Source organism: Cyprinodon variegatus, unplaced genomic scaffold (assembly GCF_000732505.1).
Source record: "Cyprinodon variegatus isolate N-32 unplaced genomic scaffold, C_variegatus-1.0 Scaffold447, whole genome shotgun sequence".
Classification (NCBI taxonomy): domain Eukaryota; kingdom Metazoa; phylum Chordata; class Actinopteri; order Cyprinodontiformes; family Cyprinodontidae; genus Cyprinodon; species Cyprinodon variegatus.
In genome coordinates this window covers 732,057-800,239 of record NW_015150900.1, presented here as the reverse complement: position 1 = coordinate 800,239, position 68,183 = coordinate 732,057, and the positions used below count along the sequence as shown (strand labels likewise).

General features: G+C 37.5%; 7 protein-coding genes across 17 annotated transcripts in view; 2 read left to right on the top strand and 5 right to left on the bottom strand.

Moving 5' to 3' along the window:
• The window catches only part of srcap (Snf2-related CREBBP activator protein), a 49,825-nt gene extending 43,603 nt beyond the window's left edge, over nt 1-6,222 (bottom strand). For 2 of the 3 annotated variants that reach the window (XM_015389095.1, XM_015389097.1), the window contains exons 1-2: nt 5,983-6,222; nt 1,226-1,302 (exon numbers count right to left, since the gene is read on the bottom strand). The gene's annotated coding sequence lies outside the window, so the exon portion shown is untranslated. The remainder of the gene's footprint in view (nt 1-1,225; nt 1,303-5,982) is intronic. The other variant, XM_015389096.1, reaches the window with a different exon arrangement.
• A 6,423-nt stretch (nt 6,223-12,645) lies between these two features.
• Nucleotides 12,646-36,838, bottom strand: LOC107093815 (autism susceptibility gene 2 protein-like). 6 transcript variants are annotated; one of them, XM_015389102.1, is made up of 18 exons: nt 35,144-36,838; nt 30,535-30,708; nt 30,209-30,235; nt 30,084-30,113; nt 29,351-29,399; nt 28,088-28,418; nt 27,777-28,000; nt 26,290-26,525; nt 26,142-26,186; nt 24,496-24,591; nt 24,112-24,195; nt 23,913-23,951; nt 21,391-21,462; nt 21,168-21,300; nt 20,699-20,779; nt 20,533-20,616; nt 14,842-15,073; nt 12,646-14,280 (listed from the first exon to the last, which is right to left on the bottom strand). In XM_015389102.1, the coding sequence occupies exons 1-18, from the start codon at nt 35,447-35,449 to the stop codon at nt 12,795-12,797; spliced, it is 3,729 nt and encodes a 1,242-aa protein (XP_015244588.1). In that variant the 5' UTR covers nt 35,450-36,838; the 3' UTR covers nt 12,646-12,794. The 6 variants fall into 6 exon arrangements, with proteins under 6 accessions (XP_015244588.1, XP_015244587.1, XP_015244590.1 ...); XM_015389101.1 differs by having other exon boundaries at nt 27,777-28,003; nt 35,144-36,837; XM_015389104.1 differs by having other exon boundaries at nt 14,869-15,073; nt 27,777-28,003; nt 35,144-36,837.
• Nucleotides 36,839-40,974: 4,136 nt separating this feature from the next.
• mrm1 (mitochondrial rRNA methyltransferase 1) lies at nt 40,975-42,405 on the bottom strand. Its single transcript, XM_015389092.1, has one exon. The coding sequence runs from the start codon at nt 42,212-42,214 to the stop codon at nt 41,078-41,080; it is 1,137 nt and encodes a 378-aa protein (XP_015244578.1). The 5' UTR covers nt 42,215-42,405; the 3' UTR covers nt 40,975-41,077.
• A 629-nt stretch (nt 42,406-43,034) lies between these two features.
• Nucleotides 43,035-48,025, top strand: chmp2a (charged multivesicular body protein 2A). Its single transcript, XM_015389069.1, has 6 exons — nt 43,035-43,182; nt 44,344-44,511; nt 45,017-45,196; nt 45,286-45,416; nt 46,557-46,618; nt 46,713-48,025. Exons 2-6 carry the CDS (start codon nt 44,344-44,346, stop codon nt 46,832-46,834), a joined length of 663 nt encoding a protein of 220 aa, XP_015244555.1. The 5' UTR covers nt 43,035-43,182; the 3' UTR covers nt 46,835-48,025.
• A 642-nt stretch (nt 48,026-48,667) lies between these two features.
• Nucleotides 48,668-54,186, bottom strand: msl1 (male-specific lethal 1 homolog (Drosophila)). 3 transcript variants are annotated; one of them, XM_015389115.1, is made up of 9 exons: nt 54,087-54,186; nt 52,932-53,586; nt 52,662-52,852; nt 52,266-52,585; nt 52,057-52,121; nt 51,888-51,955; nt 51,305-51,429; nt 51,148-51,220; nt 48,668-49,996 (listed from the first exon to the last, which is right to left on the bottom strand). In XM_015389115.1, the coding sequence occupies exons 2-9, from the start codon at nt 53,523-53,525 to the stop codon at nt 49,906-49,908; spliced, it is 1,527 nt and encodes a 508-aa protein (XP_015244601.1). In that variant the 5' UTR covers nt 53,526-53,586; nt 54,087-54,186; the 3' UTR covers nt 48,668-49,905. The 3 variants fall into 3 exon arrangements, with proteins under 3 accessions (XP_015244601.1, XP_015244602.1, XP_015244600.1); XM_015389116.1 differs by having other exon boundaries at nt 48,669-49,996; nt 52,057-52,118; XM_015389114.1 differs by having other exon boundaries at nt 48,673-49,996; nt 52,057-52,118; nt 52,224-52,585.
• A 2,252-nt stretch (nt 54,187-56,438) lies between these two features.
• On the top strand, nt 56,439-63,725 carry snf8 (SNF8, ESCRT-II complex subunit). Its single transcript, XM_015389089.1, has 8 exons — nt 56,439-56,643; nt 57,800-57,850; nt 58,170-58,308; nt 58,407-58,511; nt 59,003-59,075; nt 59,179-59,320; nt 62,461-62,535; nt 63,136-63,725. The coding sequence occupies exons 1-8, from the start codon at nt 56,590-56,592 to the stop codon at nt 63,271-63,273; spliced, it is 777 nt and encodes a 258-aa protein (XP_015244575.1). The 5' UTR covers nt 56,439-56,589; the 3' UTR covers nt 63,274-63,725.
• Nucleotides 63,726-66,453: 2,728 nt separating this feature from the next.
• The window catches only part of calcoco2 (calcium binding and coiled-coil domain 2), a 15,538-nt gene continuing 13,808 nt past the window's right edge, over nt 66,454-68,183 (bottom strand). The window contains exon 15 of one of the 2 annotated variants that reach the window (XM_015389123.1): nt 66,454-67,019. In XM_015389123.1, coding sequence (XP_015244609.1) covers nt 66,855-67,019 — 165 coding nt within the window. In that variant the 3' untranslated portion in view covers nt 66,454-66,854. The remainder of the gene's footprint in view (nt 67,020-68,183) is intronic. The other variant, XM_015389124.1, reaches the window with a different exon arrangement.

Below are 68,183 nucleotides of genomic sequence, written 5' to 3'. Positions count from 1 at the left end.
AAATCTGACCTTTTCAAATGCGACCTGTGTCCGAACGGCCAGGAAGCATTCATCCGACCTGAACGCCATTAGTAACCGACATAGGTCACTATTATGCTTCTTGATATACAGAAGCGGGAAGAGAAAACAAACATTCTTGAAAAGATTGAGGTTTTAAGGTCTGGAAAGATCAGAAGATGCGCTCCAGCACTACATCCATGTTTACTTCCGTAAACACAAATCACGCTGGCATGTGACATCATTGCATTGTGCATGCGGGACACTTAAGCTGTATGAATGCAGTTTACACAGGAGTTCACATAGAAGTCGCATGTATTTGGAAATGTGAACGGCAATGCAAAAAAAATCGGATTTCACAAAAAAAATAGGAATTGAGCATCAAGGCCTGCAGTGTGAACGTAGCCTTAGATGCATCTCTTTACTAACGCACTCAATCCCCTCGTTTAGCTCAGCAGAGCATTGGTAACAAGCCACTCATTTGATTCAGCAGTGTTGAGGACTGAAGTTGAACACTCCTGAGATGGAGGCATCAATGGCAACAGGTGTCCATCCACCAACTAAATACATTACTGGGATGCAGCACTGTATTTAAAAGTCAAAAAATTTTGCACTCAATATTAAACAGTATGGTGCGGCTGCTTGGTAAAAGAATCACGCAGCCCTGCTTTCAATTAAAACTTTCTCCCTAACCTGCTCCTCCTTTCCATGGTCTTCATGATGCTGTTTTTCCTCTAATGTTCTTTTCCAAACTTCTGAGGCAAAAAACAGATTGGCTGCAAATATACCAAGTTAGACTTGATCAAAGATGAACTGTTTACTATTAAGGGGATTTCTAACAGCAAAACATTTAGTGTCATTTAGTAGAACCAAAGTAAATGTGGTATTTTCTATTCATTTTATGTTGATCTATCCCATAAAATACAAAAAGGGAAATTGAACTGGGTGCTTTCTATGCATGTTTAACTGCAGTCCCACCCTGTTTCTTTCTAATCCTAGCTGCTGAAGTTTGCTTTTGTTAACAAAATTCACATCCTATTTTTTCAGCAGCTATCATCGTTGAGCAGTTTGGACACAAACATAACCTTAAAATCACAACTGTGTAGCTATCTTTAGACAAGTCAACATCAGTGTCTGATTCAGGGCACATTTTAAGACTTATTAGTACAAAATGAGGTCAAAAACCTACTGGTCTGATCGGTCGTACGAATACAAAGCGACGCCGTACCTGTCTGTGGTGTGAGACACAGGTCTTCTGTGCTTTCTACTTCCAGGATGCTGAAATTAGGATCCCTTCCACATATTCTGGGGAAGTGAAAAACAGAGAATAAATCATCAGCTGCATTTCACAATGAAAAGTTCTTCTAAAACAATCTATTTCTCTTGAACCTTCAACTATGTGAAAAGGTTCCTATTAAACAGAAACGGAGAGGCTTTTTACATTTTTTGAAATCAAACTTTGTTGATCTTATATTGGAGAAATTTACCTCTGCTTTTAAGCCATCCCCTTGGGCTGCCATTGTGGGGCTCCCGAGGAGCACTATGACTATGGCAGAATGTGGGAGTGGGGCTCAAACTCAGGCCCTCAGGATTCCAAGCTCTACGCCCTAACCACTAGGCCACCACCCCCCTTGCTTTACATTTTTTTCATACTGGAGCACAGGGGAATATTATTCCATTTCTGCTGACCTAAGCAGTCTCTCAGATTATTATGGAAATCTTTTTTACTATTAATCTTATGTAAATTGAAAATTTTAAAAGAAACTCAATTTTAGATCAATTTCATTTTAAGTTCTGATCCTTAAAAGCATTGTTAATTATATTTCTGCTATAACCTATACTAAAGTTTAGCTTTTTAAACTGCAGAAATTGAATGACTTCATAATAAGATTTAGTGGGATGAACCTGTGCATTCACATAGTGGTAATTAGTGAGACTATAGAAAATGAAATTATAAAGATCATTTCTTGTGAACATTTTTCCTTTCAAATTTATTTTTAAGTCTTTTAGAAAAAATACACAGATAAGAGCAAAAAGGAAATTTGAATACTTATAATAAATACTTTAATACTATGAAAAAAGTTACAAATTTGAAACAGATTGTTACCGACTACAGTCAGCTAATTATTAAATAACACCTGCACATCTGTATGGTTTAGTACAGTGTTTTTTTAACCCTAGTCCTGCATGTCAGGTGATGTCTGGCCTGAAATCACCTGATCAATTGATAGCAGATTAACAGGTTTTTTTTTTAACTCCAATTATCTGAATAAGGTGTGGTGAAGCAGAGGACCATCTAAAACAGGCATCCCCAACCTCGGTCCTCGAGGCCCGCTGTCCTGTAGGTTTTAGAGGTTTCCCTGCTTTAGCACAGCTGATTATAAGGATTGCAGTAGATCTAAAGCCTGTTAATCAGTTTTTAATTAAAATCAGCTGTGCTGAAGCAAGGAAACCTCTAAAACCTGCAGGACAGCAGGCCTGGAGGTTGGGGATGCCTGATCTAAAACATGCAGGGCCTTGAGGACCAGGGTTGAAAAGCACTGGTTTAGCAGATTGCTGAATCATAATAAAGACTGCTGATTGGTCAATGTCCTGAAGACAGTCAATGACGCCCTCCATGAGGAGAAGCCACAGAAGGTCATTTCTAACACTGCTGATGGGCCACTGAGTGCTGTATGCAAGCATATTCATGGAAAGTTTAGTGGAAGGAAAAGCCATTCAAGAACAGAACTGCAGATGGAAATTTCATATTTCTGGTGTCAAGCCACTTTTTAAACAAATTTATCGCTAGAGACTGAATAATTTGGATGGATGCTCAGAGGTCTAAAGTCGTCTTTTCATTAATAAAGGTCAATTTATGCTTCCGACGCATAGCCTCTGCAACCGTCAAATCTGTCTCTGTGCGCGACCACGCCCCCCGCTAAGAGGTTCTGCAACTGTTGTCACGCACCTCAAAAAAAATCCTGACTATGTGTCGGACGGTCGCAAACCCGCGCAGACCTCAAGCGGAAGTGCGCAGCCCAAAAGAAGCTGTGATTGGTCCTTGGTATGCCTTTCCGGCTGTCTGTGTGGTCGCCCTTCTCGATTCGGTGCCGTGGCGCGCCATTTAGAAAAACCGAGGAACAACTACAATGGACAACCTACGCGTCCTCCTTTTTCTTTTTGCCAACGCAATTAACAGAACAACTGTAGTTCCATCTCCGACAGTTCATATCTCAGACTCGCCTTAGACTTTATAATGAATGGATGAAACTTTATCAGATTCTATTTCAATATGTTCTTGTGTCATGTAGAATATTGTGCAACATTTGAATTTAGTTTATAAAGCTGGAGAAGAAATTGCCCCAAACTCAGAAAATAGTTGAGATACATTTTACACATATCTGCAACATCCCTTATCAAAACTAAAGGAATTTTAGCTAAGCTGCTGGAGGGAGTATGAGTGCACATGATCTAACCATCCCATCTAACCATCCCAGCACTTTTCAGAAGGATGTCACAACAATTTTTGCAGGTTTCCTTATGCTAATGTCCAACCATTTGTACAGTGAGCATTGTACATTAAAAAAATAGTAATTTCCCTCTGGGATTATTAAAGTATTTCTGATTCTGGTTCAAGGCTAGACAATTTCACTCTTCAAATAATCTCATAGGTTGGCATCATGAGTCTCTGCAGGTCAGTGAAGTTCCTCAACACCAAACTGCCTGTTCTATGTCTTTAGGGACACTGCTATTTAAACAATGTAAAAAGAAAAGAAATACATTTTTTCCTCAAAGTTGAGAGCATGAAATTGTCCGTAAACCATTGCTATCCTGAGGCATTAGGTCTAAAATAGAACTAAGGGATAGAACCCAACTTAGGGAAAACACTGTCCCCCGCTGCAAACTTTAAACTTGACACAATTCAAGCACCCTCCAGTAACCTAGCAACTACCAAACCCAGACTCCCCCATTGAACTGCCAGACAGAGAGGTACGATTCATCACTTCAGTGTTCAGTGGTGGCATGCTTTACAATGCTGGATCTGACACTCCTTGACTTTTTTTTTTTTTTTTTAAAGAAAGCTGGGCTTCAATCTGGAACAGAAGGCCATTCCCTCAAGCTCTATAGCCGCTAAACTAAACTGAGAACAAACAAAGTTTCAAGGTCTTAATAGACCTGGAGGAAGCTGGTAACCCCTGTGACCTTTGCCCCTCATCTGGCTACAATATAATATTATATGCCCTAAAACTTTGCAGCTAGGTTTTTGCCATTCCCGATCACTTCCATTTTCATTCTGTTACCACTAACCTCTGATTGTGGAATATCTGCTAACATTGAAATAGCCTACTGGACCTACTGCACAGGAAGAATATTTTAATGGTAGGATAAAAGTGACTTATTTTTGCATACCTTTCCCTAGCTGGGTTTTAATACCAATGTGGTCATAACACCATTGGGAAATATGGTATATTTAAAAAAGAAATGGAACTTTTTTAGGGGACAAAAATATACAAAAGTGACAGCTTAGAGGTTCATCTACTCATTACATTAAATAGGCACGTATGTTGTTGTCTTGGTTACATTAAACATATAAATACTTGTATGCAAACATTTATTATATAAAATTAGGGAGAAGTGATATGAAGAAAGGAAATAAATTATTTAAGGGATTTTTCTTGGCACATATCTGGCTAGACTTTCTAGAGGCATTCAAAGCTTTTTAGGCCAGTGAATATATAAAAACAGAACTAATATCTGTATTTATTAATTATGTATCTGTAGGAGTGACATGTCACGCCAGTGGGGAAGCAGAAGCACTGCTAGGCTGGACACCTCCTTGCTAGTGCTCGGTGTATGTGGCTGTGTTTCAGTGGGTAATGTTGCAGCAGTAATAAAAACCGGAGCAGCAGCTCCAAGTTGAACGTGCTGCAGTCGCCCACAGGAAGCTGCTGGGAATTCTGCAGCACGCGCTCTCCCTAACCGGGTAAAAAAAAAGAAGAAAGAAAGAAAGCCGGTGATGCCGCGCGCCTAATTGGGCCTCGAGCCATTCAATCTTTGATTTCGGTAACATTTCCGCACTGGAGCTGGGTCCAGTCGCCGCATGTAAACGCAACCCCCGTGGTCAAAAACCAAGCCCGTTTATCCAGCAGCTATATCTATGAGCACCGGTTCCGTCGATCATGTGATCAGAGATTCGGACTTTTGCTTCCCGTCCGAGAATGATCTCAGCAGTCTTCCTTCAGTTTAAAAAAAATAAACACTAAACGCGGTACGTTCCTGGTTAGCCGAGCAACGCTAGCATCTACAATAAACACTGGGTTGTGTTGCGCGAAAAAAGAGAAAGCAAGCTAACTAGCAAAGCTTGAAGAGTTAGGAGGGTGCGATAATTTAATGCGCAGGCGCCCATTCCCTCTCGCTGTTTGTTATGTAATGTTCAGGTTCAGACTGGGCCGATTGAAACAAACATCTGATAAATTATAACGATAAAAAAAACACACAAAAAGTCTTATTAAACCCGCTTGTTCACGTAAGGCAAAGGAGGAGGGAGTAGGGTCGCAGGTGACGTCACTGCGTGGGGTCAAATCTGTTTCGAAAATTTACAGCATTTCCTAACTTATTTATAACCATTAAGAAATGTTTCAGCCAACCGTGACTAGCAAAAAAATATATATTAAACGTAAATTTTAAAGTTTTATATAAATGTTGCATTGAATATGCGGGGGGGATTCAAAGGGGGTTAGTAACACTTCCTTACAAAATCTTGACTTGCATCAAAGTGCTGTTTGAAGCGTTATGTTACCTTCATTGGTGCTAAGAGTTTAACATAAGGCATTTTACATTGTGATGCAAATCGACCTTTAATGCAAGTTATTTAAAGTATACAAATAAATCAAATGTAGCCTCGTAGATTCATGTCGTTAGTTTCAGCACCCCCTCGTGCCCCCCCTTTACTTCCTCCTTGCCCCCTCCCTCTCATGGCCGCCATCTTAAGTTCCCACCTACCTGAAATTTCCGACTGATTTTCTTTTACTAAATTCTCGCTGAAGGAGTCGTCATCCGCGCAAAATCGCACTCAATCCGTGATGCCGGTAGTCCAAACTGGCTCTCGGTACCCAACGAGGTACACCTAGGACTGTGGGAAGAAGTTAAAATCCGGAGCGGGAGAGACTGGGTTTCGGCGCAGAATGTAGCGGTCGCGGGGAGGAGACTTTACGCAGCGAAATGGTGGAGGAGCGCTGCTGCTGACAAAGTACACAACACTCCGTAATCTCGCGAGATAGCGTCAAGCGCGCCACTTGAAATTTGGAAACGGCAGTCTTTAAAACTATGTAAATTATTTTTGCCTTTGTGTTACACTTATTTTAGACCAAAAAAGATTTTACGTCTCTGCCGGACGATGATTTGCAATTCTATTTATTCGGGCATATTTCATTTGTTTTTGTACACGTCGCTAAAAGAATTTAGAGATGAGGAGTAACAAACTTATTTATTATTTATTCTCTTGAAGTGCTAAAGTTTTACAATAAGAGTGCGTTTTTATTGGATATATCAACTGTTGAACATAATTTAGCAGTTTATATTGGTGTATAAACTGTTAAATAAGGTTTTAAACGTGTCAGATCTTATATTATATATATATATATATATATATATATATATATATATATATATATATATATATATACTATTCAATTATAGAATGATTGGAAAATCTGTAGTTAAATCAGCGTTAAATTACCATATGCATATACATCTCAATGAAATTCAGAAGTTTTGTTGTAATGATTATGGCTTTTACAAAATAAAAACATTATCACTTACCTGTTGACCAGAATTGTATTCAAATATACTTTATTGATGCCAAAGGAACTTTAAATGGTTTGTATCTTAGATTTTTTTTTTCCACCCAATGGCTGTAGGTGTTTATATATGTGGGCAGCAAGGATCTAGTATTCTGTCTAGCTGCAAAAATAAAATATTGCATTTTGATATAGAGATATGTTGGCATAGCAACAGAAAAATGGAGGGACATGGCAATAGCTGTCTAGAAGTGATTGACACTGATTCTGATAAAGATGCTAATGTGCTGTAACCATATAAAAGAAACGTTAATTGGAAATAGATGCACAAACAAAAAGAATATAGGATCTAAGAAAAATTATAAAGTAAATAAATACAATAGCTAGTAATGCAGATGAACTAAAGAGTTCTTATAAATCAATCTGAGTTCCTCATACCTTCCATACAAGTGCTTTAATGTTTTAATTCACTTAAATGTAGCCAGAGGCAAGTGACCATTAATACTTTACAGTACAGGAAGGTTCTTTTCATATGTTTGTGCATTTTTATTACCCTGTTTAAAGTCCTAAATACAAAAAAAAAAAAAATGATTCTGTGTGTTTTTAAATTTTTTTTAAATTAACAATTAAACAGCAGTTTATCACAAAAGATCTTGTGACCATGTCCTGGATGTTTTTAAGGGTAGTAGATTGTGAGGCATTGGCTGTATCCACACTTTGTAAATGTCTCTGAAACCAAGTGTGATATTGCTTCACAAACTTTTAAAAAACTTCAGCTGTTTCATATTTAGAATTTTATTATTTTCATATTTTACTGAAAATTATCATTTCACAAAATGTTCCTTAAGTACACATTATTTGACACCCAGTGCAATTCATATATATATATAAATATCCATCTATATAAATATCCATGTAAACCCCCTGTTATATAACCTGTATACACTTTATATATCAGTGCACCTTTTTCTTCCTTTGGCACATTTTTTTTTTTTATTTGAGTATTTGAGCTGATGTAATGAGTAAATAAAAAAATTCCAATCAGATAAAGTCAATCAATCAATCAACAGTAAAGCACTTAAAACAACCATCTTATCTGCCAATGTGGAATAACTATGACTGGGAATTCTCTGCCAATGGTTTGGTGGATGTCAGATCACCAAACACTGCTGACAAATCAACAGTGTCCTTCATTACGGTGTAGGTCAGGGGTCATCAATGCGTTCCCAGCAGGCCTTAAGGGGCCCTTAAGGACAACATGAGGGGCCCTCAGAATCTTCTGAAAACAGAACAACTCACCAGTGGGCTAAGTTTGAAATATTTGTTTATTCTGTTGCTCTTCTTTTTAAATAATTTATACATAATTTCATTATATTAATGATAGGCAGCATTTATATAGATTTCACAATGACAATATTTTAAAGAAAGTAGAAATGAAAAGAAACTATAAAATATGTTCATTGTGAATGGAGTTTAGGTTAACGCCGACCCCTGCAGTTCATAGGTCAGCATTGGTAGCCCTTCCTCTGACTCAGTAGCCATAAAGTAACTTTGAGCCTCAAAAAAGTTGGTGATACCTGGTGTAGGGCATAATAAACTGTTTAGATAAAAACATCTTTATCTACTATGAAACTCAAATATTCAAGTAACTGAATTCTAGGTTTTCAGTTTTTCAATCAGTTTACTGAGATGCTGCTTTGGATAAGTTGAACTTTCATGAGCCAGACTCCCTGATAGACAGGAAGCAGCACATGAAGCTGAGAAAACAGGTCTCTGATTCCAGGCCTATCAACACCTGTTCTCCTAGAGGCTGTGCTCGTTCCCCTCTGCCCTACAGAGGTGGTTCTACACAGGGGTCAACGGGGGCTGGTGCCCCTGAAGAACTATTCCTAGCCCCTGTTATGACCTATGTACCAAAGACTTAAAACAATATACATTTATGATAAATAAATCATATGTACTGGAACAGAAACCACAGCATAGGTCCCTTGGAGCACTTTAACTGATAATCTCTATATTTTTATTTTATCAGTAATTTAAAAATTAAATTGTTTCACGTTTAACTCTACTCATATTGAGATAGAATCAGTTTTTATCTGTTAGATCTGAGGTTTGCAGAGGTGCAAGCAGCTCTTGACTCACCTACCAGGGGTAAAAATAGATTTAATTCTTCCTGGTACTATATAGAAAAAGCTTATTGGCCAATATCTTTTTTATTACATCCTGCATGCATTTTTTTATTCAAATATATATGTATATATATATATATATATATATATATATATATATATATATATAGTACTATATATAGTAAATTTGATCTAGAACTGCCATTGCAGGTGACCCCTCCCAGCCTGGACACAAACTGCTTCAGACTCTCCCCTCTGGTACAGCTAGCCTCATTAACAAAGCCCACTGGCAGTTTTCCTATTGGAGGAAAACATCAAAACATCTAAGCACATTTATATGTATATCATATATAATCCAACCTTCATTTTCAAAATGCATTTCTTAATTCTTAATTTTTTTATTATCTCCATATATTTTGATGTGTCACACTTCATCACCAAAACAACATCCTTTGATCTGTAAAAATGCCACTTGGCAATAAAGCATTTCTGAATTTAATAAAATCTATGATGGCATGAAAATGTCCACTACTAAGCAAAGTATTTGATGTACCACACCAAATGATTCCCACTTTTAAATGCTTTTAGGAGTGTTTCCAGCACACAAAAAGTTTTCTTTATACATATCAGGAATCTGGAGCAATATCTTGATTTTATATTCTCAAGATTCTTTAGCAGGTTAGAGTGATCTTTAAAGACATCACAATTAATGATTGGTTAACGGATTCATTGGTTTTATTTAGATTTGACATCTAAACCAGAAAGAAGTGGGATACTTTCACCATCCATGGCTCATGAAATGTTTGACCTTTGTAGGAACTTTGCTTAACACATTTAAAAAAAAACATTTAGTACATAAACCCGGATTAATTAAATCTTTATAGCTAGTTTAGATTTAAAATATTTATAGTATCAATCTCTAACTGAAGAGAAACATGTCAGGAAATCATAATATTGTTCTTGTAGTTTTATTCTGAGGTCAAAAAGGTATTAAATATTCACCAGTTAATTCCATGGAGTTAAGCTGGGTTTTCCTTTCATTAACAAGCTATGCAGTTTTTTTTAAAGCTAAAAAAAAATTTAAAAAATTAAAATAAACTTGTGTTTACAAGAACATATATACAAGGTGCACCATAAATAAATAAAAAATAGGTTTGTTGTACTGAGCAAGTGAGTTAACATTGTTTAAAAAAACACAACTAAATCTACTAAGTTGTGTCAGCCTATTAAACACATAAAATGAGTGATGTAACTGGGAAGCAATAGTTGTTTTGTACAGTAAAGGAATATGTTTATTTCCTGGTGGTTACTACCTCCTTCTCCTCACTAGTAATCTAGAAACATTTTCTATAATGCACCATCGGGGTGAGAAATAAATTAAGGAGAATCAGGTTTAAAGAAACATCTTACACTTTGTCTTTACATTTAGGGTTTGATTTCATTTAATCTTTGTTGAACTAATCAAACTAAACCTTTGCCAGACTTAAATTATTTTATAGGGTATTTAGGAGCATAAGACGACAATAAAATGGTTAAAACTGTTCTGGGTAGAAAGTAACGGGGAAATCCATAAGAAGGCAAATTCAATTGGATCCCAGCAGTTGAATCGCTGCTGGAGTCCTCACTTAACATGAGTAAAGAATTAACCCTAAAGATTTAAAACCTTTTATATGAGCTTCTAAAAGTCTCACATCATTTATAAAAAGCATCGCTAAAGTTGGGCTGTTAAGATATAATAATTAGAAGTCACAGGTTATATCAAATGTCAGTGACACTAGTGTATGATACATGAACTCAGCATTTTTTTTATATTATATTTATATACAATTCTTTCTCAGATAATCTGCCTTTCAGTTGAAGCTGGAAAAATAAAGTGTTTGTTTTTCCAAAAACATGTAAAGAAACTTGTAAGTTTTTAGTTATTCAAAATTATTTTTAAACCGAAACATTACTTGATCAAAAACAAAGTATTTTGAGCCACATTTGGCTGTATTTAGAAACTGTCCAGCTTTAAATAGACTTTAATCTTTTAAATTTACTTTAAAAAACAGACTGGCAATCATGAGGCTGGGCATTTATTGGCGCATCTTTAGTATTTTAACTAAAGCACAACATAGTTGACTGCAGTTGCCTAAATATGAAATAAAACCAATAAAAATGTTAACACAGAAATGTTCTCTACTGGAGATGCCTTCTGAGAGGATGATGTCCAATAGATTATGTGCAAAAGTTCAAAGCTAAGGAATCAAACCATCCAGCGTTGTATCCTGGTATAGGAAAGGAAAGTTTAAAAGGAAAATCGGTGGTAGAAGAATATTTTTAGCACCTGACAAGATTGAAAAGCTGAGGTTTAGGGAATTTATGGGTTATTTTACAGTAAAAGATTTCAGATAAAGAAAAAAAACAACCTGAGCTTCTGATCTCTTGCGTGGCACGCAGCACTGCTTCAACCTGCGCCTTCGTTTTTAGGTTGTTTCAACCATTCATCTACTGTATTCATTTCACTCAAAGCATGATAATAAAAGACCAACACAACAGAGTAGACAACAATTCATTTAATAATTATTCTTTGTGGTCTCTAGGGGAGGGTTTGAAAGGTATAAAACGGTCATATTAAAATAATCGACCCAGTCTTTTCCCCTCTCAGGATCTCCTCCGTCTCTAATTGCATTTTTGACACAAGTCCCTATATTTTTTTTTTCTTCTTCAGTTTTTCAGCAGATTTCCCACTAATCCAGGTATATAATTTATTTTTGTTGATGAATTAGATGACAGTTCAATGTACAAGGCTCCCGCGGTCCCAACAGATAGCACATAACCAGTGACTCACAGGCAAACTTCGCTCTCAGCTTTAAAGTCGCAGCTCAGTTCCTTGAAGAGGCCAGAGGTTGAAATGGATAAGGCTTAATGTTCACAAGCATTTAAAAAGCGTCCCATGAAGCAAGCCTTTTTTTTCCTGCCCAGGGGGGGAAAGAGTGCTGGTTGGTAACCAAACAAAGACAAATAACATAACAATGAATATATTTATTATTATAGAAGATAATTAATGTTAAGTATCATAATTACAAAGGCAATTTCTCTAATCTACTATATTCTGGACCTGCTCTTACAGATGAGAGGAAACTGGGAGAACAGTTACAGGAAGCTCTAAAATGCTGTGTTTACTCACACAGTGTAGCACAGTTCATTTCAACAAGAGAACCCAGCAGAACTAGGAAGGAATCTCATGATTAAAGATGAAGGTTAGGGTAAAGCAGAAAACTGAGGTAAGATGTTTTCTGATCAGAAATAAATGAGCTCACCAGTTCACAATGGATGCAGAAAAAAAAGGAGGAAAAAGCACCACTTTACCTTTTCTTGTTTAAAACACCCCATCTTAAAAAATACCCGGTATAAGTGGAAGAGGGCATGAAGGTATTTTATAAGTTAACCAAGTTAAGAACGAAGGTGAGCAAACCTTAAAATTATTCCCGATTCAGCTCCAAGATGCTTAACTAAGAGCATGATTTATAATTCACCTGATTAATGAAAGAAAGCTGTCCTCTGCCTCTTCCTACAGCTTTCAAATCTGAGCGCTGTGATAACCGACAGTCCATAGAAAATAAAAAGACATCAAGGATGCACAGAAACCATGTACCTTTAAATTGCACTGATAAAACCACTGAGCATATTCCAAGTCTTTCATATAGATCCAAACCATCGACTCCAGCCGGTCGACTTTTCTCCTTTTTTTTTTGTTTTTTACATTTTGTGACGACTGGAGCTGGTCTGGTTGTGTAACTGGGAAGGCAGGGCTTTAGTAGTCTGCAGGAGGAAAAGGGGGCAGTTTGAGAGCAGCACAGTGATCCTGACATTTCCCTTCATCTCCTCCAGCCGTGTTCCACTACTATCTGGACTCTCCGTCTTTGTGGGTGCTGTACAGCGCCAGCTCACCTGGACCGCCGAGTCTGGAAGTACGAGGCGGTGTGGCCGAGCGGCTGGCGATGGACGGAATGAGCGGAGGCGGTGCCCCGACCGACAGAGCCCCCATGAGGTCCTTTGCGAGCATGCCATTAGACATGGCGTGTGGGTTGATGGGCCCTAGACGGGAGTAGAGGCTGGGGTGGTGCTGGGGACCGGGGCCGGCTCCGTGGTGAGGGAGGAGGCCCTGATGGAGCTGGTCCAGATGAGCGGCAGCTGCGGCGGCGTGAGAAGGGCTGGAGAGGTGAGACCCAGGAGGGAGGTGTGGGTGCATCGCGAAGTAGCTAGCGCCAAAGCTTTCCCTCAGGGCTCTCTGCTCCTCGTCTAAAAGCTGAGAGCGCTCATAGGACGTCATCAGGCCGAACTCGGGGCGAATAGCGGATGAGGCGGAGGTAGAGGTCGGAGGGTGATGAGGGGCAGCGGCTGCGGCTAGAGTCGCCGCCCGCTCAGCCTCCATGAGTTGCCTTTGATGTAAAAGCCGAGCTAAATGCGGGTCGGTTCTCAGGGCCAGGTGGGGATCCGACCGAAGTGCCAAAGGCTCCCTCCGATGTCCCCCCCACGGGTCAAAGCCGTAGCCATGCGGACCCTGAGGCGGTCCCGGCGGGGGTCCGTGTGAAAATCTTTCTCCTGCTAAACCGACCGTCAATCCTGGCACCCCCTGCGCGCTTCCAAGGAGCGCTTCGATCCTGGAGCGCTCCAGCATCGGGAGATGGGGAGGAGGGTTAAGAGTGGGGGGTGGGAGAGAAACGCCAGGAGTGGGAGTAAGTGACAAAGAGCAAGACGAAGGGGTACCAGAGCTGGGGTGGTGTGGGTGGCTACTGGGGCGGTCAAAGGCGTGCCCGGGGGCTGGGGGAGGAAGGGTGATGGGGATGTGCTCCGGCTCCTCCTTCCTCTCCTCTTTTACTTTAACTGGCGGCAAAAGCAGGCCAGTTTTAGACACGGGCGTTGTGGTGCGGTCCGACTTCTTGGCGTGGGACAAAGAAGAAATGGAGGAAGAAGCTGCAGAGGAAGCAGGAAGGTTACCGTCTCTTTGGGAATGGTCGTTGTGGAGGTTTTGTGCCGTTTGGGCTTGGGAGCGAGAATAAATGTCCAAGGGTGATGAGATGGAGCGGTGCGAGGGAGGTGGAGTGGTGAGCACAGAGGATGAGGAAGAGCGCGGCCTGTCTCTGTCTGCTACTAAAGATGAAGAGCCAAGAGGAGCCCTGGAGGACGCGGTCGGCAGTGGCCTCTTGTCTCCGTCTCTGTCGCGGTCTCTGTTCAGGCTCCGTGTCAGGTCCTCCATGGCTCCAGCGCTCCCTCCCAGGGAGCTGCTGTGGCCGTTAATGTGGTTGACCGGTGTGCTACTGCGGGGCTTGAAAGTCAGAGGGGCTGGAGACATTCTCACAGGCTGTCGGCCGTACATCAAACTGTCTCTGCAAAGCAAAGGAAGCCAAGTTCAAACTTCAGAGAATCTAAAACCTTTTAAGACATTCAACTAACACATTTGTCATCATAGTGTAGATAATCCCCAAAACCCCCCAAAAACAGAACATAAGAGGACAATTGTAAAGCCTGTGGAACATGGCAGAAGTGTCAGTAATAAAACTGGAGAAGTTTGCAGCAATTTTACAGGCTTTGAAAATCAAAAAAACATTTATTTTTATTTCCAATCTGACTCAGCTGGAACTAGTTTGTAAAGAAAAGAAAAATGTCAGTTTCTACACCCAGAAACTTTGTAAGAATGTAGTTGCATCTGAAGATGGTTCTATAAAGCACTGCACAGCATAAATAAATGTGCATGCCGCATGTTTCTGGTTTTTATTTGTACTGGGGGGAAAAGACAATGTTTTTCTTCCAATTCACTACTAGGCACTATTTTCTGTCTTGCATAGAAGTCTATATCAAACACAGTTATGGGTACACTTCACTGAAAATGAATAAGTTAGCAGTCAATTCATACTTTTTTCTTAAGAATAATTTGTAAAAAAACCCACCCCTTCAAATTCAGAAGTCGGCAATACCTGTCCTTTTCATCCTTAATGTGGGGCATTTCTCTCCTATCTAGTTCCTTCCCTCGCTCTCTTTCATCCCTTTTATCCACTCCTTTGACCCAAGGACCTCCTGGGAAACCTGAAGGGCCGCTGCGTACAATGTTCCAGGCCTCATGATGGTTGGAAGTGGGCATTCCTCCTGGTGGGGCGTCTTTAGAGCTAAACACAGAGCCAGCTACAAGTGACAGAGATATTTCACAGTTAGAAAACAATCAGCAGCACACGTTCGTTCATTTTTCTAAAAACACAAAAAAGTTTTTTTTTTCCTACTTGCGAAACCAGAAAACACAATTTCCACTCATTTCTTGTTAGCGTCTAATATGATCCAAGTATGTAAGAGTTAAAATAATAAAATAGTAACCGCAAAAAACACAAATTTTGCTTAAGCAAAATATAGATGCAAACATTTCTACAGCAAGAAAAAAACCCTGCATATGAAAATTGGTTTGTTCTTGCAAATCAATAAAACTTCTTGCAACGTTGCAAAGACAGTTTAGCCCTGGGTACTTTTCTTTAGCTCACCCAGTTTGGTCTAGTTGATCAAACACAACTAAACGTTGGGAAACCATCCCAACACACCACATTCGCCTTCCTGTTTCGCCATAAAAAAGGTGCAAATGCACTTCGGTCCACCTGCATTTAGACACCATCCAGTAATTGCGGGCTACTGAAATTAATGCATACAACCTTTTGCTCGTATATCAATGACAAACCGCAGCACAGCCATTCATAGCATGTCGCTGTGACAGCTGAGCTGTAGCTGTGCTATGAGACAGGAGAGAAAAACATTAAGAGGGGAGAAAAGCAAGGGTCACAAACTTCAGGCAGGAGAGTTAAAGAGTCGGATGAGGCAAAAATACAACACATATGGGGCTTTAATAGTCGGGATTTTACAGAAAAGGATCGATTATTTCTGATGCACTTCTAATGCATAAAAATAAAAATATGGTGCTGCGATTTCAAATATAACAAGAAAAGCACCTGCCTCCGCTCTTATCCATAAGCTACAGGCTAAACTGAACTTATTTTCCAGCAGATAAAAATATTTCCATCGTCACTTATTTACCAAATCTACATTCGCTCTTTAAACGTTACAGATATTCTACCCATCAGAATAGGAACTGCTCAGATTAAATCTGTAATCATGTACTGTTATACAACTACAATCATTAGAATCTAATTTTAATTGCTTAAAATTCAAGTCTTATGCTTTAAAAATATATTTTGTTGACATATTTTCCTTTCAGTGGTATAATTTAACTTCTATTCCAAAATTAGTTGCTTTCTGTTAGCCATCCGTTTGCCAAACGGCGAATCAAACACTAATTGATTAAAGGTCTAAATCAGGGTGAACTTCTTTAGCCATATTTTCAGCTGAAGCTGTAGAGTGTACACGAGCTTGGTAGATGGCATTCATCATGGCAAACATATCAATGAGAAAATAACAACACCAGGACACATTATGCTAATTTGGCACCTAAGGCTAATAGCTACAAGTAGTGACAATTTTTTTATTTAGCTGATGTTTTTTTTTTTTTTTTTTAAATACATGATCATGTGACGCCGTAAATGACAAACTCTTGTAGGTTCAAAGTGAGTTTCACCACATGTGATACTCCATCAATCGGTCAATCTGGGTTTGATTGCTGTGGCTTAAAGGCCCAGTTGTTTGACAATTTTTACTTTTCATAGAAAGATTCAATTTAGGTTAAAAAAAAACTCAGTTTCACTTGTAAGACTAAATTTTCAACAAAATAAAATCAATTTTACAAACCATTAAATTGATATCGAATTCAGCGAAATTCACCAAATACGGATTCAGTCTAAGGTGATCAGATTAGGCCTATGATGCGATTGTTAACATGCACATTTCTTCCCAATTTCCTCACAGTTTAAGCTTGAGAGGTTAAGATAAATTCATTAGATTTGTGCATACCATATTTTCAGACATTTAGTAAACTCTTGATGAACACTAGCATCCAGCTTTTGATTACTCCAGCTGTAACAAAATGCCCCATTTGTACGCTTTTGCAGTACAAGTCAAATAAAGGGAATTATTAGAGTTGTTGAAGCTTTGGAGCTACAGCAGGAGGCTCAACAGACGTATTAAAACGACGGGATATGAAGGTTAACTTTAAAGCAGAAATGTTTTCAGCTCCTGTTTCTGAAATCTACAATTTCTAACACTATACTGCCACCATTTATCAAAAAAAATCAAAAGAAGCTCAGATTCTACACATCCAGAAGCTGCATTTTCAATGCATTTAGGCTGTAATTTAATCTAACAAAGAAAACAAATAAAGGAAGCTTAATAGGATGCTAAAAAATTAAGCTGAAATGTTTAGCGAAAGCATTAGTAGACATTGAAGAAAGCATAATGTCAGAACCTTTACCTTGAGCCGTTGAGCAGGGCTGCATGCTATAAGTTACAGCAGCATTTACAATATTCGTTAGATTAGAGACATACCAAGAGATTGATGGGATTGGGCCGATCTTTACCTCGACGCACCCATACTGATCATTTTCTTCGGACGGGAGGTTATTTGGGGAAAAAAAAAAAGCTTTCTTCAATATCTTTCAGGCGTTTCAAATAAGATGAGGCGCAAAAGGGGGGGTTGTCTTTCTGCAAGTTTCATCACCTCCTGTACTTTAGTAGACTGGCTTAAGCAGACGACAGAGAGCTCGACAGGCTACGATAGGGTTCCTGTTTTCTCATTTTGCTAGGTCATACTCTTTAATCGTTCGTGGGAAATGTTGCACCAAAAAATGTCGGCAGCCTTCTGGAAACCTCAATATAAATGTCTCGTATTATAAAAGCACCAACCTATTGATGTTTAAAGTGATCAATGCTAACCATGTTTATCATGTTGGACACAAAGACTAAAAACAACAAAAAAAAAAAGACTGAACTGCAGAACTGTGCAACAGGATCTGCTCACACAGCCATGCTGACTGATCCCAATGTTCTAATTAATAAATACTAGCCACAGAGGAGCTCTTAGGGCTGCTGTTTGTAATAAACAATCGTTTCAGCAGTCTAACAGTAAATCACTCAAATAATAGATGAGAAACCACTCAATTTATTTTGAAAGCAACTTATGGTAAAATAACTTGAGAAATGCTGCTCTTCTACATTCTGTGGTGTGAATATATAAGAAAACTTCAGTAAGTCATTATCTATTTGTCAAACATGCAAATTACAGTTCTTTTTCTTTCTGATATTCCCCCGATCCCAGAGGATTTTACTGCATTTGTACATTTTCAGTGATGCAGCCATTTTTCTAAGCCTGTCTAAAAGCAATGCTTAGTGCGAAGGTTGACTGGTTCTGAGGATTATTCCTCTTGCCTGTTTGCAACAGAAAATGATCCCTTCCAAGTACGGCTGCTGAGCTGGTAATCACCAGTGTACGCACCATCAAATTTTACTGCCAAAGTTTTGTTTTACCAAGATTAGCACCGACCATTCACTTAGAGAGTCAAGCTGTCCTCCGTGACATGAGTCTACTTCAACATGGTGGAAATAGACTTATGCCTTACAGCTCGATCAACCCGCTGGAATTCTAAAAATCCACTTTTATTTTGATCAGTGAACGCACCACGCCTAAATGCAATCAGGTCAAACTTAGATTTACTACTTTTCAGTATAAGCTAACTAAGCCGTCTTCCTGCTGTAACAGCTTCCTCACCAAAGAGTATCTTAAGTATATAAAAGGAAGTCAGAAGTAAAAAGAAAATCATATATTCTTATGAATTTATTTAGGTTTTAGTTTCCAAAGTCTGGTAGACATATTAGCTTTCACCTCAGGAACACAGAGAAACATTTTTAATGGTTTAAGGTGAATTTGAAGGTGAATTTGGAAAATACTAAAAATCAAAAACAGCAGCTTAAAAGGTAAAAAAAAAAAAAAAACAAGGTTAAAAATGAGCCACAAATCCCAGATTGGTGCATTACTACTGTACCGTTTTAAGATCACTGCAGGCTTGAAAAGTCTTACATTTTCCCATTGAATCAAATAAAAAGCAGATAGTATATCATTGTTATCTCCGCTTACAAACTTTAAAAAAAATTAAATAAATGTTATATGATACATGTATCTGTTTCCAATATGAAGCTGCATTAAAAGCTGAATTAAAAAAATAAAATGGAAAACTTTCAGAGTTTTTGCTTGATCAATTTTTCTTACATTTACCAATAACTTCCTGTACTGTAAAACACAGGCGCAGCTCCCTTGAAGTCACGTTCCCTACGACCCACCAGACTGAGCTAACTAGGTTAGCGTACCCTCAGATAAAGCACATTACTAACCTTTGACTGTAAAGCCTGTATTTTTTCCCCTTAAGGGTATCTAGGTTTTTTCATTTTCAATATCACTTAACTACCCAACATTTACCTGATTTGGTTTCATTTCTGCACGTTTTCACAAACCGAGAGGTAAACCAATGCTTGTTCTGATTTGGCAGCGTGAGAAATGGGTCGTCTCAGTACTTAGATATGTGATGTCTATCGCATATAAAAGAGTGTGGACAAGGTGTTTTAGATAAAAAAATAAATAAATAAAATCAGTTTAAAACCCTAAACCAATAGTTTCAAAAAAATGGAGGTCACAAAACCAATGACATGATTAAAAATGTTTAGCTTGAGGTTCTGATTGAATCATCAACTGGTTGGGGAAAAAAACGAAAAAAAAAAAAAACCTTGTTGTATGGGACCTAAATATCCCATGCAACAATATAAACAGCCTTTTATTCTTCAAAATTTCTAAATGTCATCTCAACACCAGAATAGGAAGGGGAAGTTGGTTTTTAATATTTCTGAAGAACTCCTGACTTTTCAAAAGTCCAAAAACTTCACATCTGATTGGATCATTCCAGACTTGTTTGAGTTTAGGCTAAACTTTCATCATGCAGCGCAGTTTAGAAGGGATCATTTCTAAGCCACAGACGGCCTCTGAGGAGCAGTGAAGTTGGAATTTGGACACAGGAAACCAATCCAGAAATTAGCCACGGGTCTTACACCATGCTATTAAATAGTTAGCTCAGGTACATTATCATGTTCTCCAATCATTTGAGATTTTAAACACTCATAAGGACATCATCATGTCTTCTCTTCACTGAAGAACTCATCATTCAATGGAGACACAGACCCTATTATCAGCTCAGTTAGATACCAACTTCTGATTGTGATTTCCCATTCCATTCAGGGGATAAACCAGGGCGTATTTCTACATTTTAAGTGCTTTTAACTGTATTACTATTAAACATCCACAATAGACTCCAATAATCTCAGTAGATCGGAAAACTCAAATGAGTTCTATGAAACTCCAAGTTCATCTGATGTAGATTCCAGATATTAAAAAAAATAAATGAAATTTCTCAACATCGGTCATTTATTTTTTTAACTTCCATAAAAAGCTTTTTATAAGCTTTCATAAAAAGCTTTTCATAATTTGTGAATCATTAACCAAATGACTCAAATAATTTCTTCGGTTTTATAAATCGTCTTCCAGGACACATATTGGTTTTGATTGCCCATCTACATGCAATCTACTTTAGATATGAAGATGGTAAAAAGAGATTTAGAAGAATTGTAACCCCTCTTTTGTGTTTAAAGAGTGTTGGAACTGTAAAACTGACCCAGTGCTGGGCTGCCAAGTCCTCCAAAGGCAGCAGAACCAAGGGCTCCCAGTGGAGCAAACGGAGGGGATCGACCATAAGGATCTAAAGCACAGGACAACCCTCAGAAAGGTGGGCACAGGGTTTCTACTAAACACCTTTAAAATTTCAAGTCGAAAAAAATTACCCAAGTGTGCACCCGGTGGAAGGAAAGGAGGATGTGATGCTGACGGGGCGAGGAAATGCGGGGCAGAAGGGTTGACTGGACCTAAGGAAAAGAAAAAAACTAAATCTGTCAAAGCATCCAATTTTAACTGAAATATTTTAACAAAAGCAGCTATACAATCTGTTACGGCTTTGTGTGAGATGTTAGCGCAGAAGCATAAGTTATTACTGCACACATAAAAACAGTTATTGAAGATGCAGTGCTGGGAAGTTTTACATTTCTGTCAGAGTCTTTCAAACAAGCTTAACTAATAAACAAAATCAATGTGAATTTAAGATGATCATTTACATGCATCAACTTAATGCATGTAAATTATCCCGAAATGCATTCACCAAATTCATATTTGCATTTACTCCCCATCTTTGATAGAAAAGTTGCTCAATTATGAATGGATGAAATCTGTTTAAAGGTTTTTTTTTTTGGGAATCACCTGTAGCAGGAAAGAGACTCGGAGGTCGGGTCAAATCATGAGTCGGAGGCATGGATCCGCCCAGGCCCACAGGTCCAGAATAACGCAGCAGGTCGCTCCGGAAGTCCAACTTGTGAGGATCGGCCTGCATCAGCTTTAAAAGAACCAGACAAATCGTCTTAAACAACTCTGGTTGTCATCACATCATCATCAGCTTAGTGGGAAATGGTTTGCAGACGTTTACCTTCACTTTTCTCTGATGGCTTAAAATCATCCAGGCCACATGTACGTGCATAGCACACCATTTTCCCGGTTTCTGCAATGGACAAAAACAGAGGACTTAGAAAAAAATGTGTATATTTATATATCAAAGTTTTTACGGCACTAGTGGCCCATTTTTTGGACAGTAGACTGACAGGAAAGGGGGAATGACAGGTGGAGAGACATGCGGGAAAGGACCACTGGGCTTTGCTATAGCAAGCAATGAATATTGTATTTTAAATTTTAGAGCCTTTACACCAAGGCAGGCATTCTTCCTGTAAAGGTTGGCTTGAACAGCTGGAGACAAGATTACTTGCTACCAGTTTGAGCTTAGAAATATTAATACATACCAAGGTGGAAAAACTACACATGTAACAGTTTCTGGGGCTAAAACACTAGGTGTAAAAGGACCAAAAGGATCAGCAGAAAAAGAAGAAATAACACAGATGATGCTCGTGATTTTTTTCTATTTAATTATTTTAATATAATAAATTGGCATTAGTTGGTTCCAGATTATAACAGACTTATAGCGTTTTTACAGCAGCTCCAATATCAAAAATATGACGCATTACGCTAATTTATGATCCTTTGAGTTACTGCCACGTTTGCAGAAGGAAATAATTCATGTTGGTCAATGCTTTAAAAAAAAATGCAGGAAATGGGGGCAGGAGGTCGGCAATGTTCTTACTGAGTGAAACACACAGAAGGATCCTGTGTGGGAAGTATAATAGGTTTAGAAAAGTTAGAAGAATAACACAAGACAGGAATACCATTTCTTTAGGAATACCATTTGTTTTTTGGGTGTTTGACAAAAAAGTAGGAAAGTATTTTTGATGGAGCTTCTTTAAGCAATCGGTTCTCTAAGTTTTCGTTTGAATAAAGTTTTGGTAATCAGCATGTAAAGCAGAGAAGCTTTCATTGCTGGAGGATTTTAAAATCCATTTGACCAAAACTGCAGAGAGGAGAGTTGAAAGAAGCAGCGTCTGTTTTGTTTTCTGACGTCTGCTGCATTCTTCACTCCTCATGGTGCGTTCCCTTTGTACCAGTAAGCCAGATGTTCCAAGTACCCAGTTGGTTAAAAAAAAAAAGAAAAACGCACATCAATGCCACAGTTTCGTTTAGATTTTGTATTCTTTGATGATTTAACGACTCTTCTGAGAGAATTAGATCCATTTTACATTTTTGTCCATTAAATTGCTTGTCTGACATCAGAGGTGCTCAGAGCAGTCCAGCTAAATGTGATTAAACTGCAAAAAAAAAAAAAACACTGGAAAAACGATCTAGAAATAAGTAGAAATGTCTTAAATTAAGTGTATTTACCCTTAATTCAACCAGGGAAATTAGATAGTTTGCCAATGGAATGAGTATTTTACTCTTAAAATAAGATAATTAGATAATATGCCCCTGAAAAAAGACAATCCAATTGTGTTTTCTTATTCTAAATGTAAATTGTCTCGTTCCATTGGCAAAATGTATTTTTTATCTCCTCAATCCAAGAACAAATTCACCTATTTTAAGAAGAAAAAAAAAGCTCATCTAGATTTAGATTTTTTCCAGTGCAAAAACAAGAAAACAAGCAAACCAGGTCTTGATCTAATGATCAAAGAAGAGTGCTAATGAAGATGAGAGCAGAACAGACACTAAAGGCTGCAGACACACGCCATGCTTCCATCAAAGCAGCCACGCAGAAGCATATTGGTTGGTTTGTAAGCAGGATTACTTGAAAAGTTATGAATGGATTTTCAATAAAACATTTTTTTCAAGATGTGTGCCTCATGCCAAGGAATAACCCATAAAAATTTGGTAAATGATCCAGATCATGTGAGAGTTTTAGCTATAGAAGTAAATCACAATAAGGGGGAATTTTGCTGCTTGGTCTGTGCTTTTCTATTTCACACTAAATCAGTCCCAGGAAATTAGTGAATATGACAGCAGTTCTAGATTTGGTAAAATAGCAGGTCACTTTTACCTTGTAAATAAATTCTGGCTTTATTTATACATGAAGATGAAACAATAAATACACAGTAAACTACTGGGTAAAGTTGTAAGTGTGAAAGAAACTTTAGTCAGAGCTGTTTGTATTCAAATCAAACAGTTCTATGAAGGATGAAATGATTATTCTGATACTTCTAATTCATTTTTCAATCTAATGATTTCAATCAAAAACTAATGATATGAAAGGAAATCCACAAAAGTTAAGCTAAGCCGGTTTATTTGGTTTAAATAATTGTTAAAGTAAGAGAACTCTGGATCAGATTTCAATTCAGTTTGAGAGAATATGACACAAAAAACAGCTATGGATCGGACCATTGATATGGTGAAAATATACATATATATATATATTTTTTTTCATAAAATAGAGTTTGCATAAACTGTTATGTTTTTTTTTAGCTGCTTTAAGAGCCAGCAGAGACACCAGCTGTTTGACAGTTTTTGAAATAAAAAAAGTCAGTCAACTATACTATTAATGGAGCAAAGAGAATAAAACAAACGTGTTTTGCTTACATTACTGGTTTTCAGTGATGTCACATATGGATCATTTAGCTATAAGAGAACAGAGGACCAAAATCACTTAATCAACTCATGCTGCAAAAAAAAAAAAAACAACAACATTTTCCCCTTTTGCATTTCAGGGTTTTAAACACAAACTCTACAGTAAAGTCAAGATACCAGTCAGGGAGTGCTGCTGGCTCCTTGTTCTTACCCTGTGGTCTTTGGTCTGCAGGTGGTGAGGCACAACTCCGAGTCGTGCGGTTATATCAGGAGCCGTTCCCTGAGGGACAAGAGGCTGTCAAACACAGCACAACTCATGAGCCACACCCTAATGATCTACGTGCTTTCTAAACGTATGCAAATCTGGAAATTATGACATGTTCCCTGCAGTTTTCCCCTGCGGTTCTAAGGCTGTCACGGGATCAGAGCTCGTTCTCAAATGACACCTTTTGCTCGAAGCCTTGATTCTTAACAAGCTTTGACATTTTATCGTCAGCGCCTTCAGGGTGAGAGATCGATAAATGACTCACTCCAGCAAACCCTTATTAAGACACGCTAATGTAAATACAGAAAAACAGGGAGCTTTCCTCATTACCTTTGGCTGAAACGCTCCTTGCAAAGAGCTGAAGGGTCCGGCAGGAGGAATAACAGGCGGAATATTTGACACCGGAGGTGGAGGGTACTGGAAGAACTGACATACAAAGATAACCCCAGTAAGTAATCATTAAAAGCCTAAACAAACTAATAAACTACCTCATTTATAGAACTAGTGCAACTCCTTCCAAAACTTTGAACTTATTACTAGTTACATAATTAGTTATGCTAGGTTCACAAAAAACACGATTTGAGCAGCAAAAGCAGCCGGTTTACGTGCAAAATCTATGGTTGAAATGCATCAAAAGGTCCTGCTGAATATTTGAAGCATTTGAGCGGCGCCTTCTAAGCAATTAAGCATCTGAATAAAGAATCCCTTTATTGTCCCACAATGGGGAAATCCTGGACGTGCTTCATAAGCAGCAGATGCTGGAGTTGAAAAATCTGAATTTTTGCTGCTTGAAGTGCCGCATCGACGAGGCAGAGAAATGTATTTGGGAGCTGGCAGGGAGACAGCTACAGGACTGCTCATGCAAAGCTGTCTGCACAAAGCCATCAAAATTAACAAGAATATATATGAACGCGGTAAAACTCTACTAGGTTTACATAAAAAGCAGGGACAATATGTTTTTTCTTGTACAAACAAAAGTGAGCACTTTGATCATTCCTGTGAAACAGTTTATTAATGCCTGAATGAACTTAAAATGTCGAAACCTGCCGGCAAAATATTTCGCTTTTATTATTCTACTGCTTGCAGTTAGTATTACATGCATTAAAAAACGCTAACATCTACTTCTAGCCGCCACAAACAGAAGAGGAAAATCCCCAAAAGGCTGGCTGCCTTGAGGGAGCAACTGCTGTAACGGCTCGCAAAATAATATTCTAAGGCGAGGATTGTAATCTGGATGATACGGAAGAGGATTAGGGCCACTGAAAAAAAAAGTTAACTGATTTTTACATTTTATTTCAGTTTAATATGGGAAAAAAGTCAGAATTCTGACTTTTTTTCTCAGAATTCTGACTTTTTTCCTCAGAATTCTGACTTTTTTCCTCAGAATTCTGACAGATAACAAACATGTTAGCATCAAGCCATAGCCGTGTCTGTTTTAGAGACTAGCTCTCTTGTTTTAATTACCATCTGCTCCTCCATTAATGAGGGGACCCCTCGGGCACGTAAAAAGTTGCCTAATTCTGTCAATTTTCACCAATGTGTCACTGGCCACCTCAAACAACTCACATCTTTGTCAGCGAAGCTGAGTGCTTCACATGTCTTCCTTGGTGGAGCCCATCTACATTAAGATCCAAAATTCTGAGATTAAAGTCAGAATTCTGACTTTTTTCCCTATGTTAAACTGAAATAAAATTTAAAAATCAGTTAACTTTTTTTTTTTTCTGTGGCCCTAATCCTCTTCCGTAGGATGATCTGACTGCACAGACAATGTTTTGAGGGGGACTTTCTCGCTTCAAAAAATATAATAACTACTTTTGATCCACTTATCATGGCAAAATATAGGCTAAATAAATCCACTCTGCTATTGAAGACAGGAGAAGTACAGGAATCAAATCCTGCAAACGCTGTACTTCTGACCTCTGCTGCTCAGATCGCGTCCGGTGTGAACGTAGCATAGTTAACAGTTAGAAACTTACAGGGTGTCGATAAAGTCCCTCCATTTTGCCGGGGAACTTATCAAACTGAAAAATAAAGAACAATGGAACGTTTCAAAACATCTCAGCCTGAGAAGAGTCAACGCGTCAAGCACAAAACAGATGTTCAGATTAACAGCGGCCGGCTCACCATAGGCTGTGCCGTGGCTGAGAGGTGTGGGAAGGGCGTGAAATGTTGGTGCGTGTGCGTATGTTGGTGCTGGTGGTTGTGCTGATGGAACTGGAAGGCCAGCGGCGGGACGTTCTGGGACGTCCTGCCTGATGAGCTGGACGCAGAGTTTGGTGCAGATGGACCGCCAGGGGTGTTGCGACCCGCCGCTGCAGAGTTGTTCTCTGCCCCCGGCACGCTGCGTCTGCCCTCGCGCTCTGTTAGCATGTAAGAAACATAGAAACAGAAGATTAAACTTTGTAAACAGGGGTGGAAATCAGAACAAGTGCAGATTGAATTGATAAAACTGTGGGAAAACTTCAGCAAGCGCAGGTTTGATATGCTGATGAAGATTCTCAGTCATCCAGGTCATAGTCATTAAGTAAAAGTTCCCAAAAATATCCACTGGACTTGGTTTCCAAGATCTGAAGACGTTTCGCCACCTCTCCAGGAAGCTTTCTTAATTCGGAAATTGAGAAAGCTTCCCGGAGAGGTGGCGAAACATCTTCAAATCTTGGAAACCAAGTCCAGTGGATATTTTTTAGAACTTTTACTTGAAGCGCAGGTTTGGTTTTCAGTTTACACAGCCGACCTGCTGGGGGCAACTGCTTTTAGATGTGAAGGAAACAGCGTTAAGAGCTGAAGAAGAGCTGAACACTAGTGTGGCGTCACAGTGCTGGTGTAAAGCACCAAATCTTCTTAACATTGGCCAAAAAAAAGTGAAAAGGTTATAAAGAGACCAAAATGTTCCATCATCAGGTACTCAGAAATATGATATTTCTTCATCTAAGATATCAAAGACAAGCAATGTTTGCTGCCAAGGGAAGGGAAGCTATTTTAAAGGAAACTATATCCTCTTTAACTGTGGGTACCAAGTTAGGGAGAAACATGAGTGGGGTTGGGGATTGGTTATGGTACATATGAACTAAATAAATGACCAATTGTGAGAGTAATTAAAACAATTATATCACTTACACAATAAAAATAAAAGGTTCAACTTCACGTATTTTCACTTTGAAGGTGGTAGTTGGGTAATTTAAAGAGGATTCTAGATCCTTTTAATTTCTTTTGGAAGACTAAAGTTTTAAAAAACCTGGAGGTGGGAAACAGAACAACACATTTCTGATCCATGCAACCTTTTAAACTGACTGGAATCAGCTAATTTTCTTCCTCTCTCTCACACTGGTGAAAGAGATTTTTTTTTTTTAAAGATCCACCTCAGGGAGTTAAGAAAAGTTAGAAGAAAGAAAAAAAAAACGCTTCTGCTTTTCATAAAGTATCTACTACTTTGAGATAAAACTATCAGTTCTCACTTCACCAATGTGTTACTTCCCCAACACCCAGGACAAGCCCAGACACCCCAAAGGAGGAAGTCTATGTTTGGTGTATTTTTGGAACAGTTATTTTATAATCATGAAAAATCAACTAGCTGTAATTGTGGTGATTAGTGGCAGATTTCTTCACTTTACCTGCAGCAGCCGGGTGAGCAGGAGGAAGCAAAGGAGGTGGTGGAGGCAGACCTGGGGAGGACGTGTACAAGTTCCCAGAACTGGCACGGGACGGGGGTCGCAGAGGCCCTGAGGAGCCTAAGCCCCGACTGCAGCGCATTGACACACTGGTGGAGGGAGTTGGAGGACAAATGGAAGATGAGGAAGAGGCAACAGATGAAGCTGTTGGAAGTTTTAACCGGCCACTGCTGATAAAACAAGAAGAAAACCAAACATTGAAGACAACTGGGCAACCAAGTCCTGTAATTATGATAAACTTGCAAGAAGCTGACCCAGATCGACGCAACTCGAGGAACGAGGGGGGTGGACCAGGAAGGGATGGGGTGCCGTTGTGGTGAGTGCTATTCCCATTGACTGGGCTGGGTCGGGGGACGGCGACAGAGGCTGTGACTGAAATTTGGGCCAGGCAAGGAAAGTTTGGGCCAGAAGAGGTAGAAGAAGGAACCGGCTCTGGGAGGTGCGACTCCAGGCTTTTCTCCTGACTTCGTTCCAGACCAGATACTCGCGGGGTCACCATTAACCTCGAGATGCCACCGCAACGTGCCGACGGAGGAGGGCAGCTTTTGCCCGATGTGCCCAAATTTGAAGGGGATGGTTCCACAGCTGAAAGAAAACAAACCATCATGACTGCAAGCAAAGTCTATCAGGATAGTCATTCTAGTTCATTGCAATTTAACCCTCCAAAATTCTTACAACAAATATTGAAAACCTTCCAAGTGTGCATTAGCTTACACAGACCATGTATAAACCACTAAAGTAGTTGAATGCATTAAAACAGAAAATGAAAGAAACAGGGAAAGTAAACAAAACTGCTTTTCTGACATTCAGAGCACAAATAGCTTAGCCCCATTTACTATAAAAAGCAACAAAAGGCAAACATAACTCAAAATTACTACATTAAGATCCATTACTTAAAGATTAGCTGTCAGAAGTACAGTAGCATCAGAATTCTGGGACAGATACGAAAATTTACGATTAATAGTGACATTTAGGAGGCTTAATATCGTTAGTGAAGGAAAAATTTAAAAAAAGGTTATCAAGTACAATCAAGGGTGGCCTGGATGTAAAGAATGTCTGAATAAACTTATGACAATTATTTTTCTATGTTTATAAAACCCCTTTAACGCCTTAGAAATACTTTTTAAAAAATCCACGTTTATATGAAGCTTTTCAGAAAAGATAAAGGGAAATTTTAACAGACAAGCGAGCAGAAAATAGAGACGGCGCTATTTATATTTATAATAAAGAGGAAGCTACAACTTACAAAAGTATATTAACAAGAGAAAACTTCAAGGAAGACACTGCAGCATTCTTATTAAAATCTATCAGCTACTCTGCTTGGAAAAAAATTAATAAATCTGCACCATGAAGCTGATGACAAAGTAAAAAGGAAGAAGCTGTTTTACATTTTACCCAAATGTGGCTACATTTAAGCATTATATTGATTTGTGTTTTTTTATTTTATTCATTTATTAATTTCACAAAATCAACAATCTTTTTTTATTAATGTTATAGAAAAGGAACAATTTTCAAACCTTTTCTGGTGCTGACTGTGAACACTGGATCCATTTCATTGTCGGAGGCCTGTGCAAACAATAAATAAACAAATAAATAGAGATTTGACAAAATTATTCAGTGATCCCAGTTTACTAATCTACGGAAGAGATTTAGGGCCACTGGAAAAGAAAAAAAGTTTACTGATTTTAAAATTATATTTCAATTTACTATGGGAAAAAAGTCAGAATTCTGACTTTTTTTCTAAGAATTCTGACTTTTTTTCTCAGAATTCTGAATTTTTTCTCAGAATTCTGACAGATAAACATGTTAGCATCAAGCCATGTCTGTTTTATAGACTAGCTCTCTTGTTTTAATGACCTTCTGCTCCTCCATTAATGAGGGGACCCCTTGGGCATGTAAAAAGTTGCCTAATTCCGTCATTTTCCACCAATGTGTCACTGGCCACCTCAAACAACTCACATCTTTGTCAGTGAAGCTGCGTGTGAAGCTGATCCACAATTCTGAGAAAAAAAGTCAGAATTCTGACTTTTATCTCAGTCAGAAGTCAGAATTCTGAATTTTTTCCTATACTATGCTGAAATAAAATAAAAACATCAGTTAACTTTTATTTTTTTCAGTGGCCCTAATCCTCTTCCGTACTAATCAGAATGGTCTTAATAAAACCAGCATAAAGCTGTAATAACCTCCAAAGTCAGCTTTAAAACCCCACTAAACTGAGATAAAGATATTTTATCAAACATACAAACACACCTTATCTCCAGTATCGCTCTCTGTGTCACACTGGAAAAGAAGTAAAACATCAATATAGACATTTATGCAAAGATACATTAACAACCATTACTGTTATATAACAGAAAAAAAAATAACAGACTTACAATGTAGCCTGTCTCCAAATGAGAACCCTAAAAGAATAAAATAAAAAAGATGTTGCAGGTTATGAGTGATTTATTACACTTTTACTGGGATCCAACTTCCTTTCATGCTGGTGGATAGTTTTAGGATTCCCTCCCACACCAGGTAATTTATGAAACACAAATATCAAAGGTGTTTCTCAACAGCGAACCAGTTTTACTTGCTCACTTTGAATAGCAGGGTGTACAAGTCGTTAGTGCTGCCAAACTATAAGTCAGGGCTGTTTGATGAGGATTTCTCTCAGCGTGGAGCATTGAAGCTCTACAGAGACATACGGGTTTAGCTTTACCTCTATTTTTCTCCGTTTGTTTCTCCTCTTTAGGTAGCTGCTGGAGTAGCTGTGTGGGGCCCCTTCCTCGGGCTCTGACAGCAGCCCGCCGCCGTTCTCCTCAGGGCCTCGCTTCCCCCTGCTCTGCCTTCGAAGGATATCATCACGCTGATTGGGCTTCAGAGAACAATCCATCTAATAAGGAGGAAAAAACAAAAAAAAAAGCAGAGATTTTATATTTATAATATTTAAAAAAGCTGAACAATATTTTAAAGTACAGTAGCCGCCATTCAAAATGGCCCTTCCCAGTCAAACGCAGCCCACTTCCCTTTAGCTCCCAGCAAAATCCCCTCAAACTTCCAGCCACCGGCCTACTCCTGGACGTGCATATGTTCTTTTACTCTGAGTCCACCCTTTTACTGAATTACAACATCCGACCAGGAGATGATGCTTCTCTTTAGATCTTAATGTCCACAAATCATGACAGAAAGATATTTTAGTACAAAGATTGATGTTTAAAAAGGAATTGTAGGGCATCAGTCAAAGGCGCATCAAGGAAAGTGGGGAAATTTTGAATGGCTACTACTGTACATCAATGTGTGCAGTGTTGTAGCTGCATAGAACTGTTTAAGCACAACAGACACAAAAGCTTGTAATTTGTCCACTTTGATTGGGAAAACCTGATAAAGAGCTTAATGAAGGAGATGTTCCACCTCAAGGAGAGCCAATGGGAAGTAGGACTGTCAAAAACCCTCTTATCTGGATACGATTCTAATTTCGACACCAATACACACATTATTTGCATATTTTTGCTATTGCTAATTTTAGGTAACATTAAAAGAATATCTCAAAAAACAAAAAATGATGTCAAATAGTTTAATATTTGGGTTATTTACATATATTTGAACATTAATAGAATCTGATTGTGTGGAGAAAATATGATCCAAAGGTCAAATAGTTTAATATTTGGGTTATTTACATATATTTGAACATTAATAGAATCTGATTGTGTGGAGAAAATATGATCCAAAGGTTAGTTTTCCCATATTAATAAATTTGTATGCCTTTAATTAAATGGCATTTTTAAAATTCACATGGCATCAACTATCGAATAGTTTCCTGGTATCGATATCAAGTTTGAAAATGTAGCATAGTGAAAAAAACATTAGGGGGGAAATCTGGGTTAAATGTTATATTACTGCCAAAACTAAACATAAAATATTGTACAGATGCACAAATGTGTCTAGGCATGACCTGGATACCAACATCAAGATAACAGTTAAAAACCATTAGTGTCAAAACTGCAAAAAAAAAAAAGGAAAAAAAAGAAATTTACTACATATAAAGTGAACAAGATGCCACATAAAGTATCAGTGACTCAATTTTTTTGACTATCTCAAGCATTTAGCAGTTAAACTACGTAGGCAGCATACAGCCACGCCTGAGTTAGGATTATAAGGCTGCCTATAACGAAAAGGTAGACCAATTAATTCATCCGCTAATGAATCAGGGCCTGAACTGCAACTTCACTTTCATCAGGGATGTTCATTGCTAGTTACAGGTAGGGCTCAAACAATTAATCGGATTAATCACAATAAATCCCATTATTGAAATAATTTTCAACTAATTCAGTAATCGATTAATCGTTAACTGGTGTATAGAGACTGTAAAACATGCCTTTAGCTGACAGAGAAACCCATTTTGAGCAGTAATTACACCAAAATAGAAAATGATTGTATAAACATTTTGCATTTAAGATAAAGAAAGTCTTTTTCCCAGGAAAACTTTTAGTTTCACTGGTTTCATTTAATAAAAAAGTCTTCTTTAATGAATGTTTTGCTATCCAATTATTAATCGACTGATCAAAAAAATAATAATAATAATAATCGACAGATTGATCGACTTGCAAAATAATAATTGAAGCCCTAGTTACAGGTATGTTTGGCCTCAGGTTTATCAGCAGTGACAGGTGGAGCTGCATTTCCCTAAACCAAAGGACTATCCAAGAGTCCAACTATACAACCTTCAGCTGCAGGAAGAGTAAAATAAAAATAACTGCGAGATAATCATGACATGTTACATAAAAGGAGGAAGTAGTATTTTATTTTTCTAAGTAGATTGCTTCTTTTTATTCTTTTTTTTTTTAAACTGTACTAGAAACTGAGGGGAGGAAGATTTTCCAAGAAGTTGATGTAAAAGCCACCTCTTAATAAGGGCTGGTAGTAAAAGGCTATTTTCAAATCGCAGGGAATTGAAAAGTGTACCATCTGTTCCTCTTCAATAAGGTGTTGAAGTGTTCTACACTTATAGGCAAAAATAATTGACTTAATGTCTTAATTTGGATATAACTGGAGCTAAAGTCACTCAGTTTTGACAAGTAAAGTCCAGTAAAACTTAGCAGGAACAAATCAGCAATGGTTGTTTGCTGGTTGATTTGAATAGAAAATAAAGCAGTCCAGAAGCGTGCCGGCTTACTTTGACTTTACATCAGGACATCATGTAAAGTCAGTTTAGGGGGTTGGTTTATCTTAACCCAGATGACATGAAAAGGGTCAATATAACTACCAATATCAGTTTATAACCAATTCACTGTCTTGTTTTTTCTTTTTAATACAGTTTGTTCAAGTTTGATAGAGAAATGTTAAAGCATTATGGGAACTGGCCTCCAATTATAAATACTGACCTATATTATGACCTATATAATTATTATTAACAGAGACTGTTGTGTAAAGAGGTCTTATCTGACTTCTTGGACAATAAAAAAGAACTGGGCAATTGATTGTATTTGCAGTTAAATTTCAATTTGAGAAATCAGAATTTACACATTTAATTTTACATTTAGGGCTGCACATAATGACTACTTTGCTAATCGATTAAGCTGTTGTTTTTTTTTTGACAAATCAAATTATAGGTGGATGGAAGAAGGTTCCTTAGAGGGGATTATTTTACAGAATTTAAATCAGGTGAGACTAAAACTATTACACTTTAGGAGTTCTGAATAGAGCACATTGATGAACAAAAAAGTATTTTCCTCTTACATGCAGAAGGTTTTTTGTTATTATTTTGGTATAATTACTGCCCTGAGTGCCTTTCTCTATCAAATAAAGGCATGTTTTAGAGTCTATATATTCCAGTTATGATTCATCAATTACGAAATTAGTGGACTATTATTTCAATAATCAGTTAAACATGATTAATCTAATTCATGGTTTCTGCTCTAGTCACATTACTTTTTTTAAAAGACAGCGACTTTCTTACTCCAACCCTTTAGATGGCGATAATATGCTTAAGGTGGTTTTGCCACAACAGCAGGTGAAGAGATGGTTGCAGCTAACATGCAGCTCCACACATCAATACCAGTAAAGCTCTGGAGCGATGGACTCTGGAAGGTTTCAAGGTCATGAAAAAAACTGAGACCCTGAAATGAAACCCAGGCGTGCTTGTGTGATGAAACGGAAAATAAAATTGACATTGCAAAATTGGTTGTAAATAAATAAATAAATATAAAAAAAAGATAAAAATTTGCATGATTTTTAGAAAATTCATTCAGCCCTAATAAAAAGTCAAACAAGAGACAATTCACACTTAAACTTCTGTTCTTATCAACTAATGAGCCATTAGCAACCATCAACCCTACTGTAATTAGAGCATAAATAATTGAGGAACCTCCAAAAGCCATCAGAAGGTTGGAATAGCTCTTGGGGTATATCTGAGCAAAGTCTGGTATTAGGGACTGATTAATTTCATCTACAGTCTTTCACTGAGGACACTAGCAGTGAGTCTGCTGATCGGGAAATAAATGATTACTAACAAACAATTCGGTAAACAATTATCCCATTAAATGCTTTTGTTCTTTTACGAGCTTTCAGCACCATATAAAATATATTCTTCTCAGCAACAGGGTACATTGGAGAGTAAATGCACTGAACACTGAAATCAAACCAAGTAGGTCTCAAATTAGTAAACGAAACACCTAAAACATATGCATTAGGTATGTCATTGGTTTGCATTTGGCAAAAACTTTTAAATGTTGCAATAAAAAAAAAAAATATGTATTTTCATTTCAAGTTTGATGATAATATTGTGTTTGAAAAGAAAGCAAGTTGATCTCAAGATTCCCCGCTGCTCCCCCTAACTTGTTTTGAGTTTGGTTACAAAGGTCTAGATCAGTGGCGGCCGGTTAATAGTGAAAGTACCTCCAGTTTCTATAAATGTAATAGTGACACTCAGTTGTGATGCTTGTAATCCAAACATTTCTTCATAACAGCAATATTGTAGACAGGTGATGTCATGGCAACTCCAAATTATATAGTGTTGAGTTCAAATTAGGATTTTGTAAAAGTGACTTTTGACTAAATAAAACAAAAACTGAAACATAGTTAAGTGGCATTTTTTAATTTGAATAGGTGTTTTAAAGGTTTTAATGTAAAATCATGAGCATCCATTTTCTTCTTTAAACTTGTAGGGAAGAAAGTGGGCTCCCTTTAAGGCCATTTTAGATTAAGAGTGTTTGATTTGACCTACAAACATCTTTATTTATTTTAATGCATGTTGACCACCCCTATGTTAATGATGCAGTTCGGTCCTGATGGATGAATGACAGCTGATGGTGCCAGATCGAGATAGTTACCTCCAAAGCCTCCAAGCTTATGAAGCTTGCGATAGCGAAGCCGTCAATGATGTCTTCCTCGCATGAAACCGACTCCCTCTTCCTCCGACGCGGAGGCCTGTGTCTCCCGAATCCGGGCCTACATTCCCGTCCACCGGAACCAAGAACACCGTTCGTCCCATGCCCCTCTCGGTCGGAGCCTGAGGACAGGGATGTGGCCCTCTCCTCGGCTAGGTTGACTCGCCTGCGCCGCCTCAGCTCCCTGTCGCGCTGCGAACGGGATCGTCGGCTTTTTCTCATCCCAGAGCTTCGGCTCGGACCCTCCATACCCCGATGCCGCCTCCCTTTGTATCTCCAATGGGACCAAAGGCACTTTTTTCTTTAAAGTCCCGGTCCGGCCGAAGGCACCGAACCGTAAATGTAAAAGAAGGAAAAACAACCACACCACACACAGGCCCTAAAAGGGAGTCCCTGTTAAAATGGCGTTAATGGAACCAGTGGCTATTATTTACCGTCCCCTGACAACAGTCTACTGCCATCAGTGCCTTTCTTTTTGCGGAATTTTAGTGTCATCTCACTGAATATGAACAAACACGTAGATCCACCGGGGAATATCAAACATCCAGGACGTCACGCAGATGTCAGAAACCTAGCTTACTGTCTCATCTGAGGCTTATATGAGCTAACAAGGCGCATGTAAACAAAAAAAGGAAAGCCTAGATAACACACAGACAGACCAAAACAGATTATCTATAGATTACAAAATAAAAAGTACAACAACATCGGCAATATTTATCGACACAAATCCGATTTTCTCTAGATTTTTTTTTTCAATACAAGTCGACAAATTTATTAGCAATAGTGACATACGATTAGCTTGTTAGCAAGGCCAATAACCAACCATTTGAAATAAAATTTAACATTACTGTCAAAGTTTAACATTGACTGTTAAAGTTCATATAAATGTAACTAATAAAACAGGTTTATTAACTATGGATTTAATTCTACTAGAAATAGGTGATCAATGTTTAGCTGTTGCGGATAGCTTAGCTAAAGCGATACAATATTATATATACACAAGACCTAAGAATATGCTTATGTTCTTATAACATGTTCAAAGGTTGACAGGTCGAATAGTACAGCTGGGCGTATTTCCCATCTGCCCAAAAGAGCAAATATTCCTGCTGCTGAAGTGCTAATGGCCGATGGTGATGGTTGAATTCATCAAAAGAAAGACGTAACGTCGTTAGCAATTTGGCTAGCTGTTAGCCTTCCGCAAGAACCACTCTGATTTTAAGGAAGGCTAATTGTACATACGGTAATTTTCAAACTACGAAACAAACACTATGTTGTGCCGTTTCGACTAATCGAACAACTCCTCCGTCGTTCTTCGTTCGTATTAAGAGAAACCTCTGAGGCCCAAATTTTAAAGCCTCGATGTCGATTTACAAGGTGTCGGCACTCGGGCGCCCGTCGGGCTGGTCTTCTCCTTCATCAAGCCCTCCTTGTAATCCAATGTTTGGAAGTAGATGAACCGCTTGACCGTCGCTTCCGCTCGGCGATATATTAGCGAGCTCAGACTCCAAATATTTTGAGAGAGGAATCGGAAAGGATCCGCAGCCTTTCTCTCGCAAGTTTCCACGGAACTGAGAATTAATGGTGAAAATGAGGCAGACACAACCCTTGTCAGCCGTGCAGTGCATTGTGTGCGCAGCTCTTCTTCCTCCGTTTTTGGGCTGGCTGATGAACAGAACTGAGCTGTGCTGCCACCTAGTGGAGGCCGCGTAACTTTATCAGACATGTTTATACTCCTGCTGAGGAATTCTGGTTTCAATTCAAAAGCTAGAAAAATATAAAAACCCTCTTTAGGGTTTTAGTCAGCTTTTTTTCAACAATTTGGCTTAAACCCGATGAGAAAGTCCTTAAAATGTGCATAGGGTCAACAGAAGAGAAATAAAATGAATAAATTCAGGCATATTATGTACATTTTGCTACAAGTTTTTTTTTCTTGTATTCTAAAATTTAAGTTCTGCTGTCATTTTGCATATCTCGGATGTTGCTGCTATTTTCAAATATCTATTACTGTAAAAAGTTGTAAACTGGTTATTTATTCTCCAGGTGCACAGTGTTTATATTGTAAAAAAACTTTACAGTACAGTATTTTGGTTTATTTTTTAACTCTTCTCTGTTATTTTGTATACTTTTCTAAGGTCCACATTTGTGTGACAACTTTTGCTATAATCTTCTTGCTGTTGCAACACCAAAATGTCCCTGTTGTGGGACAATAAAGGGATTTTCTATTTTATTCTATTCAAGCAACTGTGTCTGCTGCTCTGCTTTAGTGTTAGGGAGGCCTTGGTTGCTTTAATACCTGCTTTTTTATTTCACTTTTTTTTACTCACCTCTATTGCAATAACCCACAGATTCTCAACAGGATTTAGGTCAGCCAATAAGCATGCTGATGAAATAAGCACTGAATCAGTATTACAACAGTATTACAACAGTCGGCTCTTCTTCGTGGTTTTAAAGGATTTCCTGTAACATGGTTGATATTATGGCCAAATTATTGGCTATTGGTGATCCACTGTTGTCTTATCAGTGACTAAAGCAGTTTCTCTTCTTCTCTTCCTTTTTGATATCTGAGCACATGTTTTTAAATGTATTTTAGGTACCAATGTATCAATGATAATATAGTTATTTCTTCCTAACATATAGGTATTTCTCCCAACTGTCTCAAATAGTAGTACTTAATCTGATCAAATAACTTGTCACCAGTCTTACTGTGTAATATTTGAGTTGGAGTTTATGACCATCTTTGAGGTTTCTTCTGCATTTTGCCACATCTCTGTTGCTCAATAGCTTAACCCAGTAGGTTCACACTCAGTCCTTAGGACCCACTGTCCTGCACAACGCTTGCATTCCTTCATCAGCATCCACCACAGGCTGCAAAGGCCTGCTAATCACCCCTTTATTTAAGTCAGGTGTATGGAGGGAAGGGGATGCATAAAACATGCAAAAAAGTGGGTCTTGAGGGCTAAGTTTGAGAACCACTTGCTTAACCTATTCTGCTTGGAGATGTCCTAATGCTCACCAGCTTCCATTGTTCAGCAAGCTCTGCATTGGTTGCTTTTCCATAGCTCAGCAGTGTAGGTGTAGGTCCTAAAATTTGCTGGACCATCTTCAAAATTATGAAAGCCACCTTGATCTGATCCAAAGAAAATAAACTGGACTTAGGTGCACTCTGATAGTCATGGAAACATTCCAAGAAGATAGATATCATTGAAAGAATACCACAAGGAATTCAGTTTTGTTCACTACAAGTCATAAAGAAAAAGTTCTAGTCAGAACAGAGCAACATTGAACAGTCATGCATGGGGGAAAACCAACAATGTGCATTGCCTTGAAAGCAATTCCCTCTATAGCATGGACAGGGAAGCTGTTTTGGAGTCGATAAAAAGAGGTACAGAGGGAAATAGCAGGTCTTGTAAGAATAATCTATCAGAGGCTGCAAAAATCTCAAGATCGCAAGAAGTTATAACCTGCACCAATGGATCAACACATAAAAAACCACAAGAGCTTAATGAAATTAGATCAAAGTATTCTCATGTTTTCAAACGGCCTAGTCAAAGTCCAGACCCAAATACAACTGAGAATCTGTGGCTCGATTTAGGAATGTTTTTCATAGACTTGCTTTGGATTGAAGGATTATTATCCAAAGATAGTCGATGGGCTGCTTCTAGTCCTTACCTAACATTTACCCATGATTTTGAAAACAATCAACAATAGTTACTAAACTATATTAAGGATTGATAAAAATCTATGTAAATAAGAGCCTATGGTGAATAAAAATGTCATAAAAAAGTACGAAGATTTCAGTTACATGAAAGTGTTATTTAAACCTAATAAACAAAACAAAAACAAATAGGATAAAACAGCCTGTTTTACCCGATTTTTGCACCTTATTTGATTACTTTAATCTTTCAGTCATGCATGTACAAAAGTCCTTTGAAACGCTCATTGTCACACAGTTTCCAAATTCCGAGCAGACGGACCTTGTCTAAAACTTCTATAAATAATTTAAAATATAATAAATATAATAATAATAATAATCCTAGCAATCTGAACCCATCATAGAATACTATCAGTCTCAAACCAGCTTCAGCTTTAGGGGTGTTATGTTGCTGAGCTTGCAGCTACATCACCTTGGTTTTCTGGGGGCGCTAAATGAATCAGAACCATGACTCATGAGTTTCCTGATATAACGCATCCAATATCTAAAGTAAAGTTCATGATAAAAACAATCACTTACAGGAACAAAGACGTCAACACACTACTCACCAATGAGCTGTTTGGGATTTTAGCTTTTCAAAGAAAGGGGCAGGAAATAGACCAGGTAATATGTTGATGATTTGATATCGAGTCTTAGAGAGAAGTAAACATATTTATTTGGATTTTCTGTTGTTTCCAATTTATTGGTATTTTATGTGACTGAAAAAAATCATTATATAGCACATAGTTGAACTGTTCTAGTTAAAAAGTTCAACTGAAACATCATTAGTTCAACGTTTTATTTTCTTTAGTCCAACTGTTTTTAATGTTCTTTTTTTTTGTTTCTGCATTTTTTTTCCTACTTGCTTTGATTCTGTTTTATTTTCCTATATTTTAATAATTTAAAGCACTTTGCATTGTCTTTGTACTGAATTGTGCTATATAAATAAATTTGCCCTGCTAAATATGGTTTTCATGTTATAAAATCTGAAATTTGTTACATCTATTTGTATTTAGCCTATTCTACCCAGTTACCCCAACATCAAATCCAGTTTGACGAAGTACTTTCTAAAGTCATGTAATTAATAAACTGATTTAATTTGTGATTAATTTCAAAATTACCAAGGTGTGAATGTTCCCCTAAACCGACAACATAGACTGTAAGAGCATGAATCAGAGAAGCAGCAGAGTTGGATGTTAATTCTCACTGAGAATTACTATGACAAACCAAAAGAGACCTAACCTATAGGGGACACTTTGGCCATTAAAATTACTATTCCAAAAATAGAAATGATTAAACATAAACATTTTCTTTTAGACATCCAACATGCAATGTCTGGTAAATACAAAAACTGCACCCTGAACAAAAAGAAGGAATCCAAATGAGAAGCATGGTGGTGTCAGCATCATGCTGTGGGGGTAATTATCATAATCAGGGATAAGGAAGTTCCTCTGAGGTGATCAATAGCTGAATGGGCCTAAATACAGTTCAATCCTTAAAAGAAACCTGTTGCAGAAAAAAAACAGAAGTTTATTCTCCAGCATGATAACTAAAGACTGAGAGTTCCTGGTTTCGACCATGAAAGTTAGAGCAGACCATTCAGAATCCAAATCTAGGATATTGTAGAGCTATTTTGATCTGAAAATAATCAATGGGCCAGAAACAATAAAAATTAGTTTCCAAATAAAATTTAAGCCAGAAAGCTAAGAACAAATGAACATAGCAGTTTTAGATTTTTATCAGTAACCTGCTAAAAACCATGCAGCTTTTACATGCTCTACATTTGTGCTAAACTCTAACTAAAGGAAAGTTTGTTACCCTTGTTAGGTATGTTTAACACCAACCTCTAGCCACCATTATTTCTACTTTCATACGGAAATAAAATCCACCAAGACCTTCAACATGTTAGATCAGAAATGTGAAAGCACCAATTAAGTTGCCAGCTTGCAGATTTTATATTTAAGATGCATTGGAGGGATAAAGCTGCAGCTGATGATCTAATCCAGCTTCCTAAATGTGCCAGTGGGTGTTTTTGTATATGTCATAATAAGAAATACTTTAGTTTTTAATTATATATGAGGTTTATTAATGATAATACCAGTACATCATCAGCTTATTCCTTTAAGATTTCATACATTTTTTTTTTTTTTTTACTAGCTCATTAAGGACTAATTATTAGTATCCGTCTATGACAAACATCTGGACCTGGTGAGCAGCAGAGAGTGCAGCAGGATGCCTGCAGCAACAGAGACATTCAGGGACTCAATGCCAGGAGACAAATCTCTACCGGCGGGGATGGTGAGGAGGGTTTGGCAGATGGAGAGGAGCTGCTTGGAGAGTCCGCCCCCCTCGCCTCCCATCAGCAGCATCGTCGGCCTGGTCACCTGAAAGTCTGAACACAGGATAACAGGAATCTGGTACTCCTCTGGATCTGCTCCCACTGTGCCAACCACTTGCCAACCATGGTCCACGTTCCTCCTCAACATGTCTTCCAGGCTGTCGCATCCATAAACTCCCATGACCTCCATAACGCCTGAGCTAGCTTTGCTGACCACTGGAGACAGCGGGCAACTGTGACGACGACTGCTGATCACCTTGTCCACGCCAAGGAAATAAGCAGAGCGAAGGATGGCGCCGAGGTTCATCGGGTCCTGGATCCTGTCCAGAACCAGCCAAACAGGGATGCTGGTGCCACTTGTGTTGGACTCAATGGCATCGGTGAGGAAGCTTAGAGGACTCGCTTGAAGGCACACTCCTTGGTGTACTCCTCCTGAGGACATCTTGTCCAGATCTTTCTTGCTGACCCGACTGATTTGCACCCCTCGCCGATGAGCCTCCTCACATACGGTTAAAACGGAAGTCCTCTGAGAGGTCAAACTGTCTTTAACCAGCAGTTTGTAAGCCTTTCTTCTCCCCTGAGTGAGAGCCATGAGACAGGGAGCAATGCCAAAAACAACTTCACAGGTCTCTGCTGGCTTTGGTCTCAGTTGCCTCTCCTTGTCTGCAGGGAAGTCTTCCAGACACAGTTTCCTGAGCTCAGACGATACCTTGAAGACACCAAAGTTCTCCTTCTGTGATGATAAAATCTCTTTCTTTGAGGATTTACTGTGGGTTGGCCTCCTACGGTCTGACATATCCTCAGATGTGGAAGGTTGATGTGGGACACTGGATTTAATTGGCCCTCTGTGGCGCTTCCTGGCTGCAGCGCCCTGGCCCATGTCCTCTGAGTACAGGAGAGAGGACCTTGCAGACACAAGTCTGCAGACTTTTCTACACCAGACAGGAATAAACCTGTGCTGATGGGTAGAGCAATAGAGCAGCATATTTTGACCTGCCAACAGGTACAAATAAAGCAATTAAATTTCGCTGAAAGGAAACTTGCCTGAAAAGATGTAGTCCACAAATCACCCCATCTAATCATACACCTTACAACGAGATTGGAGTGCAGGCGCAGACTAATCTTTTCTTCTTTTTAATCTGAACTGCAGACCTCTAAAGCTCTGTCAACATGTGCAAACCATGCTCTGTCAAGTAACTAAAGTTAGTGCCGGATATGACGCTAGACCTTTCAAGTTAAAGTTAAAAGCTGCTGATAATATTTCATTTGCAAACCATATGTGCGGGAATCAAACTTCTAAAATTGTTAGCAAATCTTCACGAGAGAAACAACTATTAAATAAAGTAACTAAATCAAAGAAGGAACTATCACAGAAATTATAAAGGGAAAAACACGCTAATTTCATCCATTCAAACAGTTAAATACAAAAATTAAGAAATATTTTTTTACCTTTCATTTTCTCTAAAGATGATCAATAATAAATTAAAGCAATGCCTCTCCACTCTGTTAGATCAAATAAATAACTGCTGAAAATCACCTATAAACCAGTATTACACAATTGTGATTTATGTTATATAATTTGTTGATAACAAAAAATAGATATGTACAAATAAATGGATTTTTTTTGTTATTTCCAGCTCGTTTCTTTTTCCTTTTTTTTCTGTAAGTGGGCGCGTATTGTTTCACATTTTATTTTGAAAGTCATTGCTCCACTCTACCATTTTCCGGTCACAACACTAGCTTGACACGCATGTCGCAATGGGAAAATTCATAGATATTGACGTCGTCCTCCGTGGCTACGTCACTTCCCGGAAGGGCAACGCTAGCAACGCGGAAGCGTTGGGAAGAAAACAAATAACCGTTTAATTTTGATCGGTATTGGGAGGTTAAGGAGACACATAAACGCCGTTTGACTTCTCGGTTTTTTGACTTTGACGAAGATTCTGCTTTAAGGTGAGTGGGATGAGGTTCGGTGTATCAAGTTAGAAAGGACCAGAACCGAATCAAACGGCTAAAATCTAACTTCAGGCCTTTTGGTCACATTACTAACTGCTGACTAACATTCGGCTTATGATTTAAGTTTAATAATAGAGTTAATGTTAAGGAAATTTGTTTTAGAAAGCAGTTTAAAGTCATTTTAAACAGGTAACTCCTTAGTTAACGTTTGGTCATGGTGGACAGACCGAGTTAAAAAGGAAATCCCCTCTTTTCTTTTTTTTAAAACTACCTACAGCTTGTGGTTGTGTCATTAATCCTCCGGTAAAATACAGGGGAACTTTTACACTTTCACGTTTCAGCTATAAAACCAACCCAAAGTCTTTAACTCCCGGACAAATAAACGATATTTATATTTAGGTGGGTGAATAGAGACGTTTTAAAAATTATGTTTGAAACAAGATGCTGCTTCTTAGAAACAGTTGTAATAATTTTAAGGCTTCTAAGCTTTTTTTTTAACGGTCAATATTGTGTTAAAAAAATGTTTTATTATCAAACTGTAGTTTTTGGGGGTTTATTGTGATATTAAAGGCTAATATAATAAAATTCAAATATTCTGAAATACATTTGTTGCACAAATTGAGTTAAGGTTTAGAACTAAAGGAACACCACCCTTTACTTAAAGTTTTGAAACAAAACATTTTAACTATAGTTGGCAAGCTGTCTGCCTGTTTAAGGTTGAATAGTTTCTGTTATTGTGTTGTATAAACATGATAAAGTTATTTTGATTGTAATTCTGCTCAATCTTTACACATTTAAACATGATCTGTGGGATCACATCACATCCAGACATGTAGAAAATCTTTTGTGGCTCGGTCTTGTTCTCTGTGGCCTAACAAAGAAAAAAAAAACTGGCCTTCAAAGACTTTCCTCTGGTTGTAATGATGTCATTGGTCAGGCGAGGAATGACTCATTGCACATGCAGAAAAAAGTTACAGGTTATTTATTAATTCTGTTTTACTTCATTTTTACTTTTACAATCGTTGCTTGTAGCCTATATCGTATGACCCTCTATATATGCCTTACAATATAGTATCATTACAATAGCAATTGCATTTATGAAAACCAGTTTCTTATTTTTAGTTTTTAGAACATTGTTTAATTTCTATCTTTACACAGATGGAGTTCCTGTTTGGGAAGAGGAAGACCCCGGAGGAGATGCTGAGGCAGAACCAGAGGGCGCTCAACCGGGCCATGAGAGAGCTGGACCGCGAGCGGATGAAATTAGAGCAGCAGGAGAAGAAAATTATTGCAGACATCAAGAAAATGGCCAAGCAGGGACAAATGGTGAGCAAAAAGGAAGAAGAAACAGTCAGGTGGGAGCAGCTGGACAGCAGGGTTCAGACTCGACTTTTCGGTCAAACGGGAAAAGAGCCAAAAGCCGATTGTTAGCGGGTCAACCCGGTTTTTAAAAAACTTGGTTTTCGGGGGGAAGCGGTAATAGATGTATAGATTAGTGGTGATCAGTTGGGCAAATGGAGAGAAATAGATTTTTTCATTCTTCAGTTGTATCAGAACTAGAAATTCCAACATTTGGTTTCCCTGAATGCATCAACTGAGAGTATGATTCACATTTTTTATTTAAATGAACATAAATAAATATTAAAAAATACACTTTGATTGCTGGTTAAAATTTTTTTTGGTAATTTCTTCACTTTCTTTAGTTTGTTAAATTATAAAGTTTGTTTTGTTTTATTTATTATAAAATCCAAGACCAGGCCTACAAAAAAAACAAAAATAATTTTATAATCAGTTCATTTCATACTGAACTTTGTGTGCTATCAATCTGCAGGACGCAGTGAAGATCATGGCCAAGGACTTGGTGCGCACGCGGCGTTACGTTAAGAAGTTCATCATGATGAAAGCCAACATTCAAGCCGTCAGCCTAAAGATCCAGACCCTTAAGTCTAACAACAGCATGGCACAGGCGATGAAAGGCGTCACCAAAGCCATGGCCACCATGAACAGACAGGTCCGTGCATCACAGCCTCTAATAAGTGAAGGAAAATAACATCACACCTTCCTGTGCTAATGACTATCACCCTTTCCTGACTCCCTCAGCTGAAGCTTCCTCAGATTCAGAAGATCATGATGGAGTTTGAAAAACAGAGCGAGCTAATGGATATGAAGGAGGAGATGATGAACGATGCTATTGATGACGCCATGGGGGATGAGGATGATGAAGAGGAGAGGTGAGGGACTTCAGTTAGCATCCTCTGCATAAACAGCCATACCCAAACTAAACAAACATAATAGATTAAGTCAAAAGTGATCATTTCAAACATTTCTTACTTGTTTTAGGTTTGCGGTCTACTTAGCATAAAGACTATTAAAAAAATGGTAATGGCTCTAATCGCTGATTTGAGAATTTAAAAAAATGTCTTCCCTTTGCATTTATGTGGTTTATTTGAGTTGCTGCTTGCAAAGATCAGATTCAGAATCAGAAATACTTTAATAATCCCAGAGGGAAATTACTTTGAGAGCCCCTTTAAAAATCCAGTTGTATCCAATATAGCTGTGTCTTTGCTCAAAATCAGTATTGATAATGGTTCAAGTTTTACTATTATATAATGAAAGAAAACAGAACATTTCAAGGGTTTTGTTTTACTCTAATCCAAAAGAAAAATTTGTCTAGAAACACGATAAATATTTACTAAGACAACAACCTATACACTAATACTTCCTGTTATTTTATTCCACCAATAGAAATGGATTCCTTACACTGCAAACTAGATATTCTAAGCTTTGTAGCCAAGCTTGCTCATAAATAAAGTTTAGTGAAAGGAAAAACTAAGATAGAGAAATAATAAGTAGGTAGAACTGCAGCCTTTGTTAATTTGAAATAAACTCTGGACCTACTACAGCAGGATTCAGCACCTGCCCAGGAGGCACAGGAGGAGTCATCCTTTATAAAGAACTTTGATAATCAAACTGTCTTCTCAGACTTTGGCTGCAGAGCTGTAACCAGTTAGACTTAACTACATTTAAAAGGGTAGTGATAAAATTTGCTTCAAGGGCAAACCATTGAGCTTAAAAATTAGAGAAGTCAAAGTCAGGCTTTTGCTAAAAAACAAAACAAAAAAAATATCAGAACACTTCATGCTCCCCTCTGCTGGTTTTTGCTTGCAGGGCTTTTGGATGTAAGGTTGTTTTTAAGGGTTATTTTTTGTTAGCTGTGAACAATAATAATTCATAACAGAAATCATTTTATTCAGTTTTTAAATTAAGATACTAAAATTGGATTTTCTTTTTTTTTTTTTAGCACCAGTGAAATAATTACTGTTAAAAAGCAAACCAGCTTCTTTTTAATCTTCTCTTTACCTCCCCCTCAGTGACGCCATCGTCTCCCAAGTCCTGGACGAGCTTGGTCTCAATCTGTCTGACGAACTATCAAGTAAGAAAAACCCTCCAATCGTTAGCATCTCAAATTTTTGAATGTTGTTTTTCCCGCGTTACTTGAATCCTTTGCGTTTCTTTTTCTGCTGCAGATCTGCCGAGCACCGGGGGAAGCCTTTCTGTGGCCGGAGGAAAGAAAGCCGAGCCTCAGGCCGCTCTGGCCGACGCAGACGCAGACCTGGAGGAGCGTCTGAATAACCTGCGGAGAGACTGAACGCGCAGGAACTGTCTAAGAGGCGCAGTTTGGCGAGGGTCATCATTACAAACGAACTCTAATCTCTGCGTTTAGATCCTTTCGGAGGCATAAGTGGCCGGCTTTCAGCAGGCGGTTCTATAAGGTGTATGGCTTTCTGTTTGAGGTGTTTTTCTTTATTGTATGTGCAATGTATCTTATCATTACAAGGGTCATCATCCTTCATACGTCTAAAAAACGCTTTTCTCCATTTTGACTCTGACGAATGATACAGATCATCTGTTCATACTGACTTCTTAAAGCACGATGTATTTACAATTAAAATCAACACTAATTACAGAATATTCAAGGAAACCCTATAGAAATATTAAAGGTTAAATTTTATATGACTGGCATGTAAATGTGTCGGTACATTTTGTACAGGAGGTGGGTTTGGTGTTTTGTTTTTCTATCCATATTAAAACGTTATCAGCATTTTTATTGTCCTTAAGTGTTGGAGATTCTAGTTAAAATAAAAAAAAGATGGTTTATTATTATTATTACTGACATTTGAAAAGGAAAGCTATGTTCTGGAAGACACTCCTGGTGATTCTTTAATTGGCGTTTATGAGATCTGCAGCATCCTCACTATAAATAGCAGTCAGTGGTGTTTTTGTTTATTTCTCTGAGAAATTTTGTTTTTGGATTTATTGAATAAATATTTTTGTTTCCAGTATACTGGGAAATGAATCAGTTCCACTTTTGTTTTAGAGACATCCATTATAATAAAGTTGGTTTAGAGTTTGGGGCTCTCACCTTCAGATCAAAGTTTTTCCATCCAAACAAGTGGACACCAGGTTCCTTTTATTCACCTGAGGGGCTTTTTATGACAATCATTGATTGTCCCTTTTTATTTTTCTTCAGTTTATCAGGTTAAAAGGTTGAAATCCAAACATTTGTTGCATTTTGCAATCTGGTGCTTAAAAGCTCAGACACCTCAGCTCCAAACTCTTTAAAGACATGCCCAGAATTTTGCTTTAAATGTAATTTTTATAACTTTCTGAAGGGAAAATTCGAAGGTGGAAGTTTGATTTAGACCATCAATCCATATGTACACCCAAAACAAAACAGTTGCTAATAGTAGTTCATTAAATTGAGATTAAAATAATGATTTAACCAACATGAAAAAGGAAATCAGGGGAAATGCCTCAGAAAAGAAGTTTAACCCTTGGGGGGAAAAAAAACTACAATATTAACATTATTAGAAGTAGATGTAGAGAAACTATGATATCCTATTTCAAATTATTTTCCTTTATACCTCATAGGGTACTCCCATATGGTTTAAATGTATTCCTCAAATAAATCACAGCTTTCAGTTAACGCCCTTAGCAAACAAAGTGATACCTTTAGAAAGTAGAGGAGAAAAACCAGACCTTTAAAACCAGTGAACCATTTATCAGGACAAGTTCAAATTTCCTGAAAATGTAAACAGAATATTTATAGGGGAGTGGTGACCTAGTGGTTAGAGCTTGGAATCATGAGGGTCTGAGTTTGAGCCCCTCTCATTCCCTCAGACTACCACTCTCTGAGCAAGACCCTTAACCTGCGATCGCTCCCTGGGTGCCCCACGATGGCAGCCCACTGCTCCCCAAGGGGATGGGTTAAATGCAGGGATAAATTTCTTCAATGTGAGATCAATAAAGTTTATTTACATTCCCTAGAGAAATAAAATGTATGATTATATGCTTATGGGCAAATCTATCTCTTGTTTTTGCCTCTAGTGGCCTTAATTTTTGCTGGAAAGTAGGGAGTGAAATGTGAGTGCTCTACCCCTTCACAAATTATACATATTTAAGACAAAATATGTGTCATAGACATGAATTTTATTCCAAAAAATTAACTGTCAAAACTGTCAATTTGTCAACGTACAATCAGAGCAATATTGTATGTACTGAACACTTCCAACATTAAATAATAAAAAAATAACAGCAATGTTTTATTTACATTTGTTTCTGAAAGTTATGTACAGTCAAAGAAAACTTTAAATTTTATTTCCAAACCTTGCTTTGATGACAGAACAGGTGGAGCAACCAAGAGAGAAACCTATGGTTGTGATCATGAGCGAGATTAGCTCAGAGGAGACGGGCGGCGCCTTTGAAAGCGTACCAGCAGCTAGAACTACAACAGAAAGCCTTTTAATCACCTAAAACATCTCCGACCGAGCAGAGCAATGCATGCACATAACTTGGCTATTATTACTGGATGCAAATGTGCTTTTAAGGTTGGAAACTGAACAGAAATCACCTGTAAGCACAGCTGTCTGATTTTATAAAAATCATGCTTTCATGTAGAACTTCTTTAGTTTTAGTAACCCAGTGGGAAGAAAATATTCTTCTTTTTGCAACAGGTAAGCAGTGCATGCAGCTCACATGAAAAATAAACCAGTTTCCCAAGTGTTGTCACTTTTTATACTGTTTTCAAGAACAACCCCTCAGATCATCTGTTTCTTTATGCTGAATTGGCTTATGATTATTCTATATATAGTCATGCTGTTTGAAAACCCTTATATCACAGTTAACATTGATAAAATCGTATTAAATTTGTGTGCAAACAGTAAGAGCAACACGGCACTGAACAGTCGATTTTTGACTTTTTTTCCACTTAGGCAAGGAGAAAAGCTAATCACAGCATGAACAATGTGGCTGGACTGTTTGTGATGAAGAATTAAGCTCCTCTTTGTGTAAACTGAGGACAAAGTTTCGCCCCAACATGCTCAGGATGAGAACCCTTTTCACATCAGAACATTACGTATCAAACCCGACTGAAACTCAAACTTGGAGCGATAGAAAAAACAAACTCTTATGGCACATTTTGAACAAAAACATGCTCTGAACTTTTGAATGAACAGCTGCTAACATGTCACCTATATTCCTGCCTCGTTTTATTCAGGTTTTCTCCAGGAAATTAGTTACTTTGTGGGTTTTTGCAACCACAGACTGAAAACAGCAGCTGCCCACACCAACATAATCCCCCAGAACCAATTTGTAAACTTTTTTTTCTTTTTAAATTCAGGCTGGGGGTAGCAGCATCCTGCTCTCATTGTGGTTCAGCCTTCACTTCCGACAAGTTCGGTGAGGCGTGTGTTTCTTGGGAACCTCGATCCGGCATCGGCTTCGTTCGTCCAGCCAGGGCAGCTCGAAGTTCCTGGAGTGGAAATAAATAAATCGTATCAATTTCCAAACTTATGGTTAAACGAACTTGTAAGAATAACGTTTGCTTTTAAGTCATTTGGCATTTCAAAGGTAAGTAAAGATAAAGAAGACAGGGATCAGCTTTCATGTAAGTTTTGGGAAAGATTTCATAAAAGCCTCAAATTTCCAGGAGTTATGTTTTAAAGTTGAATAAAATGCAGTTTAAGCTTTTTTCTTTTTTATATATATAAAAAAAAGACAGAATTTAAAAGGTTTTTCTTAGCAGAATAGTAAAACAAATGGCATTTTTAAAAATTTGCTCCTTAAAAAACAGTTTTTATTAGAATTAAAACAAGTAAAAATCATGAAATACTAGCCTTTTTCTTAAAAAAAAAAAAAAGATCAGAGATCATTTGTTTTTTTAACCTGATGAAAATAATGTTGCTGAAATGAAATTTAATCAGAATTTAACTTTAAGACAAAGTCTTTTATGATTTATGACAGCTTAACTAATCATTAGTTACTAACAAATTTAGATCAAAATAAAGAAATCTAATAAAGCTGCGGTTAAAATCCTTCCTCCCAGAACCTCTAAGACTTAATAACCATCACTGCTACCAACAACCTCAATAAGTTGTTACATTCATGCTGATTTTGCATAGTTTCTATCGTAGTCAGTTAAATAAAATGCTGCTGACATTTTGCACATCTCTGATGTTTCTGCTATTTTCAAATATCCATTACTGTAAAAATGTCCATAGCTGGATATTGGTTAATTATTCTCCAGTTGCACAGTATTTATATTGTTAAAACACTTTACCGTACTGTATTTTATTTCTTATTTTTTTAACTCCTCACTAGAATGTTATTCTTACTCATTTTTCCTAAGATCCATATTTGTGTGACCATTTTTTTCTATAATCTAATATCCCCATTGTGGGACATTAAAGGGATTTCCCATTCTAGTCTATTCTAAATACTGCTGTTACATTGGTTTGACATGTGACTGTAATCTTTTTTTTTCACAGTTAGTATGGGCTTAAATTCACTTTTAACAAAAGTAGATAAAAAAAAATAAAAAAAACAATCTTATATAACCTTTTCAATACAGGTCTTAAGCAAATAAATAAACCAAAACAAACACCAAAAACCCTGGTGACTTACTGCTGGGAGAGTCTGGGCAGCGGCCGACCAAATGCAACCACAGGTAAGAATGGAGTGATGACTATCGCTTCAACTAGAACAGACAGAAGGGTTTCATTTGAAGATGAATCCAAATAAATTGTTCTATACAGAAGCCTGAACTCTGCTATGGTGGTACCGTCTTCAGTGTCGGGGTAGAAGGACGACAGCTCGGGCTCGGTTTCCTGGACGATCTTCTTTCTGTTCATGCGCTGTTGCAGACGCTGGAACATGCGCTGCTCCCGAATTCGCTGGATATCCCATCTGAAAACATTTAAGGAGCAACTGCTAATTAAAAAAAATAAAACATGCCACAGGAGGACGATTTAAAGAAAATGAAACGAGATAGACAATAGATGAAGAGTTTAGAAAGGGCAGACTATTCACTTTTATATTTAAGTCCAAGTCTTAAAAAGTTTTCTTTTTAATGCCAATTTAAAGAGTAAATTCAATAAGAATTCATGTTGATAAGCGATATAACCAGTAACACATAGCCCCACCCTTACTTAAATGTTTATTAAACATATGGAATGTCCACTGCTGCTTGATAGCCTAAACATGATCAGGTTTCTTCAATAATATTGTAATAACTTATTTAAACAATTTAAGCTAAAGTCCTGTTTAAATTTTATATTTCATTTGAAAAGAACACTATTTTTGCCCAAGGGTACTAACCTACATGGATTATTTCCCACTATATGCATTATCAGGTCTGTTGTTACCTTTTCCTCCTCTTCTCGTCCAGCTCCAGCTTTGCGTGACGTTTCAGAAACGCGCCGTCATCCAGCGGCTTGAGGTGAGCAAAAGGTCACACATTTTATTAAAGTCTGAAATGCTCTCAGACCAAAGAGGAGACAATTTAAAAATGTTCCCTTTCAACTTTTCTCTCACCTCAGGGATATTACTGGCATCCTCATCCAAAGGCTCTATGTGGTTTTCCCTCCAAGAGGGGACTACCACGCAGGAAGATAAAAAAAGGAGGGAAGTTATTCATAGATTGTGCATCCAGCAGTTTGGATTGCTAAAGTGATTGAAGTTGGGATTTAGGTTAGGCTTACAAACAATCAGCATATCATGAACTACATGAGGAGTCCACTCACTGGCCACCTCTTCCTCCTTTTTAGGGGAAGTCTCACGCAGAGGGGACAGAGGAGGTTGGTTCCAGCAACAGAGATACATCTCTGTGGTTGACATGAAGGGCAGGTCCTCCATCTGGCAGCTCAGCTCAGGCTCCTCTTTACAGGGAAGCAAAACGTCTCTTTCTGCACCGGACCTGCCTGGAACAGACTTCTCTGGGGTTTCCTTACTCCGCAGCTCTCTTTGGTTGGGAGACCCGGGCTCCGTCTCAGACTTTTGGGGGCTGAGTTTTGCACTTTTAGCGCGAGATTTTTGAACCTTCGGATCCGTGAAGCAAGATTTCCTGTATGTGCAACACCCGATAATTTTAAACACGTAACACACAATGTTAAATGTGTCTTTTATTTTGTTTATTTTACCTCTTTTGACCTTTGCTGAATGGGAGAGGAGTGGCTGCGTTGGGCTGTGGACTTTCCTCTATGTCCAGGTCCCATATGTCCTCTTTGTCAGGTGTCCACGTCTCGAGGGGCTGAAAAAGGCGCTTATCACGGGGTACATCCTTCCTTGTGAGCTGGAGGCGACGTTCCATGCGCTCAATGCGTGCAAGCAACTGTAGATAAAAAAGTGAAAGTTTGCTAAACATATGTGGGATATAAAAGCTGCTGATAGAATAAATAAATTTCACGCACCATCTCCTTATCGGCCTTGAGTTCATCAATCTCCTTCTCCTTGGATTGCAGCTGTTGCTGCTGCTGTTCAATGAGGTCCAGCTGTAGGAGGAGAATCTGTCGGAGGCAGTTGGCCTGTGCATGCGGACTGGCAGGGGTCTTCCGGATGTTCTTCCACTTTCCTTCAGATGAGAGTTCAATGGAAGCAGTCCCGAGAACTCCAGGAACAACCCCTTTGGTGCCATCATCAGCACCAGCATCCTTTGAATTATTGTTCACTGCCATCTGAGGGTTATCCATGCTGTCAACAGAGAGGGGTTTACCTTTCACCGGGGTTCCCTCACCCCCCATTGGTCTGACAGGGGACGTTATCCCCACCTGTTTATCTCCCTGAAGCGTTTCTGGAGCTGTGGCAGCAAGTGCGACTTCGCTTGTCATGAAACTCTGATCTAAGTTTTTCGATCTGCTTGGGATCTCCCCCCTGCGAACGTCCTGGACATCAATAACAAAGTCGCAGGGCTCGCTCTTCACGCTCACGGTGTTGACCACGAAGTCTTCCGTGTCAGCCTTACTTTTAAATGCCGGTTGTAGAAAGTGTTTGGATCTCAGAGTCATGGCGAACACGACCACTTCTCATCCTGCAGCTCCACACCGACTCCCCATGTGGACGCAACAGCTGCAAAAAAAAAAAGAGAGAGCAAACATCAGTCAATATACAGATATTTGTATAACAGACGCCCTGCTTTGTGTATTAGTTTCGAAGGAACAACAAACATTTAAAAGGAAATATTCTGCCAAATTAGAGTGTGCATCTTTTTAAAAATCTCGTACCGGGTTTGAAATTTCATACTTTGTCGTGTTCGGTCTGCGATACAACAACTCAGAAGCAAACCTTTTACTTATAAAAGAATATAACCTCGTATTTCTCCAGCAGGGCAGACATTTTATAACTGGTTCTTCGGGAGTGGCTCTGTAGGACACAGGCAGCAGCAGCCAAGCTCCTCCATTTTGGTTCTCATGAAAAACAATAACAGCCAGCTAGCTGGCTAACGTTAGCCTCTCTTTTATAGAGCAAATTGTATCTCCGAGGCGAACAGCGTGTAATAACCAGGTCTTAACAGTCGACTTAAACCCCAACCGCTTTTATTAACATGTTCCAACGACTCTCTGGCTTACCTCGACCATATCAAGAGTGGGGCTTCAGGTTGTCTTCATGTTCCCTCCTCAAGACTTGTTTTAAAACGCCGACTACGGCGCATGCGCAAACGGTTGGATGGCCATTTCTCGAGTTTTGGAAGTGTTATTCCGAATGTCACCGCTAGGGGGGGTACAAGCAGGCCGGTATGCTGCATTATTTAAGCGATGACGCAATACTGTTACATATCTACGGAAGAGGATTAGGGACAATGAAAAAACAAAAAAAGTTATCTGATTTTTATTTTTTATTTTAGTATAACATGAGAAAAAAGTCAGAACTCTGACTTTAATTTCAGAATTCTGACTTTAATATCAGAATTCTGACTTTTTTTCTTGGAATTCTGACTTTTCATCAATGTGTTACTGTACTTCAAAAACATCCTCAAAAAAAACAAGGGTGTTTTTTTTTTTCTTTAATAAATGTACTGTATGGGGCCTTAAGATAACAATATGATTGAGTAATTGAATATTTCTTACATTTATTGCCCTGTGTTTTGAATTCTAAATTCATATAAACTGAAATAAAAATCATAGTAATGATCTGTACAAAGAAGTTTGAAAACGAGTTAGAAAGTATTATACTACAATTATTGTTACAGTGGTAAGCTAATTATGTTTATGTTTGTTGTTTCCATTTATAAAACATAAATTAAATAAGTGAGAATATCATTTAAACATAGAAAATGTGAAGAAAAACGTTCAGGAAATGTTAAAACCAAGAAAATTAGCTTTAAAATATTATGAATTATTTCATTTGAATAAAAAGATGAACAAGTATTGATTTGCTATAGAATTTAAAATGTTTTTTTTTCCCCCAACTTTCTTTAATCCAGAAATTTACCAAGTATGGCAAGTAAAAACTGTGTAAATCCACAATAGGTATGACAGAGGCATTCTGAGATATTTAAGCAACAAACTTAAACATATAGAAATTAGGATAATGCAACTGAAAAAGAAAGAAAATGTACTTAATTATAAACAAAATTACAGAAAAAGAGTTAAAACTTTGTAATTACAAGGGGGAGGGGTGACTACATTTTAGGATTAGTACATATTTGTTCATAATCAATTAAACTTTCTCAGGTCTTCATATTATGTATGTGTTTCTGAAATTTTAAATATGAGTAAAATTGTAAAAAAAAAAAAAAAGGAAAAAGCTAGTGAGGATATATTTATTTATGAATAAAAAATATGCTCTACTAATGATCAGATTACAACAGAGCCCTTTTTTTTGTTCTTCAGTATTATTTCAAATGTTATCATACCACTAGAAAATATTCTGGAAGTATAATTGTTGGTCTGATCCATAATTAAATTTTATTACAATACAAATTGTCACCATAATAGAAAATAAAGGCAATGTTATTTACACAAAAATTGTATTTACTATCCTTAGTATTAAACCGGCCCATTAGTAATTCTTTAGCGGGGTAAATTATTTTTACAATTTTAAATGGCCTTTTTTTTTTATTTTGGATGTACAGAAAGTTACAGATATATACGGTATGTTTGTTTTCAGATTTCTAAAAAAAAGTCCAGTATAATAAAACTTGTTTATGAAACTATGATAGTTTAATGGGCAGTTGATTTATGTTAAAACCAGTTATAAGAAGATACAGAAGAGGATTAGGGCCACTGGAAAAAAAAAGTGAACTGATTTTTAAATATTATTTCAGTTTAATATGGGAAAAAAGTCAGAATTCTGACTTTAATCTCAGAATTCTGACTTTTTTCTTAGAATTCTTTCTTGTTCTCAGAATTTTGGATCTCAATGTAGATGAGCACCATTGGGAGGCCCAGTAACACATTGGTGAAAAATTATGGAATTAGGCGACTTTTTACGTGTTCGAGTGGTCCCCGGTGATGCTATTTCATTAATGGAAGAGCAGAAGGTGATTAAAACAAGAGAGCTAGTCTCTAAAACAGATGGCTACAGTCTAATGCTAATGCGTTTGTTAACTGTCAGAATTCTGAGATTAAAGTCAGAATTCTGACTTTAATCTCATAATTCTGACTTTTTTCCAGTTTTAAACTAAAATAAAAATTAAAAATCAGTTAACTTTTTTTTTTTTTTTCAGTGGCCCTAATCCTCTTCCGTAAGAATAAGCTTTAAGCCACATACTTAATTAAAATTTTGTTACAGCATTAGTTTACATATACAAATGTAGTTTAATTGAAATGTTTTTTTAAACATTTTGACTCAGACCATGTTCATATCATACGATTTTAACATCCCCTTTAGAATATATTTTAATACATTTTTAATTTAAGTCATTTTGCTGATAATGTAAAAAAAAAAAGCAATAACTTCCGTTAATAAGAATTACGTATTTCCGGTAGCGGCTAACTACCGGAAGTGCAGTCTGCATTTAGAGATTCCTCATTGTTTACTATGAAATAATATCTATATGACCTCTTCGTGTGTCATTATAACCTAACGTTGAGATCGTTGTATTGATCTTTTAGACCAAATTTCTAAAGAATGCATCGTAGAGGCGTTGGGGCTGGCGCTATAGCCAAAAAGAAGCTAGCAGAGGTAAGATTTATGCATACTCCATGTAACTTTTCAGGGACATGTAAGTATAGTTTAAATGATTTTGGTAAGACTTGAATACTTGCTTTCAGATTGTTTGATCAGAAAAATCCCATATAAAGAACCAAGGGGAAACGGTGACAAATATTCTAAACTATCTAACCTAAAGAGGAATATAAATGCACATACTGGTGAATCCTCCATTCTGTTGTACAACTGTCTTGTAAAGATAATGCTAAGATATTTTAATATTGTTTTTCATTTCATGAAGAATTTATCTTTTTAATATACATTTCTTGTGCATTAAAAGAACAAATGACTTGTTCAATGTCCACAGAAGCAATTTTACGGATGTAAACAAACAAACAGAAATCAGATCAGAGCTCTAGACATTAAGATGTTTATGATTTTGTTTGTTTTTATGAGATGATATGATCAATCCTTACTAAAGGTTTTGTCTGTGATGCAAGGTTTTGATAATAATGAATTTATATCTACTTGAACTCTATTGTAATCGATCTTTATTGACCACCATCGACACCATGAAACATGGTGGCAGCAGCAGTGGAATGAGTTTGATCAAATGATCTCTACCAAGGCAGAAGCCAGCTGCTATTTTTGACCAAAGGATCTACTTTCTCCTAAGATGACCTACTGCCAAATCTATTGCATCCAGCCTCTCAACACCCTTTTTTCAATAAACCTTTTTTTAATCATCATCTATTGGTTCAGCAAAGAGCTTTCAAACATAAGTCATTAAAGAACCTAAATAAAACAAGGATCATGCTTTTGGAAGCCATAAAATTAATAGATAAACTCTCAATGTGCGCCTTCAATGTGCACAAGTGTTGAAGTGTTTTTGTTGTTTAAAAGGCATATTGTCTGGTTATTTTTATATTTTTCTAAATATACTAATCTACAGTTTTCTGCAAGTTTCTTGCCATTCTGATAGAAAACGATTATGCCTTCATGCTTTACTTTTAAGGTTGCTATTTCTCACATACCAATGCAATTTGAAATAGATCACTTCAATTAAAATAAATAGTTAACTTCATCCTGGCATTGAAATACTGCATTAGGTTCTGGATTAATAGACATAAATCATCAGCCTTGAAATCTGCAGCCTGTTAACCATATCAGGTTTTTTTTCCCTCTATAGGCCAAATACAAAGAAAGGGGAACTGTACTTGCAGAGGACCAGATAGTTCAGGTGAGCTTGCATGTTCTTCCTTGTAATTTTCTTCATGTTTGAGTTTGTCTCACTTGTTATAATGCATTTTGAATGTCACCTTTCATTCGTTTCATTACAACCACAACAATTGTTTACAAACAACATTCCAGCTTTGGCTCAGTTTTCTACACCTGCATTACAAAAAGATTCCTCGGTTTATTTTCTGGCCTTAACAAACAAACCTTACTGAAATCAAGGCTGTGTATTTTTTATTTTTTGTGTTAATTATTTTGGAGAGCTTAATGTTTTTTCACTAAGGTTTGAATCAATGTTTGAATCAATGTCTTTTGGGGGCCAGATGTCGAAGCAGTTGGAAACGTTCAAATCCAACCTGGAGGAGTTTGCCAGCAAGCACAAACAAGAGATCCGCAAGAACCCCCAGTTCAGAGTCCAGTTTCAGGAGATGTGTGCTACCATCGGCGTTGACCCACTTGCTTGTAAGAAAATCCAACCCCTTGTGTTTTAACTTTTCCTTCACTTAAATCTCAAAGGAGCTGCAACTAAAACTGTGAAAAATGTATTTTTTCCTCCACAGCTGGTAAAGGCTTTTGGTCTGAGATGCTTGGTGTTGGTGATTTCTACTACGAACTGGGCGTACAAATCATTGAAGTCTGCCTTGCCCTGAAACACAGAAATGGAGGTTTGAATTTGGTTTTTGAAAGATGAATCCATAGTAACCCTTAGCTCTGTCTTTAATATTGCAGATACAGTCATTCACATGAGAGCGACAGGGCTTTATAAAATATTTCATACCCTCTAAACTTTCACAAACATTTTAAATGCCTTCTTTAATGCTTCTATAAGAAAATGATGTCAGCACCTTTTTCGAACAGTAGTGTAGTAGCAAGTCTTCTATAAGCCCTTCTTTTAATTCCCTCAAACAGTCCCTCTGTGGAACATGTTGGTGGCAGCATTATGCTGTGTGCATTCGTTTCTTAGAAGGAACAGGGAAAAGTGGTCATTGTAGATGGGAAGATAAATGGAAAGATGGCGTAAAATCTTAAAGTAAACTTGTTTAAGAAAATAAAAAAAATTAATCATGAATCCCCGTAAAATAATGTGAAATTTAAGGCTGTAACGGCACGGAATGGAAAAAAAGTTCAAGTTGGTTTTTGTTTGTTTTTATTACAGGTCTTATTACTCTGGATGAGCTCCACCAGAGAGTGCTGAAGGGTCGTGGTAAATATGCGCAGGATGTGAGCCAGTAAGTTCTTCCAGGCGTCACATTCTGTTTCTTCTGTTCTGCCGTCATGTTTGTAATTCATGAAGTGTACGTCGTCTGAGCAGCTACCTCTTCTGTTCCTCAGAGATGACTTGGTCCGGGCCATTAAGAAACTGAAAGTGATGGGAAGTGGCTTTGGGATGATCCCGGTTGGCGGTTCTTACCTGGTCCAGTCGGTTCCTGCAGAACTAAACATGGATCACACTGTAGTTTTACAGTTAGCTGAGGTAAGACAAAGCATTAAGCTGATTTTATTTATTTAGTTTTCCAACTACAGATTTAAATCCGTCTGTAGATAATTTTTAAGCACCGATTAAGACAATTTATGGTTCTGTTTGACTCCTTGTCATTTAGTTAAGCTAATATTAGCTGTTGGAAGTCAGATACTTTAACCTAAGCCACAACATAAACATAGGAAATACAGAAAGGCAGCGTTCTAATGCATCCATCTTTAATCTCAAATCATGCGGTTAAGTTCCTTAAGGGTACATATACATGTCGATTTAGAGCACATTCTTAAACTGAGCTGGGAAACAATAATTCATTAATCTAAATAGATTTTTTAATATATCCAGACTGATATTGAAGTTACCAGACATTACCAAACATCTAACTAAATACACCCCTTAATGAGAAAATAAAACATTTGAAATCTTAAAGAAGATTTTCATGCATTCTGAGTTTAAGGTATTCTTAAATGAGAGTGCTTCCAATTTAGAGGCATCTAAAACAAACAAACAAAACAAAATCAACCAGAAATCGAAGTAAATGCTTAAAATCTGACAGTTTTTCAATGTTATGCAATAAAAATCCTTTTATATAAATGCAGAAATTGCATAAAAATATGAGGCTTGGAACCAGTTATTACAAACTCTATATATTGTGTGTTTTTGGATGCCTGTTGTGGAAAAAAAAGGCCTTTAGGCATTGTTAGGTTCAAAAATGTAGGTTTTTAAAACAAGGACTGAGTTCACACAGAGATGGATTTTCAACAACAGCTTCAGCAGAAGGGGAGAAAAAGCTGCAACCCAACTTTCCAACACTCTCCCCCCCGGACCTCCTCTTCAGAGCGCTTTTATTAACAGAACATAACACATGGTTACAAAACAGAGTATTGTTCTGACAGGACAATTGATCAGGTCATAAGACAGAGTGAAGCATCTAATTTCTCCAATGTTTTAGTTGTACATACATTAATTTTATGATCATCATTGAATAAACCTAACAGGCATTTGGTTGAATTGTCTATAATTTAATAAGCAAAAGCACTTCTATTATTTTAGCTCAGAACATGTTGACCCTGGGTTATCCAGGGCTGACTATATGTACTGATATTACAAGGAAAATTTTGATTTCCTATTCAGTAATATTAAGTGACACTCTGGCTGTTAGCATCTGTCTTTGGTTTCTAAAAATAATCAAATTTTCAAAGATTTTTTTTTCATCAATATACAGTCAAAAGCATTGGATCTGACTCCAGTATTCACAGACTTTGGATAGCACAGGTTTGATGCCGTTATGATTATGGAAAGAACACAAATTATTAAATTTAAATTGAATTGTATTCGTTTTTTAAATTCAGGAAGACCATTAATTTCAACAAATCTATTTGAGTCACATCCAATTAGATTAAAATGCCTGTGGCAGTTTTTATAATGCAATTACTGAACTCCATTGATTACATATCAGGAGTGTTTTGCAAATATTTCCGATCACTTTGAATTTTTACATTTATATACTTTTACGGTATATAATATACTAGACTATCAGGTTTTTTTCTACTCTAAATTTTCGAGCCTGATGCTGTCATTACGTCAGCTGTTGCTATCAAAACAAAAATTATTTTATAAACCTTTTTAAAACCATCAGCTTGTGGTTAAAATTCATTTATTGAGAATACATTTTTTCATCAAAAGCATTGCATTCGACTCCAGTATTTACAGACTTTGGATAGGACAGGTTTGATTCCATTATGATTAAGGAAAGGACACAAATAATTAAATTTTAATTTGATTGTAATAGTTTTTTAAATTCAGTAGAACATTAATTTCAACAAATCTTTTTGAAATGAGGAAATCCTACAATTAGGTCCTGCCTATTAGAACAGTGCTTTTCAACCCTGGTCCTCAAGGCACACTACTCTGCATGTTTTGGATGTTTCTGAGCTTCAGCACGCCTGATTCAGATTGCAGTTCAGCAAAGCCTGATAATCTGCTATCAATTGATAACAGGTGTGTGAAAGCTGGGAAACATCTAAAACATGCAGAGCAGTGTGTCTTGAGGAATAGGGGTTGAAAAACACTGCATTAGAGCAACCTCGGTCCTGAAGGACCGGTCTCCTGCAGGTTTTAGAGGTTTCCCTGCTTTAGCACAGCTTATTATGATGATTGCAGTAAACCAAACGCCTGTTAATCAGCTTTCAATTAAAATCAGCTGTGCTGGAGCAAGAAAACCTCTAAAACCTGCAGGACAGCGGCCCTCGAGGAATGAGGTTGGGGATGCCTGCATTAGAGCATGTCGAAGTTCCTGCTTCCTCTCAGGCTCAAAGGCTGTCTCTTCTTCTCCTAGTTTACCATGTCCCTCTGATACTCTTCATCATCTCTCTGTCCATCTGACAGTTCCAGGTTTGAATCTTGGTCCCCTGTCATGAATAGAATCTCTTCTACTTCACTTCTATCTCCTACAGCAACGTTCAGTCATAAAAACACTGAAACTGACCTACTGTCCACTACAATAGTTTATAAAAGCGCTATTATATTAAAAGTGAAATCATTAAACTTTTTCAGAACTAAAAAAAATAGATGTTGATTTTTTAATTAACAAGAATATATAAAGTTATCCTGGTAACATAGTAAAGAAATGAAATTATTTGACATGCCACCCTTCTTTTTCCATAAAATGTTGCTAAAGGTTAGACAGCCATTTTGATTAAGGAAAACAGGGGGTTTCCAGCATGCACACCTATAACACAGACACATCACTAAAAAAGGCCATGATGTCCTCTAAAGAGTACAGTAAGACTGGATTAGCTAATGCTAAATATCAAAAGATTATTAGTGTGAACACAATTTCCACTTTAATAGGAGAATCCAAGTCTGTTGTCGACTCAGGTTAGATTTTTGTCCCTTCATTAAATTCTGAATCTGGAATTCGATTGATTCAGATACAGATTCCTCTCTGTACTTGAATCACATGACCATAGTTTGGATGGACCAATAAACACAGAGCTGAGCTCCTTCAGCACAAAAATCTGCCTTTTCTGATTTCCTGTGTGGAGAATGGTGGTTTTTTTTTTCAGAATGAGAAGATTGTGTCTCTTCGCTGCCAATTAAAATCTTTTTTCTTTTCTTTCTCTCCTGGTTTGTAGAAAAAGGGATACGTCACAGTGAGTGAGATCAGAGGCAGCTTAAAATGGGAGAGGGAACGAGCATGTCACGTGCTGGTGAGTGCATAATATCCAGTCTGCTTATCAAACTACAGCATAAAAACATGAAACTTACTGCAACTTTTTCCTGATGTGAAGGTCATTATTAGAATGCAAAATGTGAGGAAGTATTTAAATCTTTATCGCACCAAAAAACCTCATCACATCCTTATTTACTCAAATAATTTACATTTTATGCTAGGATGTTTCTGTTTATCTAAAAATGTGAGCTATAGTTTATTTTGTCTGAAAATCCATGTCTTATACAAGATAAGCCTTTACCTTTCTGCTTAGAAAGTGAAACCAAGGTAAGTTTAATTTTATTGCATAATTCACTTTTTCTTTCACTTATGCTGGATCTTTTGTTTTTAGTAATTAAATGGTTTTATTTTTGAAAGCAGGAAATCCCCTCATACCTAATAGTATCCTCATCAGTATAAACAGAACATGTAAAGAGACCAAAAATAAATGAACATGCAGAATGAGAAACCTCCATAAAACTGTGTTCCAGTGATTAATTTCTTTAGAGCTAAATATAAGTTACCTAAACAAAACATGAAACCCCTGCAGGACCAACGTGTTCTCATATTCTGCATGTCTGACTCCTCGTATTTCCAGGATCATCTGCTAAAAGAAGGTTTGGCTTGGCTGGACTCTCAAGCAGGCGCAGAGGCTCAGTACTGGCTGCCGGCGCTCTTCGCTGAGTTGACCTCACGTGATGTCACGCCAGAGGAAGCCAATCAGATGACGCCTTAGGAGGATCGTTTTATTGGTTCACAGGCTGGAGGTGATGGACTGGGTGTAATCCCACAAGGATCCGTACAAGAGGGGGCTCTTTTTTTTATTTTTTTTATTTCCCTCCGTCACAGGCACCTCTTGCGTTGCCAAAGTATTTGCGCACCGTGAAAATTTTTAGATTTGTCAGATTACAGCCACAAACAGTTCGGTTCAATTCAGTTTATTGTATTGAATCCTTCCTTTTCATCAGCTCTGACCAGTTCTCCTTTCCCAGCTGAAGAAAACTATCCCCCTGGTATGTTGCTGCCACCACCATGCTTCACCATGGTAGAGGGTGTGTTCAAGGAGAGGAGGAAACTGGAAACGTTACAGGGGTGTGAAAATATTTCAAACACTCTGTTACTTCTGTGTAATCTCTGGTGGAGTCTTGCTTTTTTGGTGATTGGAGAATTTCTTAATGGTATACACATGTAAAAAAAAAAACTGTTTAAAAAAAAAAACTTTACACCAACTTTGTTGTATTAGTTTTTATTTTGCAGCACAACCACCTGAAAGTTTTTCCAGGTAAACACATGAGCTGATCATTCACCCATTTTCAACCACAACATACTTGGAATTCATCAGGTCATTAAATACAGCAGACCTAGATTTATTTTTTATAAAATAAAGTTGCAAAGCTTTGATAAAAATAAGAACTTTTAAATGCTGCTTAACCTGTTCTATCAGGTTTTGTTATGCTAAGCAGTAAGCTTTACCCAACAAAGATTCCCAAAGATTTTTCAGCCTAAAAAATACACTTTATTTACTTTTGTGTGTGTATGTGCGTGTGTGCAACCAATGTTCCCAGTTAAACCCCTGAATTATAATTCCGGTTTGGTGTTTGAAGATGGTGATAATTAAAGCTAAACAAAATATATTTGTTCAAATTTTCTGTAAATTTCAAGTTGCATCCAATTAGATTAAAATGCCTGTGGCAGTTTTTATAATGCAATTACTGAACTCCATTGATTACATATCAGGAGTGTTTTGCAAATATTTCCGATCACTTCGAATGTTTACATTTATATACATTTACGGTATATAATATAGTGGACTATCAGGTTTTTTTCTACTATAAATGTTCGAGCCTGATGCTGTCATTACGTCAGCTGTTGCTATCAAAAGAAAAATTATTTTCTAAACCTTTTTAAAACCATCAGCTTGTGTTTAAAATTCCTTTATTGAGAATGCATTACTCAGTACTGCCAAACTGAATGATGCTTTACATGAAAACACATGTACAGTACGCTGCAGTAGAATAATAAAATGAAATGTAATCATGTTTTAGTTAATGGAGTGAGAAGAAAAGTGAAAGACAACTCTAATCAAACTGTTTTTGATTTATGATTTAAAGGAATTTAGGGTATCAGAGTATTTACAGTCCTCTGGAAGTTTGTTCCAGGTTAGTGGAGCATAAGAACTAAATGCTGCTGCTCCGTGTTTGGTTCTGGGTGTGCAGAGTAGATTTGAGCCAGAAGACCAGAGAGGTCTGGGGGGTTGATCTACTGATTGCATGTCTGTAATGTATTTTGGAGCCAAGCCACTCAAGTGATTTACAGACTAACAGAAGTATTTCAAAGTGTAAGGTACAGAGAGCCAAGCTAAAGACGAGAGCTCGGGTAATGGGCTTTACTTTTTCAGTTCATTTAGAGATAAACACATGGATGCTGAGACAGCCGTCCTTTATCCTAGAGATATTCTTCATATAAAGGCCATCTTTGTTCCTATCTTTATGTGCCTCTGAAGCTTTGAATTCATAACTGCTCCCAGATTTCAGGCCTAATCAGAGGTTTCTTGCATAAATCTTCCCTGTTTTGTTTTTATTAAGCTGAAGAAACCAATGTTAGATAGAGCTTTTAGTCATTTAATAGTAACATATCCTGTTTATTATAATCCTAAAGGCGCCCCCATGGTGAAGGGGCTCAAATCCTGATAGCAACTTGAAGGACATCCAGTCAAGTCATGACATTCTGTGGCGATCCCTGAATATCGGAGCAGCCGAAAGGACACAAACATCTTATAATCTGAGTTAGTGGGGGCATGTGGAGATTAAATGGGAGGGGCCCCCATTTGGAACCCCCAGTTTTTAAGGAGGATTTGGCAGTCTGAAAATATTTCAAGCGCAAAAGACTAAAGCATCCATATCATCCATCTTTGTAATATAATGCTGTGTAAACTGTTATTGGTAATTTATGGAATAATTCCAGTATTACCTGAATTCCCAACCAGCAAAATCATATAATTAAACAAGGTATGCTATTCTGCACAAAAAACTAATTTGCTTAACAATGATGAACTGATTTTTACATAAAACACGTATCAAAACCACGCTGGCTAATTTTCCGTTAGGCGCTTCGAACATTTACGTCAGAAAACATCATCGGCTTGTTTTAACAGCAAGATAAACAGAAAATACAACAAAATACTGTTATCTGCTATGACAGGGGAGCATTGGTTGAGAAACCTAAGAATGATTTTTAAAAATAGTCTCAGATCGCAATAGATTAAATAAATTTACCTTCAAAATGTGTTTTTTTCCCCTTAGATTTTAAATCTAAACTTCATCGTCATTCTTTCCTTTCACACATGCAAAAACAATCTGATCATTTTAGCCTGTAAAACATCAATTAATATTGACTGAGATTGTTAAATGAAAAGATGTAAAATTCAAATTTTTTTTGACAAAACAGTAATGAAGTCGGAAGGAAAGAACCAACTTAGTAATCGGATACAAAGACGATGGGTGAATGATTCTGAGGCAGAAAACATCTAGAGGCACCGGAGAGAGCAAAGATGGCAACATCAGGCAGTTGCTGAATCATCCGACAGTCCAAACATTTGCATAATTTATCCGTCTGTGGTTTCAACTGCCTTTAAAATGGATAATCTTGTCTGATTTCCGAATATGGTTTTAACAGTTTAGTCATTAAATGTGTAAGTATCATAAATGGGGCTGCAACTAAGGATTATTTTTTAAATCGATTAATCTGTCAGTTATTTTTAAGATTAATAATCGCATAGTCAAAGATTGTTTAAAGAAGACCTTTTTACGAAATTAAGCCAGGCAAAGTCAAACAAAGTTCTGGACAGAATGCAAAAGATATAAATATATATATCTATATATCTTAGAAATATAAGATAGATTTTTGGTTTTACAATTTTTGTTTAATTAGTGCTCTAAATGAGTCGCTCTGTCAGCTAATAGAACGTTTTAATGTATGCTCCAGTTAATGATAAAACAATTACTAAATTAGTGGATTATTACAACAATCGATTAATCCAATTAACAGTTTCAGCCCTAATCATAAACCTTTGATTAGTAATATATTCTATCCCTTAATTAAGAATATTTGTGTTTATACAACTATCTTTCTGCCATTATCCTTTATCTCGATTGCTTTTTCATTAACATGCCACCAAAAAGTCTACAATCTCCCTTAAATGCATGTTAGCTTATAATTTTTGCAGGTTATTATTATTGGAAATGATACAAAAAAAAGTGTCAGTTTTTCCACCACTAAAAAAATAAAATCAGAAAAAGCATTTTGGTGATGCAGCTCTCACAGCTCGTGGCTGTAGACGTGATCTTCAAACACGGACTGCTCCATGGTGTCACAGATCATCGTGCAGAACGGACACACTCGGTGACTCTGCTCGTGCTGCTCCAGCTCCTGCTGCGTGATGCCGGGGAAGCTCTCCTGGCAGTGACGGCACACCATCACCTGCTGCCAACGGGGGACAGAAATAAGGTGTCATGAAATACGGGCGGATTACGGTTATAGGTCCACTTTAAAAATAAAGCAGTAAACAGTGGCTCATGTGGCACGGGGTCATGTTTGCAGAAGGATGTTTTTATTCATCTGTTTTGGAGGTGAGAGGATAGCCTGGAGCTCTGCAGATTACATGGAAGAGTTTAAACATATGTTTTCCAAATAAAAGAGGAATCTGTGACCATTAGACATTGTGTAAACCTGTTTATGTATAATTTATCTAAAATTCATTTTAATAGTCATTTCCTTGTAACCTTACGCCTTCAACCAGTCATGATCCAAAGAGATGAACCATTTTTTCTACCAGCAGCTTCTCACAAAGACAAAATTTGTTCCATTTCTTTATTTAAATCAGATCCAGTTACAAACTTTAACTCTTTGTAGGACCCTCAGTGAAATACTTTGACATTTCAAGTCAAGAGTTTTATTAGAGGACAGAACTATTTTATCACTTATGTGACATAAAAAAAGGCAAACAAATGTAATGCCAATTTAATTACCAAAAACAGTCACTTGCCTTTACCATGGTAAAATTAAATGTGTAAAAAACAGAGGTACAACATAACCATCAGAAGATTAATACAGATACAGGAACTGAATTATTTTATTTCTTAACTTAGCTGATTACGTTTTTGAACTTTTTTTTTGTACTTCATTTACATTCGGTAACATATGAGACAAAGTAGGTGTTATTATTGCGCTCGGCTTTAGGACAAAGCTGGGTTTAGCTGACAACATTTGACCTCTAGATTTTGCTGCATATCATGTTTACGTATTTCCAAGTTTCAAAGAGATGGTAAAAATACTGTTCATCAGCTGAAGATTTTTTTTTTGTTGTGTTTTCAATCTAACATTTCTGCATCTGTCACCTATTTACCAATTTCCTTTTTTTTAATCCCATACCCACATTGTGCTATGGTCAGGTGCAGGGATAGAAAAGCTGGTTGTTAAAGGGGGGGGGATTGTCTCCTGTAATACCTGAAACCTGTCTATGATTAATGACCGACCCTCAGAATCATAGACAGGTTTGAGATATTACAGGCTAACAATGGAACCAAACAACCCACTCATTGGTTACCATTTGCATGTTTCCAAGCAATACAAGGCTTTGTCTATATA

What these genes read in the sequence shown, in the direction of transcription:
- snf8 (XM_015389089.1), top strand. Translation starts at nt 56,590, where the DNA reads ATGCATCGTAGAGGCGTTGGGGCTGGCGCTATAGCCAAAAAGAAGCTA. An exon ending in CGGCGTTGACCCACTTGCTT is followed by an intron (nt 58,309 to 58,406) that starts GTAAGAAAATCC and finishes TTTCCTCCACAG; the next exon opens with CTGGTAAAGGCTTTTGGTCT. An exon ending in CCTGAAACACAGAAATGGAG is followed by an intron (nt 58,512 to 59,002) that starts GTTTGAATTTGG and finishes TTTTTATTACAG; the next exon opens with GTCTTATTACTCTGGATGAG.
- chmp2a (XM_015389069.1), top strand. Translation starts at nt 44,344, where the DNA reads ATGGAGTTCCTGTTTGGGAAGAGGAAGACCCCGGAGGAGATGCTGAGG. An exon ending in TGGCCACCATGAACAGACAG is followed by an intron (nt 45,197 to 45,285) that starts GTCCGTGCATCA and finishes TGACTCCCTCAG; the next exon opens with CTGAAGCTTCCTCAGATTCA. An exon ending in GAGGATGATGAAGAGGAGAG is followed by an intron (nt 45,417 to 46,556) that starts GTGAGGGACTTC and finishes CCTCCCCCTCAG; the next exon opens with TGACGCCATCGTCTCCCAAG.
- mrm1 (XM_015389092.1), bottom strand. Translation starts at nt 42,214, where the DNA reads ATGCTGCTCTATTGCTCTACCCATCAGCACAGGTTTATTCCTGTCTGG.
- msl1 (XM_015389114.1), bottom strand. Translation starts at nt 53,525, where the DNA reads ATGACTCTGAGATCCAAACACTTTCTACAACCGGCATTTAAAAGTAAG. An exon ending in TTCAGCAAAGGTCAAAAGAG is followed by an intron (nt 52,586 to 52,661) that starts GTAAAATAAACA and finishes TTGCACATACAG; the next exon opens with GAAATCTTGCTTCACGGATC. An exon ending in TCATGATATGCTGATTGTTT is followed by an intron (nt 52,119 to 52,223) that starts GTAAGCCTAACC and finishes CCTGCGTGGTAG; the next exon opens with TCCCCTCTTGGAGGGAAAAC.
- LOC107093815 (XM_015389101.1), bottom strand. Translation starts at nt 35,449, where the DNA reads ATGGAGGGTCCGAGCCGAAGCTCTGGGATGAGAAAAAGCCGACGATCC. An exon ending in TGCTCACCCGGCTGCTGCAG is followed by an intron (nt 26,526 to 27,776) that starts GTAAAGTGAAGA and finishes ACATGCTAACAG; the next exon opens with AGCGCGAGGGCAGACGCAGC. An exon ending in CAGCCACGGCACAGCCTATG is followed by an intron (nt 26,187 to 26,289) that starts GTGAGCCGGCCG and finishes TTTATTTTTCAG; the next exon opens with TTTGATAAGTTCCCCGGCAA.